Consider the following 72,089-nt stretch of genomic DNA (forward strand, 5'->3'; position numbering starts at 1 on the left):
ATATCAGACTGAATGCTACAGAGGATACAAAGTTGGATAAAAATGGGACATTCATGTAACATTTAACTAAGCAGAATGAGCAAAATATCAATTATATCCACTGTGCTGTTTCAGGGCAGACATTCTTAGAAATCATCAGAATATATATAGTGCATGCTAAGAAGTCATAATCTACACCAGCTCAGTGAAAGAGTATCTCTTAAGGGTAAAGTGACCTGAAGTATGAACACAGACTATGTTATTATTAAACTATCTAGAGATTTACACTATTAATAAAATCTCTTTTCTGTGGTGTGTACAACTCAGTGTCATTCCTAAAAGATGTGAGTCTTGGGGAAAAATAAACCACTTTAGTTTACATTCCATAAAATCTTCATAGTAATGAAATAATATTTTTCTAAAAAAATGTAGAGAACAGCTTTGAAGTACAAAAGTCAGTGTGAGGCCTGTGGAGTAGGGGAATGGTAAAACATCTATGAATTGGTTGTATGCCTATTTGAGGATCAGGAATTCCTTCATAGTAGCTAACATCCCATGGGCAGAGGAGCCTGGTAGGCTGCAGTCCATGGGGTCACTGAGTCGGATACGACTGAGCGACTTCACTTTCACTTTCATGCATTGGAGAAGGAAATGGCAACACACTCCAGTGTTCTTGCCTGGAGAATCCCAGGGATGGGGGAGCCTGGTGGGCTGCCATCTATGGGGTCACACAGAGTCGGACACGACTGAAGTGACTTAGCAGCAGTAGCAGCTAACATATATCATGGCTAAACAGGATAGTAGAAAGTTTGAAAACACTGGAGTTATAGTCAGTTCTGAAAGTTGGCAATGCCATTTATTAGGTGCATTAACTTGGACAATCATTCTCCTTCTCTGAGCCTCAGTTTCCACATATGAAAATCTAACATCTAACCTGTGTTTTGTCCAACGCTTTTTTAGCTTCACTGTCTCAAACCAGGACATTAGCTCCACTAAGGAAGCTGGAAAATCAAAATACTGATTTTTTTTCAGCCTCCATTGTAACTGTATCGTCATGTGGTGTACTTTTAGTTAATAAGATTCAAATGAAATCCACTGAGAATTCTAGGAATTTCTAGGAAATTTTGCTTTCAAGATAAAAATGGATCCACTTAACTTAGGTGGATCTTCTTCAGTGGCTCAGATGGTAAAGTGTCTGCCTACAATGTGGGAGACTTGGGTTCGATCCCTGGGTCAGGAAGTTCCCCCTGGAGAAGGAAATGGCAATCCACTCCAGTACTCTTGCCTGGAAAATCCCATGGATGGAGGAGCCTGATTGGCTACATTCCATGGGGTCGCAAAGAGTCGGACACGACTGAGTGACTTATGTTCTATGGAGAAAGCAACAACAGAATCACTGAGATGCCACAAGCATGCAGTGGAGCAACTGAGCCAAAGGCAAAGCTTCAGTCAAAGCCGAAGCTCCAATACTTTGGCCACCTGGTGTGAAGAACTGACTCATTGGAAATGATCGTGATGCTGGGAAAGATTGAAGGCAGGAAGAGAAGGAGATGACACAGGATGAGATGGTTGGATGGCATCACAGACTCGATGGACATGAGTTTGAGCAAGCTCCAGAAGTTGGTGATGTATAGAGAAGCTTGGCATGCTGCAGTCCATTGGGTCACAAAGGGTCAGACATGACTAAGTGACTGAACTGACTGAACTGGGTCACATGTAGGGGAAAAAAAGTCCTGTTTAATCCTTTTTTTTTCTGGTATGGAAAGTCCAAAATATTCCTTTCTGGCACAATGTTTCTTTTTCTCCTTATTCCCTAACAGTTTTTTTTTTTTTTTGGCCTTTTGACACTGATTATTTGTAACATGGAATTTCTTTGTTAAATGAATTCAGTGAGGTAGCACTGGAGTATTATCAAAGGGACACTGCATGAGAAATAATAGGTGCATTTACTCAGTTTTAATATCTATTAGGACATAAGACTTTGGGAAATATTTCTTGACTTCAGTTTCATCTTATATATGATAACTTAACTAGATAACATTTTATATTTAAATCTCAAGAGAATGATCTTATAATCTTCCCAAGGACACAACCAGAGGACGTGGTATTTACAGTCTGGGTTAGAATCACCATATGGAAGATGGCAGCATGATGAGACTATCTGGGAGGATGCAGAATCATGTAAACGTGTAACCCTTGCAAGGGCTTCCCAGGTGGCTCAGTGGTAAAGAATCTCCCTGCCACGCAGGAGATGCATTCAATCCCTGGGTCAGGAAGATCTCCTGGAGAAGGAAATGGCAACCCACTCCAGTATTCTGAGTCCATCCAGTATTCCAACCCACTCCAGTATTCTTGCCTGGGAAACCCCATGGACAGAGGAGCCTGGTGGGCTATAGTCCATAGGGTCACAAAGAGTCGGACATGACTTAGTGACTAAAACAACAGCAACAACAATAACCCCTGCAAGGGCAAGGGGTAGACACATGCTGGCTTCTCTAATCTTCTTGCCCTCTAATCCTCCTGGTATCATCCCCTGGCTGAACTCAACTAGGAAGTGATTTTGATGGGAGCCTAGGACCACACCACAGAGCTCTAAGACAGAGCATGGCCAGGGAGGTTTGAACGGTACATCTAGACACACGGGACTAGGCACAAGCAAATATCGGAAATAAATTTGACATCAGTGGATTAAAAGAGAGATGGATTCAAGGAGCGCTTTAGTTAACATTTGTGAAAGAATCAAAAACAGTAAACAGAGCTTGTGAAACAGAAAACAGAAAAAATCACCAAAATATAGACAAAATCAGACCAAATTATAAAGAAAAATATGTTTACCTTTCCTTCTTTGGATGTCTTTTTATCCTTTTGATGACCTTTCTTCCACTTTCAGTTATTTCAGTTCAGTTCAGTTCAGTCGCTTAGTTGTGTCCGACTCTTTGAGACCCCATGAATCGCAGACAGATTGATTCACTCAACAAATACTTATTGAGCACCTACAGTTTTTGGGAACTAGGCACATATAGTCTTTATTATTCTATTCGTGTACACACCATGTTTCTTTTCCCTGGACTGCTTTCCTTCTAAACACTCTTCTAGTAAATTCTTGTCCTTCAAGACCCAGTCAATAGACCCTGCCCTAAGGTTTCTAAAATCCCTCTAAACCCAGTTAAGAAATTCCTTCCTATTCACTTCAAACACTGAGTTTGTATGTAATTTAGCACTTGTCACAGCAATTATTGGTCTTATCTTTATTCTCCAACTAAGATAAAAATATTTGGAGAGTAAAGACTATAAAGATCACTTCTTGATCTTTGTCAGTTTATTTTACAAAAATATTTGTATATAAGTTTTAGTGAATTTATGCTGATTTTTGGAAAATAAAATGAACTAAACAACTGTCATCTGCCAGTTCCTCTGAACTGCTTGACTATAAAAACTGTCAATGTTTTTTAAGCAATTACATAAAAACATCTCAAAGTGAAAATTTTTGATTTTGTAATATTGTGATACATTGGACCTAATTTTTCCTTCGAGTTTGTCTGTAGTTCCAATGGGGTTTGGGGGTAATTACTTATTAAGTGACATATAGCTTCTTATGTTTAATTGCCCACTTTTGAATCTTTATACTGTTTACTAAAACCATAAGAATTGATAGCTAACTTAGCTGAAAACCAACTACATATTTTCTTTTTTGTATTTGTTTTTAATTTACAAAGACTAATGTAGAGAGATATTAAGAATCAAAAGGACAATTTTTTTATATGAAACATTTGTCTTTGTACAAATGGCAACAGATTGAGAGATTATGGTATGAAGCATTATAATATGGGGAACTCCTTAATATATCCTATACACTATTTAGCCTTTCTATATTCCTTGCATCATGTTACCCATACTGTAGCTTTATGAGCTAAATAAATAATTTTCTGAAATACATATAAACTAAAGTTTACCTGAGAAGTCATAGTTAGTATAAGGATTCACATAAGTCAATAAAAACCATAAAATGCACAGTTCAGACTGGGAACTTATTCTTCATTCATAAGCACCAAAACTTTTTGTTTTAAATAAAAGAGGTACTGGGGTGGCTAAAAATTGTAATGTTATAGACCATTTACATTGTCTCCAGAGAGGCACAAATGTGTACTTGAGCACACAACTGGGATGCCATATTGATGGTATAATTTAAATTCCCTTGCTTTGAAACATTTATGCTGGAGCTTTATCATTACAGCTGAGGCATCCTACATGACATGAATATTTTCAAAAGACACCCTGAAATACACATCTTAGTGATCAATTCAGCACTTGCAATTTCCCAAACTTTATTTTAATCAGCAGTTAATGATGTATGGCACTTCTAGTAAGTAAATGAATGTTTGAATTGCTGTAAGTTATTTTAATAATTGCTCAGCTAACCATTTAAATTATCAAAGATCTTTACTTGTGCAATGTCATATAAATGCTGGAAATTAAAAATTAATCAACACGATTTACGTAACTAAAAGCTGCCATCTAATGGGATATTTTTCAATAAGACGACAGTAGTAATTATGCTGAAAAATATTCATTCCTGTAGTTTGAACGATTATAGCAATTTCCACCAGGGGATTTCGCAGTCAGATCCTAGTTCTGGGCAACAGTGATTAATATAATGGTTATTAATGAGAAGTCATTTTGATACTTCTAGCAGTGTTTAGGTGTCAATGCCTTGAATGCAATGTGTTTAGCATATTAATAATAAAGACTGCTTCATACTGAGTAAGTAATTTTATTGATATTTTCCCTTATCTTCTATAATGTGAAAGGTCAATTAGATATATAGAAACAATGGAACTTCTCAGAGTACGACTTACCATTTCTCTGTGTTGACATCTTTTAACTATGTTCAAAGTTTATTAAACATGCAAAGGTAGTACAGTTACAGGAAGAAAGTGGCAGGGTCAGAGGTCACAATCCATAACCAGGGGACAATCGCTTGTGGATGCACCCGAGGAGTTGAGTTAGAGTGAGAATTGCCTTTCAAGTTGCCAACGGGGAATGAAGAGAATAACGCCATCATTAATTGTTAGTATCGAATTAATTAAAATGAATAATGACAGAGATTTTGTTGGCTTTACATCAGACTGAGTATAGATAAGGTAGTATAGAGTAATCCCTGAGTATAGATAAACCCTTGTCAGATTCCAAATTATGCATAGGTGCAAAATTGTGGATTTAGAAAAAGATTATATATGTTTTGGGTTCAGTTCAGTTTAGTCGCTCAGTTCAGTCATGTCTGACTCTTTGTGACACCATGAACTGCAGCACGCCAGGGCTCCCTGTCCAACACCAACTCCCGGAGCCCACCCAAACTCATGTCCATTGGGTCGGTGATGCCATCCAACCATCTCATCCTCTGTCATCTTCTTCACCTCCTGCCCTCAATCTTTCCCAGCATCAGGGTCTTTTCAAATGAGTCAGCTCTTTGCATCAGGTGGCCAAAGTACTGGAGTTTCAGCTTTAGCATCAGTCCTTCCAATGAACACCCAGGACTAATCTCCTTTAGAATGGACTGGTTGGATCTCCTTGCAGTCCAAGGGACTCTCAAGAGTCTTCTCCAACACCACAGTTCAAAAGCATCAATTTTTCAGTGCTCAGCTTTCTTCACAGTCCAATTTACACATCCACACATGACCACTGGAAAAACCATAGGCTTAACTAGACAGACATTTGTCGGCAAAATAATGTCTCTGTTTTTTAATATGCTGTCTAGGTTGGTCATAAGTTTCCTTCCAAGGAGTAACTGTCTTTTAATTTCATGGCTGCAATTACCATCTGCTGTGATTTTGAAGCCCCCCAAAATAAAGTCTGCCAGTGTTTCCACTGTTTCCCCATCTATTTCCCATGAAGTAATGGGACCCGATGCCATGATCTTCATTTTCTGAATGTTGAGCTTTAGTTCAGTTCAGTTCAGTCACTCAGTCATGTCCGACTCTTTGCGACCCCATGAATCACAGCACGCTGGGCCTCCCTGTCCATCACCATCTCCCAGAGTTCACTCAGGCTCACGTCCATAGAGTCCGTGATGCCATCCAGCCATTTCATCCTCGGTCGTCCCCTTCTCCTCCTGCCCCCAATCCCTCCAAGCATCAGAGTCTTTTCCAATGAGTCAGCTCTTATGAGGTGGCCAAAGTACTGGAGTTTCAGCTTAAGCATCATTCCTTCCAAAGAAATCCCAGGGTTGATCTCCTTCGGAATGGACTGGTTGGATCTCCTTGCAGTCCAACGGACTCTCAAGAGTCCTCTCCAACACCACAGTTCAAAACCATCAATTCTTCAGCACTCAGCCTTCTTCAGAGTCCAGCTCTCACATCCATACATGATCATAGGAAAAACCATAGCCTTGACTAGACGGATCTTAGTTGGCAAAGTAATGTCTCTGCTTTTGAATATACTGTCTAGGTTGGTCATAACTTTTCTTCCAAGGAGTAAGCGTCTTTTAATTTTATGGCTGTGGTCACCATCTGCAGTGATTTTGGACCCCACCCTCCCAAAAAATAAAGTCTGACACTGTTTCCACTGTTCCCCCACCTATTTCCCATGAAGTGATGGGACCAGATGCCATGATCTTCGTTTTCTGAATGTTGAGCTTTAAGCCAACTTTTTCGCTCTCCTCTTTTACTTTCATCAAGAGGCTTTATAGCTCCTCTTCACTTTCTTCCATAAGGGTGGTGTGATCTGCATACCTGAGGTTATTGATATCTCTCACGGCAATCTTGATTCCAGCTTGTGTTTCTTCAGCTTTAAGCCAACTTTTTCACTCTCCTCTTTCACTTTTATCAAGAGGCTCTTTAGTTCCTCTTCACTTTCTGCCATAAGAGTGGTGTCATCTGCATATCTGAGGTTATTATATTTCTCCTGGCAATCTTGATTTCAGCTTGTGCTTCCTCTAGCCCAGTGTTTCTCATGATGTACTCTACGTTTAAGTTAAATAAGCAGGGTGACAATATACAGCCTTGACGTACTCCTTTTCCTATTTGGAACCAGTCTGCTGTTCCATGTCCAGTTCTAACTGTTGCTTCCTGACCTGCATACAGATTTCTCAAGAGGCAGGTCAGGTGGCCTGGTATTCCCATCTCTTTCAGAATTTCCCACAGTTGATTGTGATCCACACAGTCAAAGGCTTTGGCATATTCAATAAAGCAGAAATAGATGTTTTTCTGGACCTCTCTTGCTTTTTCCATGATCCAGCAGATGTTGGCAATTTGATCTCTGGTTCCTCTGCCTTTTCTAAAATCAGTTTGAACATCTGGAAGTTCACAGTTCATGTATTGCTGAAGTCTGGCTTGGGGAATTTTGAGCATTACTTTACTAGCATGTGAGATGAGTGTAATTGTGCAGTAGTTTGAGCATTCTTTGGCATTTCCTTTCTGTATAACCATATAAATATAGATATACATTTGCAAACTTCCAGTCTGTAACAATATGTATATATTTATATACAGCCAAATCTATTGGCCCAGAATTAGAAAAAAATATTCTTCCACGTTATGGCTCCCTTTCCTAAAATTTGTCAAACATATTGTTCCACTACCTATTTGAACTCTATTCTTTGGACATATAATATATAAGAATACAGTAAAACTACATCACAGAGTCTGTGGTAGGGAAAAGGATAAAACTTGTGTCATAGAAGTTCTATGATGTGAGGAAACAAACCTAGACAGCATATTAAAAAGCAAAGACATTATTTTACCAACAGAGGTCCGTATAGTCAAAGCTATGGTTTTTCCCATACTCATGTATGGATGTGAGAGTTGGATCATAAAGAAAGCTAACTGCCAGAGTTGATGCTTTTGAACTGCGGTGTTGGAGAAGACTCTTGAGAGTTCCTTGGATGGCAAGGAAATCAAACCTGTCAATCCTAAAGGAAATCAGTCCTGAATATTCATTGGAGGGACTGATGCTAAAGCTGAAGCTCCAATACTTTGGCCAGCTGATGTGAAGAACTGACTCATTGAAAAAGACCCTGATGCTGGGAAAGAGAAGACGGGAGGAGAAGGGGATAACAGAGGACAAGATGGTTGGATAGCATCACTGACTCCATGGACATGAGTTTGAGCAAGCTCCAGGAGTTGGTGATGGACAGGGAAGCCTGGCATGCTGCAGTCCATGGGGTCACAAACACCTGGACACAACTAAGTGACTGACCTAAACTGAATGTGAGGAGAAAGATAAACTAGGTATCACTATGGAGAAAAAGTATGACCTCATCTAACACACAGATTAGTCCATGAAATATACTTCTAATATTTTATTAAAAATACATAATCTAGGGTGTCCCTGGTGTCTCAGTGGTAAAGAATGTACTTGCCAATGCAGAAGACACGAGTTTGATCCCTGGTCTAGGAAGATCGCACATGCCACAGAGCAACTAAGCCCATGTGCTACAACTACCACGTCCATGCTCTAGATCCCAGGAGCCACAACTAGTGAAACCCATGTACCCCAGAGTCTGTGCTTAGCAATAAGAGAAGCCAATGCAATGTGAAGCCCACGCATCACAACTATACGGTAACCCCAGTTCATTGGAACTATAGAAAAGCCCATGAAGCAATGGAGACCCAGCACAGTCAAAAATTAAAAATAAACAAATAAAAATTTAAAAATACATAATCTAAAGAAACTTCAAATAGAATAACCCCACTGGCACAATCAATGTGATTTGTTACCAATTCCAAATGTAACATATTAAAAATTATTGTAAGAGAGTTACAAGAAGAATCCTTTTTGGGTTTCATAAAACTAGTAGTGCTTAACGTGGTTATTTTAACAATCATTTTCTTGAAGTCTCATAGTGCAGTAGAGATCTGACATGGAGTTGCATGTGATTGCTCTTTGATTTCACAATCAATGCCAAGTTCTTCATGTAGTGTTAGCAAACAGACTTTCAAGCTTAATTTCTTCTCCCTGGTCTCCTCCTCTTTGCATTTGTATATCAAACATCAAGATACTATACATGCATCATTTTCTGACATAAGGTGGGTGAAAAACATAAGCACTAACATGACTATTTTCTGACTCTTTCAGAACAGACAAAATAAAGCTAAAAGACAACTGTTCTGTACATATAAGTCAGATATCACAGAGTAGCTCTGGAGCATAAAAGTAACTAAACAGGTAGGTAGGTAGATAGATATCTTATCCCAACATGAGGGATTAAAAAATTAACAGAAAATACAGAAAAAAATTTTTGGTTATTTTCAGTAAGAGCAAGTGGTACTGAAAATTCTATTTTATTATTTTATCGTATGAAAATAGCACTATATCTTCAGGTTTTATGATAAAAGTTAACTCTAACTAAAGCAATGGTTGTACACCATTTTAAATGGCTCTGCAGCATTATCAAATTTCTAAGAAAAATTTTGAGATTAATATAATTTTGGCTTTTGAATATTAAAACTAATAAAATTATTCTGACTATAGTCTTAGGAGAAGGCAATGGCAACCCACTCCAGTACTCTTGCCTGGAAGGTCCCATGGATGGAGGAGCCTGGTAGGCTGCAGTCCATGGAGTCGCACAGAGTCGGATACGACTGAAGTGACTTAGCAGTCTTATAATTTAATTGTCCTTTTTTTAGTGTTTTTTCTTTTAAAAATACAAATATTCCTCAAAAAACATGCATAAATATTAAATAAAAAGTCCAGTACAAAATAAAAATTATACTGTATAGATACATATTTTCAAGGTTTTTTATGATGAGAGTTCTACATTAACCATGTGACAAGGACATGCCAGAGATACTTGTAAGAGTAATGACTCACATTTGTGTAGCACTTGACACTATAAACAGAGATATCAAATATACTCATTTCATCTTCATAAGAATTTCAAACCCCTGTTTCATAAATGAGAGGTATGAGGGTAATATAGAGCAGAGCAGTTACATCTTATGATTATGTCAGCCAGTGATGCAGGGCATTTGTGCTCTTCTGGAAGAGGGAAGAAGGAAAAATCCATGAAAATCATGAACACCCTTTTTTCCAGTTTCAATATTTCATTAATGTTAAATTTATGAAAATTGTTACTATTGCCTTCAGTTATATGTTTCCAGAATTGGTTCATGATAGCAGTTATCACACTTTATTGCTATTTCTCATTATCTCTCTGCCTGCTGGTACTGTGTTCAGTAAGGATGTGCCTTGCACTCTGCACTTCTGAATACTTCATAGAGCGCAAGACCTTACTGAGGCTATTTGTTGAATGTACGTAATGTCTACATGTCAGTATACACTCAAAGCCACTTGAAAATAATTTTATCTAGTACTTAGGTTTGTGGAACTTTTTCTTATTTGTATTTTTTAAAGAACATTTTAAGAATACATTTATCCTCTAAACTAGGCTAAAGAGAGAATCACTTAAGGTATTCTCCAATGTTAACTGATACCATTATAGTTGTGATTGCTTCTTTTATACCTGCTAGCTTCATTTTCCATAATATTTTATTAATTCTTTTTAAGTGATAAATATCTATTCTAATTTAGGCAAAAAAGCATTTTATTTTTAGAAACACTGAGTAATATAGTCTCACAGGTAATAATCCCATAATGAATTTTTTATAACTTTGGTAATACCCTTAAAACTGCTTTAATAACTACACATTTGAATATAAAGATACCTTTTACTTTTCCTGCTTATCTTTTAATTTTTTAAACCTATTTTTTTCTAATGAAGGGTAATTGCTTTACAAAATTTTGTTTTCTGTCAAACATCAACAAGAATCAACCATAGGTATACATATGCTTTTCTTTCTTTTTGCCCTCCCGCCTTTTTCCCTTCTCTCTATCCTTCCTTGCTTCCTTCTTCCCTTGCTTTCTTTATCTTTAAGAAAACAGTTACTGAGCTACTACAATATGCTCATTCTTCCAGGAATCTCAGGGACAAGAACAATCCTTACCTGCCTGGAGCTTAGATTCTACTGCCAGTATTAAGCATGAACCGACTTTTAGAAAAATGCTGCAAATATACAAATCTAAAGACCAAGAAAGAGTCAGGAATCTCAATAGCTGCTTTGATAAAATTATAGAATTGATAATATACATAATTTTAACTGAAAGCATCTATGACAGAGTGTTCATGAATTAATTATAATTGAAAACCAGTTTCTCGAGCAAAATAAGGGAAAATTCCACACTTTCTCCTCAGCTGACAATATCTGTAATACATATTTGATTTTTTTCAATTTAAATACACCCAACACCATAGCTTTTATAAATATTAAAAGAAAAATCTATCTGTAAAATACTGGTATTGAAATAATTTTCTATGAAATTCTGTCAATGTCAAATCTGAGAAATGTATTGGAATAGTAAGTAGATGATGAATCAGATTCTGATTGAGAAAATCAAAACATTCCACATAGCAACATAACAATCACATACAGATCTATTAATCAGTTTCTTTTCTTTATTAAATCCATATTTCAACTAATAGTCCCAACACCCTCAGAGAAGGGAAAGTTATGTACAAATGATCCCAGTCTGAGAAAAGCTGTGATCTGAATGATAGTGAAAAGTGCACAAGATTACACTGAAATGAACACAGCAGTTGTTCCTCCTTTGTATGTTATTATAAAGAGAACTGGGGGTCAAATTGCATGAATGATAAATGGAAGGTGCTTGAATTGGGTTGGTTCTTTTATGAACATTATACATTGACCTTGGCAGTTTTGACAATTACATCCATCATGTCTAGGAATCCATTCCAACACCCAGCCTGTTCTCTAATGTGACCAAATAAACAGGGTTTGTGAACATAAGAATCAAAGATTGATCTTCTGTGCCATTGCACTGATTAACAGTTTGTTACTTGCTCAAGGTTTTTCATTCCATGGATTATGCAAGGATCATAATTCACTACGGCACACCTGTAGATAGCATGTGAGAATGCTTTAATCTTCACTTATAGGCTTCAAAAGGCTGAATAGTACACTTCTAAGTTTGATAGTCAAAATGAAATAAAACCTTTAAGGAGTTCTTTGCATACTTCTAATGTGTATTTTATTATTTCCATGTTGCTTTAATAGAAACAGCTGGTTGAAGAAGGAAATACACCAGGCTTTCTAATTTTTACATTATTTTCACTTGTGAGTAACCTAAATATCAATTTTCAAGTTTAAAAGAATTTTTCTTCTTCAAATATCTTTGACATGAACAGAATTATGTGTAGGTTAAGAATCAGGTCTCCCTCCCAGCCAAAAACATTAAACAACATTATTTGAAGTGATAAAATTTTCCCTAGAAAGTTTATTATCGACCCTACAACAGTACCTTAAAAGGCTATGGCAATGTATATGTCTGTGTATGAGCACTGAGGAAGTCTAAAGTATTTGATGTTTTCAAATTCAAGAACTTACAAAATGGAGTTATTTAATAAAGACTCAGGTTTCTTTAAAATGATATGGTGATAACTGTTCCATGTCATAGCTGGCTGGGTCATCTCACCTGCAAAAGCCTCATATTTGAACTGACAAATAAATTCTCAAAGTCAGGTATGTGGCATGTATTTACAAGCCCTCATTTCACCTTGGTTTCAGATAGATAATCTGGATCATATCAAGAATTCTGTCCAGTTGAATAATTTCTAGATTCAATGTAAATTTCATTAATCGGTAAACCTCTTCCAGGATTCAAACTTTTTCTACATGTAGGTGTTTCCTTTATCCCTTTCCTGGTCCAGCTTCCCATCTCTGGATGGCACAGTCCAAGAATCACTTGTGTCAGGACTCTGGTATAGGAAGCCCATATAAACTCATCCTTAGCATCCATCAGTTGCACGCTTCTTTGCTCTGCCGAGCAGATCCTATCTCTGTGTCTGCCCTGGATTTGTGGGACTATTAACATCTCTTCTAAATCCACAGCAAACTCAGAAACATGACAGCACTACTTCCAGTGTCCTCTCTTCCTTTAGGGTACAATTTTGAGTCTACTGCTAGAGATGGAGAGGAGAGTATGCGACTTCCACTCTTCTAAAGTCCCCATTTCTCATCCTACTTTTCCTGAATCAGAGAGGGGGAGAGAAAGTATCTAAACACCACATTTCCTATAATCAGGCTTTATCTCCTCCAAGTTCTACTACTTTCCAGCACTATTTCCTGTCTAATCTGAGCTAGGAGGAAATTAGTGTGCAAGGTTTTAGACCAAGAGCAATGTCCTTTTTACTTACTAATTTAATAGTTGTCTTTGCTTTCAGGAATGCATCAGTGAACAGGCTAGGGATCTTCCTCTCTGCCTTTTTAATCTTCTCCCATTCATCCCCTTGTCCTCTTCTTGACTTCATGCAGAGATTACTGGTAAAGGCAGTGAAGATAAACAGAATCCACAGCAGGGCTTTCCTGCTGGCTGAGTGGTAAAGTATATGCCTGCCTGTTCAGGAGACATGGGTTTGATCCCTGATCTGCGAAGATCCACATGCGGTGGAGTAACTAAGCTCGTGTACCACAACTATTGAGCCTTTACTCTAAGGCCCAGGAACCTCAACTACTGAGCCTACATGCCACAGTTACTGAAGCCCACATGCCTAGAGCCCATGCTTTGCAACAAGAGAGGCCACTGAAATGAGAAGCCCACATACCACAACTAGAGAGTAGCCCCTGTTCATCACAACTAGAGAAAGCCTGTGCACAGCAACAGAGACCCAGCACAGTCGAAAAATAATTAATTAAATTTAATTTAAAAGAATTCACAACAAAACCTCTAAAATCTACTTAGAACTATGACTTAAAACAGCACATCTATGTAATTACACATTTACATTACTACTTGTATCACTGCATTACATCTACATTAGATAACACATCAAAAACAAGCTCCAGTTCCTACCCTAAATGCTTTTGATTTAATAGAGCTCCTAACATGATCACTTTCTCAAAATTGTCTGAAGTATATTGTTGCTTCAGAAAGATATCTGTTAACAACTCTACAGGCGAAAGAATTTTCCTTCTGCCCCATTGTGACTGTGTGCTACACCACTTCAGTAGTGTCTGACTCTCTGTGACCCTATTGACCATAGCCTGCCAGGCTCCTCTGTCCATGAGGATTCTCCAGGCAAAAATATTGGACTGAGTTGCCATCCCCTCCTCCAAAGGATACTCCCAACCAAGGAAATGTCTTAAATTCTTAAAGAATCTTAATTTCTGCATTAACATGCAGATTGCAGGTTGTTTACCACTAGCGCCACCTAGGAAGCCCCATTATGATTTATAGGATCTCATACCTTAGATTTTACCTCTTCCAAATAACAATTAAGATTGAACTAGAACTGATAATTACCTCTTTTTGATGATTTCACATATGCCATCAGTTCTCAAGGATTATCTGATTTGTTCATTTAAAATTCTTTTCAAAAGCCACCAGTCATAGTATTAGCATATTGTCAACAAAAAACACACCAAATTCAAATAATTAATAATTCAAGAAAACTTTGACTAACAGTGATATTATATATATTGATGCATTGCCTAGTTTTCTACATATGGTTCCTGGGTTAATTCCATAAATTAGGAATATATTCATGCTTTAAAATTATAAAGTATTAGAAGAATAATGATTCTCCATTTTTCTTTCATCTGCTTTTCTTCTAGTGAGTATATTACTAAAAGAACAAAAATAATTGCCTAGTGGAAATAAGAAGAATTAAATAACTTACTGGATGTGGCACTAGGTAAAAATCTCTGAATGTGAATTAAAATTAAATTGGATGAAAGAGGGTAATAAGTTGGCCTCAAGCATAGATCATATTATACACAAGATTATTATTGAATACCAGCTGTGATTTTCTTTGAAGTAGCAGGTTTATCTCTTTTTATAAAGTGAATGCCATTGGTTAGTTTGATACAAAAATTTTTGTGACTTCCAGATAGCTAAAATGTACTCATTAAAAACATTTAAATAATTAAAGGGTTCTCCTTCTATTCCAAGTTGATATTATTGAATTAGTGTTCTCATATTGGCTCTGGGCTGGAACACACCCCTGCTCTGTCCCCTTAAGGTCAAGAGTTTTGCAACAACAGCTCTTGTAAAGGGGTAGAATGCAATTTACAGAGGTTTGACATCATGGCCTTCACTATATCAACAGCAAAGAGATTATAGTATGTACTTAAATAATAAAGTCATTAAATATTCTATAAAATGAATGCCATAAAATACACACTTAAAGATGGAAGGAAAAACAATTTAGTTGGTAAAGGACCCACCATTTTATTCAATGAATTAAGTTCAGTTCAATCTCTCAGTCATGTCCGACTCTTGTGACCCCCTCGAGACCCCATGAACCGCAGCAAGCCAGGCCTCCCTATCTATCACCAACTCCCGGAGGTCACTCAAACTCATGTCCGTTGAGTCGGTGATGCCATCCAGCCATCTCATCCTCTGTTGTCCCCTTCTCATCCTGCCCTCAATCATTCCCAGCAACAGGGTTTTTTCAAATGAGTCAGCTCTTCACATCAGGTGGCCAAAGTATTAGTTTAAGCTTCAACATCAGTCCTTCCAATGAACACCCAGGACTGATCTCCTTTAGGATGGACTGGTTGGATCTCCTTGCAGTCCAAGGGACTCTCAAGAGTTTTCTCCAACACTACAGTTCAAAAGCATCAATTCATTGGCACTCTGCTTTCTTCACAGTCCAACTCTCATATCCATACATGACCACAGGAAAAACCATAGCCTTGACTAGACGGACCTTTGTTGGCAAAGTGATGTCTCTCCTTTTTAATATGCTACCTAGGCTGGTCACAACTTTCTTTCCAAGGAGTAAGTGTCTTTTAATTTCATGGCTGCTATCACCATCTGCAGTGATTTTGGAGCCCAGAAAAATAAAGTCAGCTACTGTTTCCCCATCTATTTACCATGAAGTGACAGGATCAGATGCCATGATCTTTGTTTTCTGAATGTTGAGCTTTAAGCCAACTTATTGACTCTCCTCTTTCACTCTCAATAAGAGGCTTTTTAGTTCTTCTTCACTTTCTGCCATAGGGTGGTGTCATCTGCATATCTGAGGTTATTGATATTTCTCCTGGCAATCTTGATTCCAGCTTGTGCTTCTTCCAGCGCAGTATTTTTCACGATGTATTCTGCATATAAGTTAAATAAGCAGGGTGGCAATATACAGCACTCCTTTTCCTATTTGGGACCAGTCTGTTGTCCCATGTCCAGTTCTAACTGTTGCTTCCTGACCTGCATACACGTTTCTCAAGAGGCAGGTTAGGTGATCTGGTATTCCCATCTCTTCCAGAATTTTCCACAGTTTATTGTAATCCGCACAGTCAAAGGCTTTGGCATGGTCAATAAAGCAGAAATAGATGTTTTTCTTGGACTCTCTTGTTTTTTTTTTTTTTTTGATGATCCAGTGGATGTTGGCGATTTGATCTCTGGTTCCTCTGCCTTTTCTAAAACCAGCTGGAACATCTGGAAGTTCACGGTTCATGTATTACTGAAGCCTGGCTTGGAGAATTTTGAGCATTACTTTACTAGTGTGTGAGATGAGTGCAATTGTGCGGTAGTTTGAGCATTCTTTGGCATTGCCTTTCTTTGGGATTGGAATGAAAACTGACCTTTTCCAGTCCTGTAGCCACTGCTGAGTTTTCCAAATTTGCTGGCATATTGAGTGCAGCACTTTCACAGCATCACCTTTCAGGATTTGAAATAGCTCCACTGGAATTCCATCACCTCCACTAGCTTTGTTTGTAGTGATGCTTCCTAAGGCCCACTTGACTTCACATTCCAGGATGTCTGGCTCTAGGTGAGTGATCACATCATCATGATTATCTGAGTCGCAAAGATCTTTTTTGTACAGTTCTTCCATGTATTCTTGCCACCTCTTCTTAATATCTTCTGCTTCTGTTAGGTCCCTACCATTTCTGTCCTTTATTGAGCCCATCTTTGCATGAAATGTTCCCCTTGTATCTCCAAATTTCTTGAAGAGATCTCTAGTCTTTCCCATTCTATTGTTTTCCTCTACTTCTTTGCATTGATTGGTGAGGAAGGCTTTTGTATCTCTCCTTGCTATTCTTTGGAACTCTGCATTCAAATGGGTTTATTTTTCCTTTTCTCCTTTGCTTTTGGCTTCTCTTCTTTTCACAGCTATTTGTAAGGCCTCCTCAGACAGGCATTTTGTGTTTTTTTGCATTTCTTTTTCTTGGGAATGGTCTTGAATCCTGTCTCCTGTACAATGTCACAAATCTCCACCCATAGTTCATCAGGCACTCTGTCTATCAGATCTAGTCCCTTAAATCCATTTCTCACTTCAACTGTATAGTCATAAGGGATTTGATTATCCATGCCATATTGAGTGTACTATTGAAAGGATAACTCAGCTCTTCTCTTGATCCATAATAATGTCTTTTCTTATGGCATTAGTAAATATATTTTCCATGCAAAATGACCCATAATGAAGATAAATTCTTTATCCAACATTTAAAGAAAGAAATAGAAATAGAACCTAATGTGAGACTATTAACTTGTCTGAAAATACTGAGAGAGTAAATGTTGAGTACTAAGGCAGCATCTTTATAAGGGATTTCTCAAGGTTAGTTTTGACCTTAGTGACCCTTAGGCTGAAGACTTCATACCCAAATCCTCCAGAGTTGCACCACCAAAAGAGTTGACACAATTTAAACATGAATTTCATGTCCCATCCAAATGCATCCTCTCACAATGAACTTTTGCTCTGTCATGTAGTCATGGTGCTTCTCTTATTTTATCCCTCATTTTAGACTGCTTCAAATGGGAAATCATAGCTGTTTGGTCCCTCTAGTATTCTCTTGGCCAGAATCTCCCATTACAACTGCACACTTTAGATTTCTGTCAGAAATTTTATGGCTTCAAGATCTCCTCCTTCAATTAAAAGTAAATAAATTTAACTTTTTTAAAAAAGATCACCTGTACCTGCCCAAGAAGCTAACATCGGAACTCATATTGGTGACACACAGTATATTCTCACATAAAATATATGCTCTGAGCTCCAAATTCCACACAGCTTCTATATCACTGAGGGCTTCCCTTGTGGCTCAGTTGATAAAGAATCTGCCTGCAATGCAGGAGACCTGGGTTCAATCCCTAGGTTAGAAATATCCCCTGAAGAAGGGAAAGGCTACCCACTCATGTTTTGGCCTGGAGAATTTCATGGACTGTACAGTCCATGGGTTCACAAAGAGTCAGACACGACTGAGCAACTTTCATTTTTCTGTATCACTGAAAATTATCTGAACTACATCTAATTAGTAAGTTGTTATTGTTCAGTTGATCAGTTGTGTCCAACTCTTTGTGACCCCATGGGATTGCAGCACGCCAGGCTTCCCTGTCCTTCACAATCTCCTGGAATTTGCTCAAACTCATGTCCATTGAGTTGGTGATGCCATCCAACCATATCATCCTCTGAAATCCCCTTCTCTTCCTGCCTTCAATCTTTTCCAGCATCAGGGTCTTTTCTAATGAGTCAGCTCTTCACATCAGGTGGCCAAAGTTTTCATGATAAGGCCAAAGTTTCAGCTTCAGCATCAGTCCTTCCAATGAATATTCAGGATTGATTTCCTTTAGAATTGATTGGTTTGATCTCCTTGCAGTCCAAGAGACTCTAAAGAGTCTTCTCCAACACCACAGTTCAAAAGCCAGTAAGTATTCATCCTTAAATTCCAGGAGACTTTTCAGAATTCTTTTTACAACTTCCAGGCAAAAGTATGAAAGTATCTAGCCCCCAAAGGAAATTTCATCCCCCTCAACTGAGATTTCCAGTTGTCAGTCTCCTATTACAGCAACCAGCAAAACCTACTTATGAAAAACATATGTAAGAGAATATAATATTTTATTTCTTTTGTGAAGGCTTCTTATTGATTGGTCCTGAGGGTATAAGAATGGCTGATATTTATACCCTACTCTCTAGAAGTCATAATAGAAAAGAGTAGAGCAGATTGTAAAAGTTTATTTCAAATATTTAAGTGATATAATGGAAGCATGGGAAAGGTACCCTGGGAGTCTAGACAAGAAAGGATCCTATCGTGCTTAAAGGAATTTGTGGTAACATAGCAGAGATACAGTGAGCAGGGTCTTGAAGGAAGAGGATGACTTTTGCCAAACAAGGAGTGAAGAGCATCTATGCACAGGGCAGAGGCAAAAGTGTGGAGATGTAAACAAGTAGGTTTACAATGGGATTAGCACAAACAGGGTGAGACTGAAACCTGAGTATGAGACAGAAGAGTGGTGGGAATCAATCATTACCTCATAGATCACAATATACAGATCACTAAGATTATAGAGTATTTATCCAAAACAGACATCTAAGGGGTTTTAAAACTGAAAAAAAAAAAGATGTAATAATGTGAGTATTCTGACAGAAATGTGCGGGATGAATCCAGTAGGAGAAACAAGATGATCTGTTTCTACAATACAAGTAAGAGATATTAACAGCTTTTACTAAAGTAATTAGTGGTCAAAATACAAACAGATGTTAGCAAACAAACTTATGGTTACCAAGGCGAAAAGGCGAGAGGAACAGACTGGGAAATTGGGATTGAAATATGCACCCTGCTGCTGCTGCTGCTGCTGCTGCTGCTGCGTCGTTTCAGCCATGTCCGACTCTGTGCGACCCCATAGAAGGCAGCCCACGAGGCTCCCCAGTCCCTGGGATTCTCCAGGCAAGAACACTGGAGTGGGTTGCCATTTCCTTCTCCAGTGCATGAAAGTGAATAGTCAAAGTGAAGTCGCTCAGTCGTGTCCTACTCTTAGTGACCCCATGGACTGCAGCCCACCAGGCCCCTCTGTCCTTGGGATTTTCCAGGCAAGAGTACTGGAGTGGGGTGCCATTGCCTTCTCTGATGCACCCTACTATATGTAAAATAGATAACTAATAAGAACCTGCAGTTTTGCACAGGCAACTCTGGTTAATTCTCTGTAATGACTTACATGGGAATCGAATCTAAAAAAAAAAGTATATGTATATGTATTTGTATAACTAATTTACTTTGCTATACAGCAGGAACTAACACAACATTGCAGATCAACTATATACACTATATATTATATATATATACACACACATATATATACACACATATATATGTATTCCATCAAAATTAATAAAAACACAATTAGTAGATTATGGAACAGGATCAACAGAAATTTAGAACTAATTTTATCTGGGAAATGAAAGGAATGAATGAATTCAGTATTACTCAGAATGTTTGTAGTGAGGTGTGGTGGTTTACTTGCTAAGTTGTATCCAACTCTTGTGATCCCATGGACTGTAGCCCACTAGGGTCTTTTGTCCATGGGATTTTCCAGGCAAGAATACTGGAGCTGGTTGTCACCTCCTTCTCCAGGGGACCTTCAAACCCAGGGATAAGACCTGGGTCAGACCCTGTAAATAATAATTTTGCTGAAAGAGGAGAGTGAAAATTTGGCTTAAAGCTCAACATTTAGAAAATGAAGATCATGGCATCTGGTCCCATCAATTCATGGGAAATAGATGGGGAAACAGTGGAAACAGTGTCAGACTTTATTTTGGGGGGCTCCAAAATCACTGCAGATGGTGAGTGCAGCCATGAAATTAAAAGACACTTACTCCTTGGAAGGAAAGTTATGACCAATCTAGATAGCATATTCAAAAGCAGAGACATTACTTTGCCAACAAAGGTCCATCTAGTCAAGGCTATGGTTTTTCCAGTGGTCATGTATGCATGTGAGAGTTGGACTGTGAAAAAAGCTGAGCACCGAAGAATTGATGCTTTTTAACTGTGGTGTTGGAGAAGACTCTTGAGAGTCCCTTGGACTGCAAGGAGATCCAACCAGTCCATTCTGAAGGAGATCAACCCTGGGATTTCTTTGGAAGAACTGATGTTGAAGCTGAAACTCCAGTACTTTGGCCACCTCATGCAAAGAGTTGACTCATTGGAAAAGACTCTGATGCTGGGAGGGATTGGGGGCAGGAGGAGAAGGGGATGACAGACGATGAGATGGCTGGATGGCATCACCAACTCGATGGACATGAGTTTGAATGATCTCCGGGAGTTGGTGATAGACAGGGAGGCCTGGCATGCTGCGATTCATGGGGTCACAAAGAATTGGGCACAACTGAGTGACTGAACTGAACTGAACAAAAGAGAACACAGCTGAGGGAAGGAAATGAAAGAATGAAGATTAAAGAGATAGATTTCGACTTGTAAAACATCCAGGTAAAGATACATATCCAGTACATATTTGGAATATTCTCTCGAGTTTATTTTCAATATTGCACATTATAGATATTAGAAAAATATTATACTAAGTTGGAATTTAAATGCTTACTTATGTTTTCCACATAAAATACTCTGTATAAACCAACATATGTAAATTATTCATGACAGCTGCTATACAACTTCAAATAGTAAAACATCTGAAAAGTTTATATTTAGAGTTACTCTTTCCTTAAAAGTACATTATATTTTCTAAATTCTTGTTCCATAGAACAATGGTAACTTTATAAGTGTCCAAGGCAATTGGTAAGCAGTTAGAAAATTATCTTGAATCAAGTAAAAAGTCCCAGAAATTCTGATCAGTTTATCCTAAATGTAAGGTTAATAAAATAACCCTAAGCAACTATATAATGTCATCAACATTGTCAATACTGGTCAAGTTCTCTACATTTTATGTCTTTGCTAAATTTATGTCAATTTCCTAATGGGTAATATGACAGAGAAACCATAATATAGAGGTTCTGTGATTCAAGATGAGCTAAATTACATTGTGGTAAAATATGAGTATTCCTAAATCTTAGTTCCTTAAGCACAGTTAAATATATTCTCTCACCCATAGAAAGTCCATTTTGCGTCAATAGATATTGTTCTCCCTTTGAGAATATATAAATAAAAATTCAAGCCAAACCCTATGATAATCTGAAATTTGCCATCTCAATATGTGTAGCTTTCTATGTTTTCTTGGGAAAAAGAAAGAACAAAAAGAAACACTGTAATGAGTACTGAACAGAAGTAACTCATCTCTTCCACTTATCTTCCTGTTGCACATGGTCATGGGACAAGATCATATGGTCATAACCCAACTACAACAGATTTTGGAAAATACAGAGCTGCACATGGATATTTAATAAGCATTATTTATGTTCGTCATAGAGACAATCACAGGTGAACACAGGGTTGAATGCTTCAATAATCCCTTAATTGTCACTTATAGGAACTAGAGAGCATCAGAAATCCGAGCTCTTTAGTCACCAGAGATTCAGTCCATTCTTTTAGAGACACTTTTAAAAGAGCATCAGGTGATAAGACTCCAAAGGAGAAAGAATGGAGAATCCACCTTGTTCACATTTTATCATTTTCAAATATTACATTCATGGGATTTTTAGAATGAGGAAGAGAGTATTTAATATGCTCATTTAAGTAAGAAGGAAACTTTAATTCACAAGAAAAAAATGAAGAACTTACCCTGTGTCACATAGTAATTTAGTGGAAGAGATCAAATGAGCACCAGCGATCATTTTCACTACACAGGATCCCCTTGGAAGAGCCATTGATTCTCTATCTGAAAACACAAAATTCTAGCATTAGTAGAAATTACAGCCGAAACTATCTGGCATCAGTTAGTTCAGTTCAGTTCAGCTGCTCAGCCGTGTTAGACTCTTTGCAACCCCATGGACTGCAGCAGGCCAGCCCTCCCTGTCCATCACCAGCTTCCGGATTTTACTTAAGCTCATGTCCGTTGAGTCAGCGATGCCACCCAACCACCTCATCCTCTGTCATCCCCTTCTCCTCCTGCCTTCAATCTTTCTTAGCATCAGGATCTTTTCCAATGAGTCAGTTCTTTGCATCACCTGGCCAAAGTATTGGAGTTTCAGCTTCAACATCAGTCCTTCCAATGAATATTCAGGACTGATTTCCTTTAGGATGGATTGGTTGAATCTCCTTGCAGTCCAAGGGACTCTCAAGAGTCTTCTCCAACACCACAGTTCAAAAGTATCAATTCTTTGGTGCTCAGCTTTCTTTACAGTACAACTCTCACATCCATACATGACTACTGGAAAAATCATAGCCTTGGCTAGATGGACCTTTGTTGGCAAAGTAATGTCTCTGCTTTTTAATATGTTGTCTAGGTTGGTCATAACTTTTCTTCTAAAGATCGAGTATCTTTTAATTTCATGGCTGCAGTCACCATCTTCAGTGATTTTGGAGCCCCCCAAAATAAACTCTGCCACTGTTTCCCCATCTATTTCCCATGAAGTGATGGGATCGGATACCATGATCTTCGTTTTCTGAATGTTGAGCTTTAAGCCAACTTTTTCACTCTCCTCTTTCACTTTCATCAAGAGGCTCTTTAGTTCTTCGCTTTCTGCCATATTGTTGGTGTCATCTGCATATCTGAGGTTATTGATATTTCTCCTCTCAATCTTGATTCCAGCTTGTGCTTCATCCAATCCAGCATTTCTCATGATGTACTCTGCATATAAGTTAAATAAATATAGTGACAATATACTTTGTTGACATACCCCTTTTCCCATCTGGAACCAGTCTGTTGTTCCATGTCCAGTTCTAACTGTTACTTCCTGACCTGCATACAGATTTCTCAAGAGGCAGGTCAGATGGTCTGGTATTCCCATCTTTCAGAATTTTCTGGCATCACAATGTATAAAAATTTGCTTTTTATATCATTATTGTTCGAGTTGACATTCATGGTTATTTCCTAAAATATTTATTGAGGAAGAAGAATCAAGGAATTAAATAACCCAATTACTCTTACATGCAAGTGATCAACTGATAGTCCAGTAAATGTTATTCATGAATTAGACTTGAACATTCAATCTCTAAATACTTCCTCTGACACTTACATAATAAATTCACCTATTTATGCATTTAATGACTCATGTGGCAATCATTTGTGGGTATGTATGTGTCTTTAATGTCTTAATCCTTACAAATTAAGAATAAGACAGATAGCTCCCCCAGAATTTTACTTTATGATGATGAAGTCAGAGTCAATAATATGCTGAGAAGAACCTGAACCATGAAATCAGGAGACGCTCATTCTAACCCTGCTTCTACCATTGACCTTTAATCAAATTCCACAATTTGCCTTGAGTTGGATTCCTCTACAGAAGGAAAGATGAGTGGACCTGGAGAACTCCATCCTGATGAAATAGCCTTAGCACTCCACCCTACAGTTCCCATTCTCAATTCTTAGACATCATATTCTGTTCCGTCTTTTAAACACCATTCTCTTTATTTGAGTTAATTCTAATAAATGTTTATACAAGTCAGAGATTTTTGACAGAAATAAAAATAAAACACTTGATTTTAATGGTTTCCTACTAAGAAAAAAGTAAATATAGCAAAATAACAGGAAAAATCTGTTTCTTTCTCTCTCCCTCCTTCCTTCTCTCCTTTCCCTCTTTCCCTTTCTTCCTTCTTCCATGTGTCTTTTTCCTTTTTCTCTGTCTCCCTGTCTCTCTTTCCCTCTATCATTTATTCATCATCTTGTTTCACTGCTAACATCAAGTGTGCTCTTGAAAGTACATGGAATTTAATTCGTATAAAAGACCATGAGAAAGCAAAACAACTTAGGATTTCCATTAAATCACTGTGAAACATCACTTGCAGAAAAATTTACTTCTAGAATTTCCCTTAGGATATAACTTGGGATAAGTTCAGTGACTTAGACACAATGATGTGCTTTTTACCTTCATTTATAACATTAAAAAATGTGGTATATTTACACAATGGAATTCTATTCAGCCACCTAAGATAATTATATTAAAATATTTTATGGCTTGTAAAATACTCTTGACTTGTTTGGTAGTTAAAATATTAATATTAGAAGCATTATATGCAATTTGATAACATTTAAAAAATATATACGCATACACACCTGAAAAGAGAAACATCAAAACTTTAATAGTGTAAATTTCTGGATGAGAGATTAAGTTTACATTTAATTTTTGTTTTTGTACATTTATGTTAGAAATATGCCATATGCCTGCAATTGAAGAAAACTAAAATATCAAAATGGAGCTTTCAAAAAATATGCTATAGATTTAATGTTGGAATAATATTTATAGAACTGTGATATAAAATACATATTATAAAGCAAAAAATATAGCAACAAAAAAATTATTGAACTCTACTAGAAAAGTGAAAAAAAAAAAAAACCTCTTAGAAACAATTTATCAAAAGAAATACTACTGGCACCTTCAGTGGTATGATTCTTCCAGGGGCTGAACTATCCCAGAAATTATGGGACATGTAGCACTCCTGGCTCCCACTCACCAAATGCCAGTAAGTTTTACTTGCTCAGTCGTGTCTGACTCTTTGCAACCCCATGGACTGTAGCCCGCCAGGCTCCTCTGTCCAAAGGATTCTCCAGGAAAGAATATTGGAATGGATTGCCATGTCCTCCTCCAGGGGATCTTCCCGACCCAGGGATTGAACCCAGGTTTCCTGCATTACCGGCAAATTCTTTACCACCTGAGCCACCAGGGAAGCTCTCCCAAATGCCAGTAGCAGACTCCAATCATTGAGATTGAATACAATGCCCTTAGGGCTTCCCTGGCGGCTCAGTGGTAAAGAATCCGCCTACCATTGTAGGAGACATGGGTTGGTATCCTGATCTGGGAAATCTCACAGGACCATGCACCCCAACTATTTAGCCTGTGCTCTAGAGCCCAGGAGCTGCAGCTACTGAGCCCACATGCTGCAAGTACTGAAGCCTGTGCATCCTACAGCCCGTGCTCCACAACATGAGAAACCACTGTAATGAGAAACCCCTGTAATGAGAAACCCACATAAGTAGAGAGCAGCCCCTGCTTGACACAGCTAGAGAAAAGCCCGTGCAGCAATGAAGACCCAACATACATAAATAAAATTATTTTTAAAATGCCCTCACTATTTCTAAATGCTCAAGGGTTAAGAACCATGGCTAGAAGATGACTGTGCCAATGAAAGACAGCCAACTGGCCATATTTATGAACAGGTTTGCCAGTAAGCTGTCCACATAACATGGTAGTAGGTATTAAAGATAAAAAATAACTCCCAACTGATTTTTTTTTTTTTTCTGCCCAGGGTCCTTAGGTTAGAGCATGATTCCAGGAAAACGAATACAGGCCTACTATCCTTACTCTCCATTAGTTCTGAGCCTAAGGTTTTAATTAAATTGCTTCCCATAATTCCCTCTATGACCTTGGAGGTCACTTTGCTTCACTCTCCTGGTATCACTTTGCTGAATCTTTTCCAAATTAGGCTAATGAAAATTCCAGCTCTAAAATTCCAATGTTAATTGATTTATAGACTCATTCATGAATATATTCATAATTTTTACCAGGAGCTATAAAGAGGCAAAATAAGCAATAACCTGTACTCTCAAAGTCACATAAGAGGTTATGAATTCAGCTTATCTAAGAGTCCATTGAGTAAATTCTTAACTGTCTGTCTGCCATTGATATCAGATTAAAAATGGTTGATAAGCAGAGATTCTAATTTTAAGAAAATTGGACTCAGAGATGTGGGAGAAAAAAAGTTCTGAGTGATAGAAAAATCATGTTACATTCAAATCAACTAGAACAAATCAAACTTTCAAAAACTGGAATCTTTAATGACAATCCATTTTCTAACCTACATTGCCCTGCTGCTGCTGCTGCTAAGTCGCTTCAGTCGTGTCTGACTCTGTGCGACCCCAGAGATGGCAGCCTACCAGGCTCTTCTGTCCCTGGGATTCTCCAGGCAAGAACACCAGAGTGGGTTGCCATTTTCTTCTCCAATGCATAAAAGTGAAAAGTGAAAGTGAGGTTGCTCAGTCGTGTCCAGCTTCGCAGTCCCATGGACTGCAGCCCACCAGGCTCCTCCATCCATGGGATTTTCCAAGCAAGAATACTGGTGTGGGGTGCCATTGCCTTCTCCTCTACATTGCCCTAGATGTTTTCATATTGCTGCTAAGTCGCTTCAATCATGTCCAGCTCTGTGCAACCCCATAGACAGCAGCCAACCAGGCTCCCCCGTTCCTGGGATTCTCCAGGCAAGAACACTGGAGTGGGTTGCCATTTCCTTCTCCAATGTAGGAAAGTGAAAAGTGAAAGTGAAGTCACTCAGTTGTGTCCGACTCTTAGCGATCCTATGGACTGTAGACTACCAGGCTTCTCTGTCCATGGGATTTTCCAGGCAAGAGTATTGGAGTGGGGTGCCATTGCCTTCTCCAGTCTTCATATTAGTCTCCTTACCATATGAGCACTTGGTATTTCTATGACTATACTCAACACCATTATCTTTTTAAATGCTTTCCTTTCCCACTAAACTGTAAGTGCTGAGAGAGAAGCTTGGCTCTGGATGGAATATGATTATCTAACTTCTTATCTCAACAGCTTTTAGGTGCTTTTTCTTGCCAAACATCTTGGCTGACAAACATTGTGTCTGACATTTTATGTATAATCTATTACCTCCTCATTTACCCCTACTTTCCACTTTATTTTAGGATTCTTTGTACAGGCATTGATAGTGAAGAACTGCTGAGGCAGTGAAGCAAGTCTCCTGTGTAAAAATAGTAGCAATGTGTCAGCCATGATTCCTTCATTCTTGTTGGTTCTCTCAGTGGACATTTCTTGTCTGTGCTGTTTCACATGGAGGACTATTGCTGGTTCTACCCTACTGGAAACTTGAGAACAGTACAATCTTGTTAAATCCTTCTCCACTTCTCTCTCCCCTAAAAAGAAGTTCACAGCTTGATGCTAATACCTTTGTTTTAGCTTTTTTTTTTTTGTCGGTGTTTAGTCATTAAGTAATGTCCATCTCTTGACTCTTTTGTGACCCCATAGACTGTAGCCTGCCAGGCTCCTCTGTCCATGGGATTCTCCAGGCAAGAATACTAGAGTGGGATGCCATTTCCTTTCCAGGGGATCTTCCCAACCCAGAGATCAAACTCAGGTCTCCTGCTTGGCAGGCAGATTCTTTACCGCTGAGTCACCTGGGAAGCCCCCATTTAATTTTACTTAAAATGTTACTATGATTCCTTTTTTAAACTTCAAAGTGCTTTGTCATACCAAAATAGTATATTTCATCTTGAGGTCAGAAGCACTTTTACTTACAAAGATTTTTTTATTTATTTTATTTCCTAAGTAGAATAAATTTTTCTTATTAAATAAGTAAAGTTTTATTTACTAAAGGAATTTATGTATGATGGATTTTTAAAAATTAGAAAATATATAATAAGGACAATATTTATATATAAGTTCTATTACTTCTATCACAAAATCTCACTTTTATCACATTAAAGTGTTATTTTTTAATCGACCCTTTAAAATAAAAATTTTGGTCTTATAAAGATGTCTTAGGATATATCAATCAGTGATTTTTATGAAAGGTATATATTTTTTCAGGTAGCTTATTCTCAAATAAATGGCAACCCACTCCAGTACTCTTGCCTGGAAAATCCCATGGATGGAGGAGCATGGTAGGCTATGGTCCATGGGATCTCAAAGAGTCAGACACGGCTGAGCGACTTCACTTCACTTCACTTCATTCTCAAATAAAACTACTCACATAGTTATTGGAATTTGGAGTAAACGGAAGAATAATTTGATGTTGCTTTTCGGGAATTTACAAAAGAGTTCTGGGTAAGTTTTGAGATATCAGAATAACTCAGAAAACCAAAAATACAGAATCTATCTGAGTGAACTGCTCACATTAGTCTTGACTTCTCCATGTTAGTTAGAAGGACAGAAAGGTATCACAAAGAGACAGCAGACAGCAAATACCCACATTCCCATTAGCACCCCACTCATTGTGCAATTATGCAATTTGTTTTGCATAAGTGTTATGCCTTTTAGAAGACACCATATCAAAAAGTGTGCACAGAAGATATCGAAAAGTAACACAGGAGATACTAAATAAAATAAACAGGAAAACTATGTATTCCATAGAATGCTTACACTCATTTGTAGCAACCAAAGACAAAGACATTGCACTATCTTTTCCCCAACAACTTGCAGCCTTAGTTTTAGGAATGCAGCTGAATGAAACGGAATTTGATGTTCAGGCTGCATTTCTCAGTGTAACGTGGGCAGAGAGCACCCCCTACTTTCTCCTGATTAAATAGCACCCCTGGCCAGGAAGAAAGGAGACACTGGCTCCATGTGGATATTTTGCTCAGAAAATCAGAAGGGATTTGTCTATAAGGTTCATTACCTCTTGGCCTCTATTGGCAATAACCCATATTCAGGAGGCCAGCATTGTGACACCCTCAAAGGAACTCCCTGAAGGAGGCAAAGTCTAGAAGGAGAATACCTGCTCTGAAGTTTCCCACCTTCCCTGAACTGAATCTGCACAGCCACCCCAGGAGGGGAGAATGCAGCTTTGAAAAATAACACCTTTGTTATTCCAAGTGTTAGAGATGAAGCTGAGTTTTCAGATGGCCTCAAGGTTTGTGCACCCTTCACCAAACACAGATGGAAACTGGACTCTTTGAACTGCTTTGAAAATCTGTTACTAAGTATTGCTGTGGGTCTGTGAAGCAGCCATTGCTAACTTCTGACTGCCTGCAATTTTTATGGCTGTGTGATGACAAGGGATAAAATAGCTTCATTTTAGAAATAAATGTCTTATATGCCAGGGAGGGAAAACCCACCGATTAAGCAAGATTTAGTCTTAACTATGGTAATTCAAAATGGTAGTCCTTAAAAACTGGCTGCAATATTTGCATTATAAATAACATTTGCGTTATAGAACTTGCTACTAATATTAAGCAATTCACACTGTTCTCCTAAGTATTTTGACTTTTTATGGTTTCAGTGCTTTTTCAGAAAATATTAAGATACATAAAGATGGATATCATCTATTTATATATCAACGATTGGCATTACAGTTTTTTGAACTTTGTAAATTCCATCAGAATATATTGACTCTTTGAATCTAAATCAGAAACACTTGCTGTTGTAAGTAAATGTCATGCTCTGGGTTACATAGTGGTTCCATGAAAAATAGTTTATATGTTTAACACCACAGTTTTCATTTGCCTATATTAGGAACAACCATTCAATATAAACCACTGCAAACTGACAATCTTGAATCACATTTAAGCCAGTAGAATTTACAATGTACCATCCATCAAAATCTGTTACACATGCAGCATATAACAAGTTAGGTTGTTCTTTTTTTCCCCTTCAAAGAAAACTGAGCTACTGAGAGAAGGAATCTAGACATTTCTACAAACTAGTGGAAGGCTGTGAGAACTACAGCTGCTTGTTCTTAAGGATAAAACAAGGTTTGCCCACACAACACACAGCATTAAACTCTACGTTCTCAATGTAGTTTTATTATGATTTTCTAAACACTAAAAGTTGCACAAGTACACCCAGTATGTGTTCATGTCTGGACCAAAAATCAACTATCCCTTAGGTTAGCAATGCCACATTCAGCAAGTTTTCAGGTTACTATGGAGACATTAACTTAGCTGTTTTATGTACAACTTTTTTTATGGTAGGAGTTTAATTATATCAACAGAGGTACATTATGATATATATTTAATAAGAACACATGTTTTAGCCACAGCAGGCTGTCTCCTTGGAGCCCAGCAAGAATAGCTGTGTGACCCCTACCCCGCCTCAGGATGCACACCAGCAGGACTGAGAAGACTCAGTAATCTCTTCCCTGGACTTACTGAATATATTTTTTCCTTCAAAAACAAAAACAAACAAACAAACAAAAAACTTGATGTATATGTAAAGAGACCAGAAATCTGAGCTTCCTTGCAACTTCCACACCCCAGGGTTCACTGAGTGACTATAAAATTCTGGCATGCACAATCTTTATTTCTAATTCTTCATTTCATCCTTCCTACCACAGGTATTACAGTGAGAGGAAGAAACCTCACATCATGAGAATTTACAATCTCTCCATCTTCCTTGAATTTAAAATGCTGTGTAATTCGAAGGTGGCACTGAAATTTTGATGATGTTTGGAACAAGTATCTGATAATAAATACCTGATGGAAGAAAAAGAAAGATAACCTGGAACTAAACAGAAGAAAGGGGAGGAATGAAAGAAAGCCTTGTCACCTGGTTTTCTTCAAATCTATTATTTTGTTGATGAGGAAGCCAAGAAGATGTGTAAGAAAAACCTCATTCCCATTCTGGAGATTAAAACAAAACAAAACAAAACAATTGAATGGAAAAAGAAATTATATGACTGCCTTGTTGGTGTTCCCTCATCATTCTTAAAAAATACTCTCAGAAAGAGTAAGGGCAAGAATGATGATGCAGAGTTGATGGCATCTTCAAGTGACTAGACTTACATAATAACTTGAGATCACTCTAAATTCAATCTAGGTTCATTATTTTAGAAGTGCAAATTGTGTCGAGGGCTAGAAGTAAATGATTGAAGCAGAGTCTTTGCCAGGGCCACCTTGTCTGATGATGCTGTTTGTGAACAACCTTGAGACTCCAAAGCCAAGGATAGAAGTGGGGCTGTAATGCGCCACATTCTGCTCACCAAGCCACAGCCTCACAATGTGCTGCCTACCCAGCAGAAATGGGATGGAGAATACATTAAAAAAAAAATCATCATACAAACAAGGGACACCTTTTTAAATTTACACACTGACACTCCACAGATGCTCTCTGGCCTCAGTGTGGCTCCAAGAATATTGACTGGTTATGTCAGGCCCCAAAACTGTATTGGATAATTAATTTTCCAATTAAGAGGCAAGCTGCCAGCAGCTGTATATTTTTTTAATCTAAGTCCTCAAAAGAAACAGAAGTCTTTATCAGGACCAACATGGTGTGGTCCCCAAGCTTCTCCCCTACCATATCCCCTCGCTCTCCTGCATGCCTCCTCTGCTCCTCACTGGTCCCGGGGGTCATTGCACTTGCTCGAGCCTAAAACACTCCCTCTACATGGCTGCCCTGTGTTTCATTTCCTCTCTCTGTGCAGGTGCTCAACCATGTCCTTACCAGGAAAGCCTTGCTGGCAGGTCTATCTAACAGGGAGCAACCTCTCTGCTAATCCCCAAGCACTTTGGAATGGTGGTCCCCTATGGTTCCTAATTTTTCTTCATTTAACTTACCATTCCCTACCTACATTACATGTTTGATTAGTAGTCTATTTATAGTCTGTCTCCCAAAAAACAAATGTAAGATTCAGAAAGCAGAAATGTTTGCTTATTTCGTTTTTTGCATTATCTCTACCTCTGCCAGCTCTGGGATGTCACCTGTGATCTAATCTGTCATCAGCCCATCTGGGTAGACTTGTCAGGGTTTATGCCCTTCATCTCCTCTCCAGATATATTAAATAAAAGTCAACATGTACTAGAAGGAACTCCACTCCCATCATTTAATCAGCATTTAAAAATTTAAGTAATGTATTCTTTTCTGAAAAAAATATTTGAATAAATTATGTAAAATATGAAAAAGTTCCTTACGAAGTGATTTATGGTGATACCGGAGCTTATTCCTGTCTACCTCAAAAATGAAGGTTCTTATTGTCCCTGCATCAGTTAGGAATTCTCTTAGGCTACACATAATAGCACCATTGTGCAATGAGAAATATGTATCAGGAACTACCTTTTCCTCTAGCAAGAACTTTTGAAGTTGACAGTCTAAGGCAAACACAGCCCTTCAACAATACCTTCAGTACTTTGGTTACTTTTACTTTTCTTGTCCTCATTCTTAGCTGTATCTTTCATCCTCATGGTGATAACATAATGTATTCCCCATCATTCTCCATCACTGAGATCATGTTTTAGGCAGGGAAGTTAAGTTGTGGTGAGGTAAAAAATACAATCCAGTAAAGTCTGACCATTTTAAAGAAGATTTTCCAGAATTTTGTCCAAAAACACCTACTTATATCCCACCAGGAGCCAGAAAAGTGTAACTTTTCAAGGAATGAAATTCTACCTCCATTTAAATCAGGTTTTGGTGGCAAGAAAGAAACAATGAATAATGAGAAGAGAACTAGTACATAATCCATCATTGTTCCTACAAGAGGGTGGTAGATATCAGATTATCAGCCAATAGGTTTGCTAAAGTGAAAAAAAGGAGAATGTTTTCTCCATAAAAATTCTCTCAAAAAAAAAATTCAACCTTCATTTGGTCTTATTACACAGTGTAATTTTTAGAGCAGCGTCATACACAAAGGATTATTCTAAATCATTAATAAAAAAGACAAATATAACAGAAAAAAAGGACCAAGGGATATGACACTTGCCCAAAATAGCCAATAGAAAGCAAAAGATGCTCAACCTCACTTATATGCAGGAAATGCAAATTTAACAATGAGATATTATTTCACTTCTTCAGTTTGGCAGAAATAAAAAGCCTGGATAATATTAAACATCTGCAAAAAATGTAAGAAAATGGCAGCTCCTATAGCACTGAAGAGAGCGCAAATCAATACAATAATTTTGAGAGCAATTTGGTGATGCTTAGTGAAGCTGAGAAGGAAATGGCAGCCCATTTTAGTATTCTTGCCTGGAGAACTCCAGGGACAGAGGAGACTGACAGACTACAGTCCAAGGGGTCACAGAGAGTCAGACACAATTGTGTGACTCACAAACACACACACACACACAGTGAAGCTGAAGATGCTAGGATTCTGCCAATGCCAAATATCCCAGAATACCCTTGCACAGTAAACCCCAAAAGATGTGCATACATACGTAGATTTTATTATTGTTTGTGATGCCACTTGGCTAGTTTGAGTGGGCAGGGCTTTACTACACCCATTTTATGGTTTGTTCCTCCCTATGACGAGTGCAAAGCAGGAGGATACTGAGATATTACACATTTCGACTTGGAATGGTCCTAATATCTTAATACATATGGAAACAATTCTCCACATATCAAACACTGCTGACAGAGGGGACATTCAAAAATAGCCCTTTTGGGGTCTACACTTCTATCTTGTAATGGAGTCAAGAATAAATAAACTCTGATTTTGTTATAGCTTTGCAATCTGCCACTTTTGTGACACTTCAGTTCAGTTCAGTTCAGTCGCTCAGTCGTGTCCGACTCTTTGTGACCCCATGAATTGCAGCATGCCAGGCCTCCCTGTCCATCACCAACTCCTGGAGTTCACTCAGACTCACGTCCATCGAGTCAGTGATGCCATCCAGCCATCTCATCCTCTGTCGTCCCCTTCTCCTCCTGCTCTCAATCTTTCTCAGCATCAGGGTCTTTTACAATGAGTCAACTCTTCGCACGAGGTGGCCAAAGTATTGGAGTTTCAGCTTCAGCATCATTCCATCCAAAGAAATCCCAGGGCTGATCTCTTTCAGAATGGACTGGTTGGATCCCCTTGCAGTCCAAGGGACTCTCAAGAGTCTTCTCCAACACCACAGTTCAAAAGCATCAATTCTTCAGTGCTCAGCTTTCTTCACAGTCCAACTCTCATATCACTTAGGTCTACTTAATCTCTACCTCATCACAGAATGAAAACCTGGTGGAGATAAACTAAATATTTACTAAACAGTAAAACTGACTTCAGGAGTGACATCAGCAACATGGCCAAACAATAAAAATTTGGCAGCCATACACAGACAAAAGTGCCTTGGAGGGAGCTCTGGGACCCAGGACCATATGCTCATGAATCCAGGAGGAGTTCTGCCTACCCCTGCACCTGGTAATGAACATAAAGAACTCAGTCCTGGCTCCAGCCCTTCTTGGCCACGGTCTGGGAGCCCATGGAGAACACTGTCTTAGACAACCACACATAAATGAGAGAGTCGTTTTGGAAAGGAAAGTCTTTAGCTGAGCATTTTCAACACACTGTTGGAACAACAACAACAAAAAAAGAGTTTGAATTCTCTGGAGAGAGAGAAATTGACTTTACCTATGTCACTTCTCCCCCAAGGTGGCACAGGAGAGATCTTCTTGGCCCATGATTTCTCCCACAGGGAAACTGAGAGTGTGTGAGTGAGTGCTCAGATTTCCCAGTTATGCAGGAAGCTGCCAAAAGAGGTCCTCTTCTCTCTTGCCCTCTCCCAAGAACGGACTCATGAGCTACATTACTGCAAACTGGGAAGAAGCTGAGAGAGCAGCAGATGAGACTCTTGGAAGGCACTAAAGGGAATCAGATCCTGTTGTGTCACAGACTCCATCAAGAAGTCCACCCAAAAGCACTGAGGATACTTCCCCTACCGGATCTCACAGTCAGTCCATGGGCACCAGAGCACTCCATGTACCCTCAACCCTGTGGCTGGCTCCCTGAATGTACTCCCTATGGTGGTGACACTGAGTTTTGAAAAATGCCTAGTGAGCACATGAAAAAGTTGGTCCAAATCTGCAGGACAAGGAGAGATCTCAAACTTTAGCTTTGTCTCTGCCCTTGGCAAAGCAAGAGAGAAACTGTCAGCACCTGGTTGAGTGCATGGCAAGACTGATAAAAAGGCATACAAGATACAAGCTTAAAAATTCTTCCCTAAGAGGGATTGAGAAATGTGGAGCAGGTATATCCACAAAAGGTCTGAAAATGTCATAGAATACTAGGAGGAAGTGCAAGTTTTTAGCAGAGCAATTTCAGCACAGTGTTGGAACAAAAAAATGAGTTTGAATTAACTGGAGAGAGTAAGAGAAACAGACTTTACCCACATCACCTCTCCCTCATGGCACACAGCTCAGGGCCAGAAGAGACCTTTTTGTTCCATGATTCCTCCCTTAGGGGAACTGAGAGCAAGTGAGTAATTTTTCAGTCAAAAGGCACTGAATAGTTGGATGGGTAAAAAATAAATAAATAAATCTTGAATTTTTATGGAGTCACTGAGAGCTCAAGATGGAAAAGCAAATACTGAGAATGAAGAAAAAAAATTGGTATCATTATGCTTACTGATTTCAAACTATAATTTAAAGCTATAGACACACATACCAATGGAACAGAACAAAAGCACAGAAATAAACCCTCAACCTCTATCTGACAAGGGGGTCAAACAATGTTGAAAAAACTAGAATCTTAGAAGCAGAAGAATGAAATTGGAGTCCTATCTTACACCACTCACAAAAATTAACTCAAGATGGATAAAAGACTTAAAAATAAGACTTAAACCTCCTAGAAGAAAACATAGGGAGAAGCTCCTTTACATCCTTACAATGATATTTTTTTTAATATGGCACTAAAAGCACAAGTAACAAAAGGAAAATAAATAAATGGACTACATCAAATTAAAAAGCTTCATTATAGCAAAGGAAACAATCAACAAAACAAAAAGGCAAATTAGTGAATGGGAAAAATATTAGCAAATCATATATCTAATAAAGGACTAATAATCAAAATATATAAAGAATGCATATAATACTATTTACTCAATAGCACAAATAATATCCATTTAAAAATGGGCAGAGGAGGGACTTCTCTGGTAGTCCTGCAGAGTTAAGGCTCTGCATTTCCAATAAAAGGGGTGTGGGATTGACACTTGGTCAGGGAACTAAGAATCTACATATCATGAAGTGAAAGTCATTCAGTTGTGTCCAACTCTTTGCAACCCCATGGACTGTAGCCCCCCAGGCTCCTCTGTCCATGGGGGTTCTCCAGGCAAGGACACAGCCATGCCGTCCTCCAGGGGATCTTCCCAAGCCAGGGATCGAGCCCAGGTCTCCCTCACTGCAGGTGGATTCTTTTACTAACTGAGCCATCAGGGAAGTACAGCCAAGGGGAAAAAAACATTTTAAATGGACAGATAAACTGAATAGACACTTTTCCAAAGAAGATATATTAATGGCCAGCAGGTACATGAAAAGAGATTCAACATCTAATCATCAGAGAAGTGCAGATCAATACAATAATATGTCACTTCACATCTATTAGAATGAATTTTATCAAAAGAAGATAACAAGACAACATGTGAAGAAAAGGTAATCCTTACACACTGTTGGTAGCAGTATAAATTGGTATATCTACCCTGAAAAATAATATGATGCTGCTGCTAAGTCGCTTCAGTCGTGTCCGACTCTGTGCAACCCCATAGACAGCAGCCCACCAGGCTCCCCCGTCCCTGGGATTCTCCAGGCAAGAACACTGGAGTGGGTTGCCATTGCCTTCTCCAATGCATGAAACTGAAAAGTGAAAGTGAAATCGCTCATTCGTGTCCAATTCTTCACCACCCGGTGGACTGCAGCCAACCAGGCTCCTCTGCCCATGGGATTTTCCAGGCAAGAGTACTGGAGTCGGTTGCCATTGAAAAATAGGATAGAGGTCCTTAAAAATTAAAAATAGAATTATCCTATAATCTAGCAATTCTACTTCTGGGCAGGCACCTAAAGGAAATAAAATTGGAATACTGAAGAGAAATTTGTACCCCCACGTTCTTACAGAATTACTCACAGCAGCCAATATAGAAACAACCTAAGTATCTGTCTATAGATAAATGGATAAAGAAGATATGGGGTTTGTGCGTATGCACAAATATTATTAAATGTTTAGCCAGGAGAAAAGGAATCCTGCCACTTGTGACAACATGGCTAGCCCTACAGAGCATTATTGTAGATGCAATAAATCAAACAAAACAAACACAGTATGATATTACTTATATGTGGAATTTCAAAAAGTTATATTCATGGAAAGAGAGTAAAATGGTGGTTGCCAGGGGCTGGGAGATGGTGAAAATAACAGATGTTAGTCAAAGGGTCTAAACTTTCAATTAAAAGATATTAATAAATAGGTTCTGGGGATCTAATATATAACTATAGTTTACAATTCTACACTATATATGTGAAAGTTGTTAGGAGAATAGGTCTTAAATATTCTTACAATAAACAAGAAATAATTATCTGATGTGATGGAAGTGTAACACTATGGTGGTAAATATTTTGTAGTGTGTAAGTTTATGAAATCATCACAAGGTACACAGTAACATATAAAATGTTATATGTCAATTATATCTCAACAGACTTAGAATACAACAGTGGCTTCTAATCAAGGAGGCAAACATTGCCCTAAATATCCTGGCCCTAAAAAAGAAAAGCAGTACCAATAAACAAATATGCAAAGAACATACAATGATGTGATAAATATATAATCTTTATGTTCATGATTTGTTCGTTAACAAGTCATATTATTTTGAAAATTATGAAGGAAATATTTTTTCACTTAAAAGTATTTGTTCAGTCATTTAGTCATGTCCAACTCTTTGAGATCCCATGGACTGCAGCACGCCAGGCCTCCCTGTCCATCACCAACTCCCGGGATTCACCCAAACCCATGTTCATTGAGTCAGTGATGCCATCCAACCATCTTATCCTCTGTCATCCCCTTCTCCTCCTGCCCTCAACCTTTCCCAGCATTAGGGTCTTTTCCAATGAGTCAGCTTTTCACATCAGGTGGCCAAAGTATTTGAGCTTCAACTTCAGCACCAGTCTTTGCAATGAATATTCAGGGTTGATTCCCTTTAGAATTGACTGGTTTGACCTCCTTGCAGTCCGAGAGACTTTCAAGAGTCTTCTCCAGCACCATACTTTGAAAATAGCAATCCTTCAGCTCTCAGCCTTCTTTATAGTCCAACTCTCATATCCATATATGACTACTAAAAAGCCATAGCTTTGACTTATGGACCTTTGTTGGCAAAGTGATGTCTCTGCTTTTTAATATGCTGTCTAGGTTGGTCATTGTTTTTCTTCCAGGGAGCAAGCATCTTTTAATTTCATGGCTGCAGTCACCATCTGCAGTGATTTTGGAGTTCAAAAAACAAGGTCTGTCTCTGTTTCCATTTTTCCCCATCTATTTGCAGTGAAGTGATGGGACCAGATGCCGTGATCTTAGTTTTTTGAATGTTGAGTTTTAAACCAGCTTTTTCACTTTCATCAAGAGGCTCTTTTAGCACCTCTTCACTTTCTGCCATTTGGGTCACTTGTCATCTACATATCTGATGTTACTGATTATTTCTCCTGGCAAGCTTGATTTCAGCTTGTGCTTCACCTAGCCTGGCATTTCGCATGATTTACTCTACATATAATTAAATAAGCAGGGTTACAAGATACAGCCTTGACATACTCCTTTCCCAATTTTGAACCACTCCACTGTTCCATGTCCGAAACTTAAAAATATATGTGAGGACTTTGATGCAGTGATCACTGTGCCATTGAAGTCATCTTTAAGAATAGTGATTCCATTCTTTCATAAAAATTAAGAACAAATTCAGGAGTGCTATGTGACAAATTCCTGTTTGACTAGACAGAGTTTCATAGTGATTTGTTACTCCCTTTCTTTTTTTTTGCCTGACTCCAAGGTCATTTTATTTATTATTTTTTAATATAAATTTATTTAATTGGAGGCTAATTACTTTACAATATTGTATTGGTTTTGCCACACATCAACATGAATCCACCACGGGTATTCATGTTCCCCATCCTGAACCCCCCTCCCTCTTCCCTCCCCATACCATCCCTCTGGGTCGTCCCAGTGCACCAGCCCCAAGCATCCAGTGTCATGCATTGAACCTGGACTGGTGATTCGTTTCATATATGATATTATACATGCTTCAAAGCCATTCTCCCAAATCATCCCACCCTCTCCCTCTCCCACAGAATCCAAGAGCCTGTTCTATACATGTATCTCTTTTGCTGTCTCACATACAGGGTTATCGTTACCATCTTTCTAAATTCCATATATATGCGTTAGTACACTGTATTGGTGTTTTTCTTTCTGGCTTACTTCACTCTGTATAATAGGCTCCAGTTTCATCCACCTCATTAGAACTGATTCATACTTTCTTTCTAAGAGTTTCAGTTTCTGGTTCTACCGTTCTGAAGAGACTGGGTTAAAAAAAAAAAGCTTGATATTTCTTAATAAATCTGTCACATTCAAATTGTTAATTTTTCTTAAGGGTTATTTTTCCTTCTATTTAGTCATTTCAGCTTCTGTGTAATTTCTCATGATTTTACAAATTGCATATACTTCTACCATAATACAAGCAATGGATACATATTTGTGTGTGTGTGTGTAAGTAAGTAAAAGTTTCACACAATTTCTTCTAGTGAATTTAATGTGGTAAAAAATGTAAGTATTTGCTTTTTAATATGTTGTCTAGGCTGGTCATAATTTTCCTTTCAAGGAGTAAGCATCTTTTAACTTCATGGCTGTAATCACCATCTGCAGTGATTTCAGAGCCCCCAGAAATAAAGTCAGCCACTGTTTCCCCATCTATTTGTCATGAAATGATGGGACTGGATGCCATGATCTTAGTTTTCTGAATGTTGAGCTTTAAGCCAACTTTTTGACTCTCTTCTTTCACTTTCATCAAGAGCTCTTTAGTTCTTCGTCCATCTAGTCAAGGCTATGGTTTTTCCAGTGGTCATGTACGGATGTGAGAGTTGGACTATAAAGAAAGCTGAGCCCTGGAGAATTGATGCTTTTGAACTGTGGTGCTGGAGAAGACTCTGGAGAGTCCTGTGGACTGCAAGGAGATCCAACCAGTCCATCCTAAAGGAGATCAGTCCTGGGTGTTCATTGGAAGGACTGATATTGAAGCTGAAACTCCAATATTTTGGCCACCTGATGCGAAGAGCTGACTCATTTGAAAAGATCCTGATGTTGGGAAAGATTGAAGGCAGGAGGAGAAGGGGATGACAGAGGATGAGATGGTTAGATGGCATCACCGACTCAATGGACATGAGTTTGGGTAAACTCCAGGAGTTGGTGATGGACAGGGAGGCCTGGCGTGCTACATAGTTCACGGGGTTGCAAAGAGTCGGACACAACTGAGCAACTGAACTGAACTGATACAGCCAAAGTCCATGAGTTCATACTAACATAAATGATTGAATGAACAAGTAAATGAAGGAGATTAGCTAAATGCAGAAGAATTTCCAAATAATTTATGAAAATACTCTGCCCTGAAGGAGGTGGATCATAATATTTCTTAAGTGTAGATTGTATTGAATGACTTCCTTTCAGAGAGCACAGCCTGGGAAAGGTATAAGAAAGTTGCTTTGTAATAGAAAAGCCTGAAAAACACCATTTTATCCAGATGATGATCAAGTTTAACATCAACATGGCAAGTCACGTTGGTAGAATATACCCTTGGTGTGATATGATAAGAAGAGCAGTCTATTTCTAAGGTCTTACTCCAAATAAATCACAGCCCTAATTATGAGGGGGGAAAATGAGACAAATCCTAGTTGAGGGATATTCTACAAAATACCTGACCATCACTCCTCACAACTGCCAAGTTCATTTTTTTAAAAAACCCAACAAGGAAATGTTGAAAAACAGACACAGAGAAGCTTAAAGACACATGACTGTTAATGTACTATGATACCCTGGGTGGGATCCCAGAACAGAAAAAGGGCATTAGGTAAAAACCAAAGAAATCTGAATAATGGATGGACTTCTGTCAACATAATGTATCAATATTGATTCATTAATTTTGATAACTGTATACTAATATCTAATACAAATAAGGGAACCTGGGTGTGAGGGGATCTGTAGTATCATCACAATTTTTCTATGTATCAAAATTATGCTAATGTCAAAAGTTTATTAACAATTAAACTCTTCCACAATAAAATAAAAGTATTATGAGAAAATAAATGGAAACTATTTTGTCATATTGTGAGCACATGAAAAATGTATTACATTTTAATTGAGAAGTTACCCTTCTTAAATCATTAATTTGTTAATTTTTTAAGTTCACATCAATATTTAGCGTATTTTCTTTCTCAGGGAATGTTTTGTTTTCTCTTTCATGCTCCACAGGCTTCTATTAAAACTAAAATATGCCAACTGATCACTAAAGAGTCATTTATCAAAGCATTCCTTTGCTCTTAGAATTTGTGACTGGTGCCCTTTAATGTAAAGTGAACAGACTATATATTACCCAAGTTATAGTTCTTCATTCAGTGGCTACCTAGTAGAGACATCCATATTTTAAAGGCATACTAAAAATATATAAAATCTATATGTACAATATTTTCATTTTCATGTAACTTTCATTCTAATATAAATTTGGGATTATATATTTCTAAATATTACATAAAGATTCAGAGATTAGTTTAAATTACTTCTTTCACTATCTTCCCAAAATACAGTGGGGGAAAAATATGAAAAAAAAAAACATCTATGTGAATCACTGCTGTACAGCAGAGATTAACACAACATTGCAAATTAACTATACTTAATTTATTTTTTTAATGGCAGAAATGATGTCGTTTTCTCCAAGTCTGGTTTATAAAAAGCACGGTTTCTGTCTTGTTCGCTACCTCTCTCTATCTGCCTTGGATTTGGGTAAGTCTTGTCCCAAACAGCTCTGCGGGGAGGTACATGTAGTGACTGCCATCTGTGGCTGATGCCTTCCCCCATGAAACTCTAAATCAGAAACGTACAGTAAATCTAATCCCAGATTCGTGGCCCTCAGAAATTGTGTTAGGCAATAAATGTTTATTGTTTCAAGCTGTTGTGTTTTAGGCTGATTCGTTCTATAGTCATAGATAACTAATACAGTACCTAAGCACAGCAGCAGAGACAGAGAAAAAACAGTGGACAGTAAACTTTTATTTTCAGACTCACTAATAAAAGTTTTTCCTTAAATGTATATAAGTGGGACGACTTTCCACCAATAAACTCCAAGATATATTTAACATGTATTTTTACATGTATCATGCAATTAGACTGCTATTAAGCAATTCATCAATATAAGTCCTCTCTTCCTGGCTTAATATTCACTAACCAGCCCTCTGATTGATTTGACTTTCCAAGAAGTCTGGCTACAAAGAGAAACTTCACTGATCATGCTGGCATGAGTATCCAGATTACTGGGGAAACTGCTCTCCCTACTAAATTAAATTGGCAATCTGATTTTAGGCATTTATGTTGAGAGACTAGTTACTAAGAACCTGCCACTGTGAGAGCCTACTTTTGATGGGCTGTGAAACTTGGGATTCCAAGCCTAAAAGAATAGAGCCAGATCATCAATGCACAAAACTCAGTGTATTTACAAAAGTACTGTCTTCTTGAGAGGATAGACCGTAGTCCTTCTACAGATAAAACTTCCCTTAAAATCAACATTTCTTTGTGAGAGTACCTCATGGCTTAATAACAACGTGAGAAAAGAAATTCCCTGTCACTGAAATCAAGTGAGAATTCACATCATTGTCACATTTCATACCGTGGATGTTCCATGAGGAAAGAGATTCTGTCCTGTTCATTCACTGATATGTTTTGTGCCAGGTGCAGTAGGTACTCAGTAAATTTTCATAAATGAACATAAATTTAGATACTATCCAAACATTCTTGTATGTTTCACGACTGAGTTCTCGCTCTCTCTCATTTCTCATGGAAGCCATTGAATATCTTTAATTTTCTCATATATCCAAAAGTGGAAAATGTATTAGTAAATAACTTATTTCCTAGTTCAACATTAAGATATAAATCTCAAGTGATGATCTTTCAGCCTCCTGCCACAAAATTCATAACAATTTGTATCAACAATAAGACATATTAACATGTCTTAAAGACCATTCCATAATCACACATACATATGTACCTAAGTTGGTTAAAAGTGGTACATTTTTGCTTTCTTCTAATATTTCAACTGAGTTCTAATTAACACACAATATTATATTAGTTTCAGGTTTACAACAGAGTGATTCAATATTTCAGGCATAATGATCACCATAATATAACCAGCTACCATCCATCATCAGACTGTTACAGTATTACTGATGACATTTCCTATGTGCACATCACACCCCCATGACTTGTTTACTTTATAGCTGGAAGCTTATACCTTTTAACCTCTTTCACCTACTTTGTCAGTCCCCCCACCTCCCTTCTCTCTGGCAACTACCAGTTAGTCTTCTGTATCTATGTCTGCTTCTGTTTTGTTTTATTCATTTGTTATTTTTTTTTAGATTCCACTTATAAATGAGCTCGTCATATTTGTTTATCTCTGTCTGATTTATTTCACTTAGCATAATACCCTCCAGGACAATCCACGTAATTTGAAAAGATGAAAGTTCCTCTTCCTTCATTGCACCACTATTTACAGTAGCCAAGATATGGAAGAAACCTAAGTGTTCATCAACAGATGACTGGATAAAGATGTTGTGTATATATATGTATACAAATGGAGTATTATTCAGCAGTAATAAAGAATGAAATCTTGCCGTTTGAAGCAACATGCATCAACCTAGAGGATGTTAATCTAAGTGATTTGTTCCTAATGTTATTGGAAAACCTACAGTGTCACCATGTAGGACAATAATAACTTGAGCTTTATAAGTGTATAGGTAAAGAAATTATATCTCTAGTCTCCTCTACCATAAATTTTAATTAAAAAAACAACTGCATCACAAATTATATAGCACTGTTTCTAGGTTTTAGAATAATATTCTGGCTGATTAATTTCTAGGTCAAGAGTACAACATTTTGAATAGTATTATCCTATTATTCTCAGGAAGGTTTGACTACCTTACAATTTTACCACTTTTTTTTTGGTCAAGCCACACAGCTTGCAGGATCTTAGTTCCCCCACCAAGGATTGAACCTGGGCCTGGCAGTGAAAGTGCAGAGTCCTAATCACTGGACTGCCAGAAAATTCCCTTTACTATTATTTTCTGAGTAATTCTATATCTACATCTAATAGATATTATAAATGCTGGCTAATTTCTTAGGAGAAATTTGTTTCTGGCATGAATCATTTATTTAATATTTCTCAAATATTTTGCATATTTTTCAATTAAATGTGAGATTGGCCATTTTTTGTGTTTAATCCATTTGAATATTTTCCCAGAAATAGGTCTGTTTAATATTTAAAAAATATTTTTCTACTCATCTCTTATTGATATGTGTGAACTCATTTCATAATTTTTTTAATTTTAAAACTACTTTATTACTCATCTGATACATGTATATTTCTAGTTTTTGCTAGCTTTATTACTATTTGATATATAATCTATAACAAATCTATGAAGCTATAAGATATGTAAATAAAATGATCACTCATCTTCACGACTACCTTCCATCTACCTATGAGGCCTAAAAAATGATTTGGGGAAAGTAGACTCCTAAGGTGTCCTGTGTTCCTTTGTATGGATGCTATTGTAAATGTACTGTTTTTTAAAAATTCTACACTCTGTTTCTAATGACCTCATTCTTTTGCTAAATTCACTGTCTTAAACAAGTAGTTTATATTTTTTAAAATTTTTCTATTTTACACACCATGCTATGTGTGATAACAGTTTTATTTCTTGTATTCTAGGCTTTACATTTTTCTTGCTTCATTGCAATAGCTATGACATCTAGGACAATGACAAACAAACACAGTAAGTGTGGGTGTCCTTGCAGTCTCTGAGGGAAACTTTAATATTTACAACCAATTAGCATGCTATTTGCTATATTTTGAGCAGATGTCTTTAAAGTAATTTAGGCTTATTTTTAGGCATCTCTGGTGGTTCTGACCGTAAAGAATCTGCCTGCAATGCAGGAAACCCAGGTTCAATTCCTAAGTTGGGACAATCCCCTGAAGAAGGGAATTGCTACCCACTCCAGTATTATTGCCTGGAAAATCCCACAGACAGAGGAGCCAGGTGGGCTACAGTTCCTGCGGTTGCAAAGAGTGGACAGGACTGAGCAACTTTTGCTTTCAAGCTTATTTTTTAGCTTACAAAGTTTTTTTTTTTTAAATCATACAACACTGTTATATTTCACTAAATGCTATTTCTTCATTTACTGAAAAAATTACTCGATTTTTCTCACTTTCTTTGTTACAGTAGGGAATTATACTAGGTGATCTTAAAATGCCTAAACTCAACTCAGATATCTTGGAATAACCCCAACTTGTTCCTCAAGTCTAATCTTTTTATGCATTGCTTGATGAATTTCTCAATTTGGTTTGATCAATCACATCTGTGTTTATGGGAGATATTTTTAAAATTTCAGGTTTTTTTCATCAAAATTTTGCATAAACCAAGGTAGACAATTTTCCCTTTTTTTCTATTCTTTTTAGTGTTATTTCTATTAAAAAAAACTTTATATGTTCAATTGAAATCACCTAAAACTTTTTTTTTTTAATACAGAGGTAAGCATACATGTGAAGGATTTAATTAAAGATCCAATATCTTTGATAGGTATAGGCCTATTCAGATTTTCTCTCTCTTTCTGTATTGGTTTTGGTGACTTCTGGTTTTAAAGGAAACTGTTTATATAATTTATGTTGTAAAATTTACTAGAAAGTATTTGCTCATAATTTCAGCTTTGTTATCTTTTTAAATTACTACAGAAACTTCTACTACTGCTTCCTTTTTCATTTCTGACATTGGTAAATTTTCTTTCCTCTTTCACTGGATAGAGGTTGTTAATACATCTTGTTAACAGCTTCAAGGATGATACTCTTGACTTGGTTGATTATCTCAGTTGTACATTTCTTTCTTTTCTATCTTGTTTTATTATTTTATTTCTATTTTTAAATTTATTTTTCTTCGAATTTCTGGAGATATATTTAGAAATTGATTTTCAGCCTTCATTTTTGCCTAACAGATGCACCAACTACATTATTCTGTTTGTGTTTAGATGCAGAAAAATACAAGAGAACACTATTTCCACAAAGTGAGAAAGAAAAGCCAGAAAACCTCCAAACTATATATATATATATATATATACACACACACACACACACAGTAAGAGTTGAGGTTGTTAGGTAGTTAGAATAGGAAAAAAGGGAGTCCAAAATGGCAGTGGCTAAAAGTCATAGAAGGAAAAAACCCCAAAAATAGAACAAAGGAAGGTCCCAGGACCAGAGTGAGGATGTTAGGTAAAACAAACAGCCCTCCTGGCTAGTCCAGTTGACAGAGGGCAGGCTCAGGAGGAGGAAAAAAATTGTATAAAAAGAGGAGCCAAAATTGAGCCCAGGGCTTCTCTTCTAGTCTTTTGGGTCGGCCTGCCCTCATGCCTCAAGAATGTATTTTCCTTTGCTTGCCAATAAAACAGCCATAACACTGGTCCATCCGTCGCTTCAAATTTTTGCAGCGGCAAGACACAACGAGGAAATGACAAACTCCTTCAACAAGGTCAAAAGGCAACCAGGTGAACTGAGTTTCAAAGGGTTATAAAGGTCTCTTAGGAGATACAGGCACAAACTGTTTTACCTTTTTCAGAGCACTGGAAGAAGAGACAGCCACCACTCAAGAGTAAGAAGAATAACAATTTCACAAATCCATAGTAGCCGGAATAATGTAACACTTTAGACTCCAAGGGAACCCTAAACAGAAGCAGAGCCTGTATTCACCTAAATCACTTTTCCCAGCCTCTAAATCCAGAGCTCCAGGGCGCAGAGGTGGAGACCTCTGGGAGTCCCCCTAGCCAGCCCGCCTGTAACTCTATTCACTTCCGGGAACCTGTTCTCAGCCAACAAGTCTTCATCTGTGCAGAGAGCTCTCACCTGCTAGGGTTCAAAACAGCTACTTACTGTGATGAAGGGGTGGAAAGGCAACACCCTTAACCCTGTTTTGGGGAAAGGGAAACTGCTGCGGGAAAGCTGAGAGGTAAAAGCCGTCTGCACTTCAAGTGGGAAGCAGGAATATCCATCTGCCCACACCCAAGAGCCTTGAACACAGACACCGTAATCCCTCCCACCACGAGGCCCAGGTATAATGCTACTGAGAGAAGTAAAGCAGAAGCCCCTACTGAGCCTGGAGGTAAGGTAGGAAACCTAAGCACGGGATACAGACCACACTCATACAAAGCACCTGCACTGTCACGGGGACGCCACGGAGCTCTCTCCAGCACGCCTAGAGGGAAATTTAGAGAGGAGGGGTTTATATTAGAAAATTTAATAAGGTTTCAAATCAATGAATTCAGCTTCCTTCTTAAAAAATAAGTAAATAAAAATAAGACAGAGAAAGAAAAACAAATAAGCCTAGCAAGAGAAAGAGAGGAATAATGAATATACAGGCAGAAATCAATGAAATAGTAAACAGGAGGGGAAAAAAGAAATTCAATGAAATCCAAGACTAGCTCTTGGAAGCAATCAATAAAATTGAAAAATCTCTGGTCAGACTAAGCAAGAAAAAAAAGAGAGAAGACGAACTTACAGCTCTAGGAGTAAAAGCAGAGAGAGAGAGAGAGAGAGAGAGAGAGGGAGGGAGGGAGGGAGGGGGAGAGAGAGAGAGAGAGAGAGAGAGAGAGAGAGAGAGAGTCTCTGTGTGTGTGTGTGTGTGTGTGTGTGCACGCGCGTGCGCGCGGGCGCATGCATACTAAGGCACTTCAGTTGTGTCCGACTTCTATGGAGGTCGCTACAAATTCTACAGATAATAAAGGATATGAGATAATAATATACAGCTATATTTAAATACTTTCAATGACTAGCAAAACTCACTAAAAAAACAGATAAACTATGTAAACTATGTACAAATATATTTCTCAGGTTCTTGAGCTCATCATTCTTTCCATATCTACTTCTAAATTCTAAATTCTTTCAGGTATATTTTAAATAACAGAAACAGAAATAATACAACATGATTCTGGTTAAATAAAAAATGCTAATCAAAGGACAATGATTTTATGAAATAAATGCACAATGTCAAAGACAGACATTAAATTCAAGACACATGGGGCTTCTAAATAGGAAGTCTGAATAACTATAAAACAACACATTTATATGAGAATAGAGTAACTGATTTGCCGTCTTGGGAAGAAAAGACAGTGATAAATCATATCAATAATGTAAGCATTTTCTTTGAGAAGAACACAATTTACTAGATATATTGCCTGGAAAGTAAGTTCTCCTGAGGTGGCTGCATTAATGTTTATTTATTCAAACAATTAAAATTTTTAAACTATTTTAAGAAAAAATTTTTAAAGCAAAAATTCATTAAATGTACTAGTTTCATGTTGTTGCACTGGAATAATCTGCCACAAATTTAATGCCTTAAAACAACATACATATTTTTTGTTACAGTTCTGGAAGCTAGAAGTCTGAAGTCAGCTTTACTGGATCAAAGTCAAGGTGCTGATAAATTGCATTTCCTTCTGAAGGCTCTAAGGGACAATCCATTTCTTTGTCTTTTCAGCTTCTGGAAGTCATCTATATTCCTTGGCTGGTGACTCCTTCCCTCACACCACTCCAGCTTCTTACTTCCATCACCTGTCTCTTACTTCTGACCTTCTTGCACCCTTCTTATAAGATTCATATGATTATACTTATGGCCCATTGGGATTATCCAGGATGGCTAAGTATTGAGTTATGTCCCCCCAAATTCACATGTCAATTGAGTTCTAAACCCTCATACCTTAGAACATGACTTTGTTTAGAAATCAGGCCACTGGATCATTAAGGTGAGATCATTAAGGGAGGCCCTAATGCAACATGATTGATGACGTATTATAAAGAGAGGAACTTTGGACCCAGAGACAAAACACCCTGAGCACAGGGAGAACACTGTGAGAAGATCAAGGAAATGACTGGGGTGATGCTTCTTCAAATCATGGGATGCCTGATTGCCAGCAAACCACCAGAAGCTAGGCGGGGAGCATGGACCAGATTCTGCCTCACAGCCCACAGAAGGAACCAATTCTGCCAACACCTTAATCTCCAACTGCCAGACTTCAGGACTCTGAGACAATGAACGTCTGTTTTTAAGACACCCAGTTTGTGGAACTTTGTTACATTAGCCTTACAAACTAATACAACAATAATTTCCCATTTCAAGATCCTTAATCATATTTGCAAATTCTTTTGCCATATAAGGTAACATTCATAAATTCCAGGGATTAGGGAGTAGGTATCCTTGGAGAGTCTTTATTCAGCATGCTTATTGACAGACCATTTTAAATACTGGATGATATGGGTTAAATAAAACATTCCTTTCTCTCAAGATTCTCTATTTATAGCTATAAATCCAAGTGTCAAGTGGATTATTTGCAGGGACTTCTATGGACCTGGCATTGTGCCTGATATTTTAAAGAGGAAAATGAAGCTTGAGTGAAGTACATTTTCAGTATTATAAAACTATTCCTAAAATTATCCCTTGCCAAAAACAAGTGATGCTTTGGCTTAATCTATTTTCCAGATTCACTACATTGAATGAACAAATTAATTTCAGAATAGTAGGGTAACTTATTTGATTGCATTTCAGTAATAATAATCAGTTATAACTAACACTATATCTCAGTAAGTCATTCAGAATTTTGCATAGAAAGTAAAATCATTTATCGTTTTATTATATTATTACATAGTTCTAGTATTCCCAGGTATATACAATCTTTGCAGATTTTCATATTATATAGAAAACTTGCATATGTTTATAGAAATACCAGGGAAGATCAACTCAGGAAATATAAACCTGTCAGTAACTTCATAGTGTGGTGGTTTGTTTTTTCAAATCTTCTATTTATATACAGTTGATTATTTTTAATCTCTCAACTTCCCTTCCAAAACATCAAAATCGATACTCCCATATGTCATTTGCAAAAGAAGGCACAGAATAAAAACCACTGTAGGTATTTCAAGCAGAAAGGTATTAGGTTTAGAGAAGTAAGTGCTTATAAATTTATTGGAAGGGCTAGAGAATCAGAAATCTCACTGTCTCCATGGTATTTTAGCATGCAGGAGACTGCTGTTATTACTAAAGATACTACCTTTCATCCATACCAAATTGAATATTAGATACTGAATGCAAAGTCAGGACCCTGTCTTCCTACCTAAGTATTCATAATTCCACTATCTTGCTTGTCAATTGCTACAGCAGCAAAAGTATACCTTTTCTTTCCATTTTTCATTTCTCACGTAAATTTAAATAATGACCAGAATCTAAACATATAAGCTATTGAATAAGTCAAATTATTCAGTCATAGATGTAAAGAGATAGAAAAAATATATAAATGAGAAGAGAAAGACAGGAGTCTCAGGCTTTAGTGAGAAGAAACTAACAATTTCCAAATTAATAGAGAACAGACATTTTATACAGCAAGAACTAAGCAAGAACAAAGCTTTTGCCTGCTATAAGAGTGGTGTCATCTGCATATCTGAGGTTATTGATATCTCTCCCAGCAATCTTGATTCCAGCTTGTGCTTCTTCCAACCCAGCGTTTATCATGATGTACTCTGCATAGAAGTTAAATAAGCAGGGTGACAATATACAGCCTTGATGTACTTCTTTTCCTATTTGGAACCAGTCTGTTGTCCCATGTCCAGTTCTAACTGTTGCTTCCTGACCTGCATATAGCTTTCCCAAGAGGCAGGTCAAGTGGTCTGGTATTCCCATCTCTTTCAGAATTTTCCACAGTTTCTTGTGATCCACACAGTCAAAGGCTTTGGCACAGTCAATAAAGCAGATATAAATGTTTTTCTGGAACTTTCTTGCTTTTTCCATGATCCAGCAGATGTTGGCAATTTGATCTCTGGTTCCACTGCCTTTTCTAAATACAGCTTGAACATCTGGAAGTTCACACTTCACGTATTGCTGAAGCCTGGCTTGGAGAATTTTGAGCATTACTTTACTAGCATGTGAGATGAATGCAATTGTGCAGTAGTTTGAGCATTCTTTGGCATTGCCTTTCTTTAGGACTGGAACGAAAACTGAACTTTTCCAGTCCTGTGGCCACTGCTGAGTTTTCCAAATTTGCTGGCATATTGAATGCAGGACTTTCACACCATCATCTTTCAGGATTTGAAATAGTTCAACTGGAATTCCATCACCACCACTAGCTTTGTTCATAGTGATGCTTTCTAAGGCCCACTTGACTTCACATTCCAGGATGTCTGGCTCTAGGTGAGTGACCGCACCATAGTGGTTATCTGTGTCATGAAGATCTTTTTTTGTACAGTTCTTCTGTGTATTCTTGCCACCTCTTAATATCTTCTGCTTCTGTTAGGTCCATACCATTTCTGTCCTTTATCGAGCCCATCTTTGCATGAAATGTTCCCTTGGTATCTCTAATTTTCTTGAAGAGATCTCTAGTCTTTCCCATTCTGTTCTTTTCCTCTATTTCTTTGCATTGATCGCTGAGGAAGGCTTTATCTCTTCTTGCTATTCTTTGGAACTCTGCATTCAGATGCTTATATCTTTCCTTTTCTCCTTTGCTTTTCACCTCTCTTTTCACAGTTATTTGTAAGGCCTCCCTAGACAGCCATTTTGCTTTTTTTGCATTTCTTTTCCATGGGGAAGGTCTTGATCCCTGTCTCCTGTACAATGTCACGAACCTCAGTCCGTAGTTCATCAGGCACTCTATCAGATCTAGTCCCTTAAATCTATTTCTCACTTCCACTGTATAATCATAAGGGATTTGATTTAGGTCATACCTGAATGGTCTAGTGGTTTCCCTATTTTCTTCAATTTAAGTCTGAATTTGGCAATAAAGAGTTTATGATCTGAGCCACAGTCAGTTCCTGGTCTTGTTTTTGTTGACTGTATAGAGTTTCTCCATCTTTGGCTGCAGAGAATATAATCAATCTGAATTCGGTATTGACCATCTGGTGATGTCCATGTGTAGAGTCTTCTCCTGTGTTGTTGAAAGACGGTGTTTACTATGACCAGTGCAATTTCTTGGCAAAACTCTATTAGTCTTTGCCCTGCTTCATTCCATATTCCAAGGCCAAATTTGCCTGTTACTTGAGGTGTTTCTTGACTTTCTACTTTTGCATTCCAGTCTCCTATAACGAAAAAGACATTTCTTTTGGGTGTTAGTTCTAAAAGGTCTTGTAATCTTTATAGAACCATTCAACTTCAGCTTCTTCAGCATTACTGGTTGGGGAATAGACTTGGATTACTGTGATATTGAATGGTTTGCCTTGGAGATGAACAGAGATCATTCTGTCATTTTTGAGACTGCATCCAAGTACTGCATTTTGGAGTCTTTTGTTGACCATGATGGCTACTCCATTTCTTCTAAGGTATTCTTGCCCACAGTAGTAGATATAATGGTCATCTGAGTTAAACTCACCCATTACAGTCCATTTTAGTTCACTGATTCCTAGAATGTCGATGTTAACTCTTGCCATCTCTTGTTTGACCACTTCCAATTTGCCTTGATTCATGGACCTGACATTCCAGGTTCCTATGCAATATTGCTCTTTATAGCATCAAACCTGGCTTCTACCACCAGTCACATCCACAACTGGATACTGTTTTTGCTTTGGCTCCATCCCTTCATTCTTTCTGCAGTTATTTTTCCACTGATCTCCAGAAGCATATTGGGCACCTACCGACCTGGGGAGTTCCTCTTTCAGTATCCTATCATTTTGCCTTTTCATACTGTTCATGGGGTTCTCAAGGCATAAAGACAAATAACCTGGTGTAAAAAATATAAATAGGAAATGGAGAATCTAAAATTAACAAGTTCTATTGCAAAATTATTAGATTTCAAGTAATTATTTTTTTTGTCATGACAAGATTAAAGAGAGACATTATTGGAAAATGTGTGGTAGATAGATATTTTTTTAAAACTTTTGGAAAGTGTGTTAATTTTTCAGAGGTCTATTTGGACATGTTTGTCAAAATTTTAAATGCTTAACCCAGCTTTTTCCACTTTTAAAAATTTCTGGAAGATATACTCAAATAGGCATGTATATATGCACACATATGCACAATTGTTTGTGGAATGGAACATGAAAGAAACTTAAGTGTCAATGAACTGGGGACTAGTTAAATAAGTCATGATAAATCAATGCAATATTTTATTTTGTTGCCAAGAGAAAGAATAGGTAATCTTGTATGTATTTTCAGAAAAGGTAATAAAAACAATTTAGGTGGAAGGCAAAAACAAATAATTAATGTTGCATGATCCATTTTAGTAGAAATATGTTTATATATATATATTGTTAACAGTGGGAGATTCAATATTTTTACTTTATTCATGACCCTGTTTATGACATATTTGTTTATAAAAACTGAGAATAACTTCAATTTTAAAAACTCTTTAAAATTTTTTGAAGACTATAAGATCTAGCAACACACTGGTCTTTATTCAAATCCCATTTCCCACACAGATTAACTATGGAATCTTTGACAAATTACTTACTTCTAAGCTTCTTTGGAGTTTGGAGGAGTTTGGGGGAGGAGGAAATGTAATAATAATATAGTTAAAGTGCTTATCCTAGATCCTGACATAAAGTATTAAAAAAATGATAGATGTTATTATACTGTTATCAGTCAAGGCTATGGTTTTTCCTGTGGTCATGTATGGATGTGAGAGTTAGACTGTGAAGACGGCTGAGCACCAAAGAATTGGTGCGTTTGAACTGTGGTGTTGGAGAAGACTCTTGAGGGTCCCTTGGACTGCAAGGAGATCCAACCAGTCCATTCTAAAGGAGATCAACCCTGGGATTTCTTTGGAAGGAATGATGCTGAAGCTGAAGCTCCAGTACTTTGGCCACCTCATGCAAAGTGTTGACTCATTGGAAAAGAGTCTGATGCTGGGAGGAATTGGGGGCAGGAGGAGAAGGGGACAACCCAGGATGAGATAGCTGGATGGCATCATGGACTCTATGGACGTGAGTCTGAGTGAACTCCAGGAGATGGTGATGGACAGGGAGGCCTGGCGTGCTGCAATTCATAGGGTCGCAAAGAGTTGGACACGACTGAGCAACTGAACTGAACTGAACTGATCACCACTTCCATGATGCTGCTATAAAATCTAAGGGTAGCAATATTATTCCAAGTTTGCTATAAGCAAATAAATGGAGGAACCCAAATTACAATTGCAGTTAATATTTTGAGACACTAAACAATATATGTATTGTTTATTAGATAGTTTCTTAACTAAGCTTATTTCTAATGAGTTTCTCTCCATATTCTTAACAGATTTGAGGTAGACTTTATAAAATCATTAAATTTTTAAATAATTATCCATTATCTAGGGAACTGCAATAGGAAAACTAAAGAATTATGACAACAAAAGTTTTCATTTCATTCACACTGAAATTGTTTAAATTTGCTATGTGCTCAGCTGTTCAGTTGTGTCTGACTTTTTGTGACCTCATGCACTGTAGCCTGGCTCCTCTATCCATGGGATTTTCCAGGCAAGAATACTGGAGTGGGTTGCCATTTCCTTCTCTAAATTTGCTATAAAGAAATATAAATCACTATATAATGGCCAACTCTGTTTTACTTTTGGATGAGTTGAAACAACTGAAGTAGGCACTAGCTATATTGGCACACAAAGAAACAAAGATTCTCTCTCAACATCTATATCTAAGATACTACTTATTAAAATTGTTGAAAATAATTTCTACAAAAAGGAAATTAGTATGCATTTTCTATGCCTCTTGTTACAAAAACTGATCAATCCCTAACTGCACAAACACCCTAACCAGGATTTTGAAGAAATTAAAACCCTCAAATTTTTCTCATTTGGAATTTTAAAGTTTAAGAAATTTTTGGCAAAATAAACAAGGGAATGGCTACCCACTCCAGTATTCTTGGACTTCCCTGGTGGCCCAGACAGTAAAGAATTCACCTTCAATTCAGGAGACATGGGCTCAGTCCCTGGGTTGGAAGATCCCCTGGAGAAGGTAACATCTACTCACTCCAGTATTCTTGCCTGGAGAATTCCATGGACCAAAGAGCATGGAGGGCTAGAATTCTATGGGATTGCAAAGAGTTGGACACGACTGAGCAACTAACACTTTCAGTTTGGCAAAACACTTTCCCTGATGAAAAAAGCTGTTTTAAATTCCATCCCTGTCCCATTATGCTGCTAAAATACCTATGAATTTCAAGAGCAATATAATTGGCATTATAATAAACGATCTAGCAAAGTGTTATGGAAGAGTAAAGAACACAGAGATATTATGTCCCATTGTTACTATGAATAGAACCACTCAGACACCAATTAACATCCCATTGCTACGATTACTTGTTATTGTTCTTGTTGCTCCAATCAAACTCACATATTTTTAGTTCATATTTTGATTCAAAAAGTTACGCTATAAAAGATTTACCATGAATGGAAATAAATGTGAAATACACAAAGCTAATCAAGTTTATAACCAGCAAGAATAATAGGAAAGGAAAATTAAATTGCTTTGCTTCAAGGAAAATCTTTTAGGAAGCATTTGTTGAATAAACATTAAAGAAAGTTTTTACATGTTTCCTTACACAATTGATACTTGGCTTATATTTTTCATATGTATTTCCTTTAATTTTTAATATATACCAACTACTGTCTTCATATTGTCAATATTGTGCATTGGTGGTTAGGAGGATGGAAAAAATATATTTACCAAATATTTAAATAGTGCTCTTAATGCTTAAAACATGTAGTGATAAGATAATACCACTTATCAGTGGTAAATAAGTTTCAAAAACAAGCAAAGTGACAATTTATGCATAACACAAGGAAACACTGAAAATTTTGGTGGCATAGTAACATCAAATAAACAATGTCTTGATATTCATGACGTTATAATGATTTAATCTAAAGAGCTATGTCTTTTAAAGATATTATTTTTAATATATCTCTGCTATTCCCTGTACTCTAAAATATGAAGTAGGAATTATTTTCTATGCAAGTATTTCAATTCTTTTGAAACTGGATTTGAACTTTGAAATGCATCCGTGATGATTTATTGATTCCTTTAAAGTCCTATGTAAGAAAAAAAAAAAGGTGATTGAGTGGAAGTTTGTCTCCAGTAATAATTTTTTGGTACCCCAGCTGACAAGTTTACACATTTCAGCTTTTAGAATGTTTGCTGGCATCCCCAGGATGCCTCTCCAGAGTGGAGGAGAGTTTAGACCGACTCTAGGGTGTTAGCACATGATGAAGGTAATATGTTTCCTGAGCTGAAGCTCACAAACAAAGCAGTTAAATCCCCATCACAAATGGCCAAATTGGGACTCATTACACTTTTCATAGGCCTGGATCTTTTTGTTTCTGAGTCTCTTAAACATTTATATAGGGCAATGAAATTTTCACAGAATCTGAGTCAGTTCTTTTAATGAACAATGAGATACATTGCTTTGAAAGGTACAGTTTTCTTCTAAAAGTAGGACTATAATTTGAGGAGTAAACAACGAAGGGAGGAATGAAGAATTGACACTGCCTCCTCTGCTCCTAGTTAGAGCAGGGACTTTCCTCTTGAAACGCTGCTTATTTTGCCAAAGTTTTCATTTACTTATCAGTTTTACACACTAAAGCCTACTATATGCAGGCTTTGTGTGAGGAGTTGAGATAAGAAAGTGAGTATGACATGATATCAGCTTACAAGGAGTTTAGCCTAACAGAAGAGAATAAATACAAGCATTGTTAATAACAATATTACGAATATTGCCATGAGATCATATTGTAGATATTGTTATAAAACAGTGTCATAAGATCTCTAAAAAATAAGTAAAATGTACCTAACATTGTGGGGAGAGAGATAAATGGGCTGTTCAGAGAGTATTTAGATTGGGATGAATGGGAAGGTTGAGACAGAAGGAGGTGAGAATTTCCAGGTATAAAAGATGAGTTTTTTCTGAAATTGGTTTTAAAGTTTGACATACTACGTTCAGCAAACATAATTTTCTAAGTAGGTGCTAATGCTATGAACTTTCCTATCTAATTTCCAACTTACTAGGCCAAAGGCCTACCTCTAAATGGGAAAAGAAATGCCTACAGAAACATCAAAACAAAGCTATTAAACTTTTAATAAATTAAAAATAAATAATTTAAAATTGTAGATATATATCCATTATATATCATCGTTATAGATGGATTCATAGCAATAGAGAGTGAGAAAGAAAAAGTGAAACTAGGAGAAAAAGAAAGAGAAGGAGAAAGAGATAAATTTAGGAAACCCTACTGGAAACTGAGTTGTCAGAGCTGGAAATGAATGCTGCCCAGTCAGTGATGAGTCTCTATAGTAGAGTATGTGCATTATGCTAACAGTGCTCAAGGTCAAGAGCTGCACTAACTCTGATAAACTTAAGTCGGATGTTTAAAGCAGAGCTAAAAACTATTATTTATTAAACACTTACATGCTAAGATCTCTTGCAAAAATATCCTACATATGGTATCTTGTTTAATCCTCAAAAATCCTGATGAAACAAGTTGTATTCTTTTAAAATAATGGTATGGAAAGACTCAGTTACTTGCCCTAGGACAAAATGAATTATTAAGGGTAAGTAATCGGAGGTGATTTAAAAAGAAGATACTAAACCATGGGAAAGCACAGCTCGTGCAAGGGACAGCAAAGAAGTTTGTATAACTAGAACTTAGAATCTAGTATTGAAGAGGAATAAAAGGGAAACTGGGGATGGGATATTCTGTAAACAACCTTGCATTTCATGCCAAGAAGTTTCGACTTCAGAATCTATTTGAAAACTTGTGCTCATCTAGGTCAGACTACAGGGTCTACCAAAATGAACTTTTTATCTGCTTAATGTCATGAACATGAGTCTACCTAATCATCAGATTCTACTTCTTCTATTGTCTACTATCTCATTAGTTCATTCCCTCTTCTACACTCCAGACTAATCTGGTCATTTAAGACTTTATCATTGTACCTGGATTCTGTAGCTTTTTTCAGAGGGAAAATGTTAACTTAATATTGCAGACAAAATTGGGAACTACTGTTCTATATGCATCCTATATTTCTTTCTCTAGTTACTAAAGACCAAATGTTTCTTGTTCTAGAGGCAATCTTTCTTCTTTTTATTCTATCCTCATTTGCCTTTTCTAAGGAAATGTAGATTATTGATGAGTCTATTTCTTAAGTTTATTAAAAATCCTTTCTTTGGTATACACACTGCTTGTTTTCATCTACTCAAGATCCCAACTTAAATATCACTCATTAAACCCCTCATACTATACCAGGACCAAATCTAAACTCTCTCTCACAAAACTTTTTAAGAGTTTTGCCTTGGTTTTCTCATAGTCCACTTCCCAACTCCCACAAGTCTTGCTTCTACTCCTGTATATTTATTGCCTTAGATTGCAAATTATACTCAATGGACATAGTTCATTATTTACCTAATTTAAACTCCTGGAAGCATCATCCACTACTGACCTCTCTTTTCTTTTTGAAATACTCTCTACTCAATCCCTCTGGCACTATAAACTCCTAGTTTTCTTTGCACCTCCATGATGGCTTTTTCTGTCTCCTTATATCATCCTTCTCTTGGAATTCCACAGTGCTTTCTTTTCTTTCATACTCTATTATCATTCCCTGGGCATTTTCAACCATGTCCATGTTCAGTTATGATCTATACTGCAGTAAGCTGTTATCTTCAATATACATTTCACCACTGTTTGAAACATATTCAGTTCCCTCCTTGACATTTCATGGAATTTTGAATGCACCACAAACACATGTCCAAAAATTCACTCAATAATTTTTCTTTAATTTTATCACTTCAGTAATTTTCATGAAAATAATATCCAGATATTTAAGACAAAAACCTAATACCTAAGCAAGGGATAGACCATACATGACTCCATTCACAGTCAAAAGAAATGTAAAAAAAGAAAAAATATATATATATATAATGATGCAGTATTAAACCATGTGTGTATAAAATGAACTGGATTACATACTTCATTACTGTAATAATTTCATAGTCACCTTCTGCTCCTATTGGGGTAAGTGCAAATGTTGCAACTATCCACTTAAAATGCAGTGTGGCTCTGATTGTTTCCATGTGAGTACATCATCTCTTCGATAAATTGCTTATCTTAGTAAAAAGTGATCTCTTGTAGTTCTCATGTATTTCTCATAATCTTTAGTGCAATACTGTGACCCTTAAATAATATCATGGGATTTATATGACATACCACTAGTGATGCTCAAAGTTCTCCCAAGAAGCTGAGAAAAGTCATGACTTAATAAGAAATAGTTGAATTGCTTGATATATACCATAGATTGAGGTCTGCGGCTGCAGATGCCCTCCATTTCAGGATAAATGAACCCAACATAGGGATGACTGTTAAAAAAAAATAAAAAATCATGAAGCCATCACTGTAGCTATACCAGCAGGCACAAAAACCTTGCACTTTTTGTGAAATACCTTTTTATCATCTTATTGAAAATGCAACTTTTATGTGGGTGCAGGATTGCTATAAGAAAGGCATACCCGTAGACACTAATATAATTCAAGGGAAAAGGAAGTCATTATATGACAACTTCAAGCAAAAGGAAGGTAAAAGATCTAAATCTGGAGAATTTAATGTCAGCAGAGGATGGTTTGATAATTTTAGAAAGAGGTTGGGCTTTAAAAATATCAAGATAAGAGGAGAAGCAGATTCTGCCAACCAAGTGGCAGGAGACATGTTCCCAGATGCCATGAAGAAAATCGTTAAGGAGAAAGGATATCTGCCCAGACAGGATTTTAGTGCAGAGAAAAGTGCCCCATTTCAGAAAAATAATTCCACGCAAACATGTATTAGTTACAAAGAAAAGCACATACAAATTAAGTCAGGAAGGGATCAGCTAACTATGTTTTTTTACAAATGTAGTTGGGTTTATAATATGGATTGCCCTTACCTAAAATCTGCTAAGCCATGAGACTTGAAAGGAAAAGATAAATACCAGCTGCCAGTCCTTTGGTTGTACAAGAAGTTCTGGACAGGAGAACACTTTCCTTCATTAGTTTCATTGATGATTACTTCCTAAATTCAGGAAGTACCCTGCCAGTTAATGACTGCATTTTGGTTATGGCATGCTAACTCTTAGTTGCAGCATGTGGGATTTAGTTCCCTGACCAAGGATCAAATCCAGGCTCCCTGTATTGGGTATAGGGAGTCTTAGCCACTGGACCACCAGGGAAGTCCCATGACTGCCTTTTATTTATTTTTTTAGTTTTTTATTTTTTAAATTTTAAAATCTTTAATTCTTACATTCATTCCCAAACATGAACCCCCCTCCCACCTCCCTCCCCATAACATCTCTCTGGGTCATCCCCATGCACCAGCCCCAAGCATGCTGTATCCTGCGTCAGACATAGACTGGCGATTCAACCCTTACATGATAGTATACATGTTAGAATGCCATTCTCCCAAATCATCCCACCCTCTCCCTCTCCCTCTGAGTCCAAAATTCCGTTATACACATCTGTGTCTTTTTTCCTGTCTTGCATACAGGGTCGCCATTGCCATCTTCCTAAATTCCATATATATATGTTAGTATACTGTATTGGTGTTTTTCTTTCTGGCTTACTTCACTCTGTATAATCGGCTCCAGTTTCATCCATCTCATCAGAACTGATTCAAATGAATTCTTTTTAACAGCTGAGTAATACTCCATTGTGTATATGTACCACAGCTTTCTTATCCATTCATCTGCTGATGGACATCTAGGTTGTTTCCATGTCCTGGCTATTATAAACAGTGCTGCGATGAACATTGGGGTACATGTGTCTCTTTCCATTCTGGTTTCCTTGGTGTGTATGCCCAGCAGTGGGATTGCTGGGTCATAAGGTAGTTCTATTTGCACTTTTTTAAGGATCTCCACACTGTTCTCCATAGTGGCTGTACTAGTTTGCATTCCCACCAACAGTGTAGGAGGGTTCTCTTTTCTCCACACCCTCTCCAGCATTTATTGCTTGCAGATTTTTGGATTGCAGCCATTCTGACTGGTGTGAAGTGGTACCTCATTGTGGTTTTGATTTGCATTTCTCTAATAATGAGTGATGTTGAGCATCTTTTCATGTGTTTGTTAGCCATCCGTATGTCTTCTTTGGAGAAATGTCTATTTAGCTCTTTGGCCCATTTTTTGATTGGGTCGTTTATTTTTCTGGAATTGAGCTGCAGAAGTTGCTTGTATATTTTTGAGATTAGTTGTTTGTCAGTTGCTTCATTTGCTATTATTTTCTCCCATTCAGAAGGCTGTCTTTTCACCTTGCTTATATTTTCCTTTGTTGTGCAGAAGCTTTTAATTTTAATCAGATCCCATTTGTTTATTTTTGCTTTTATTTCCAGTATTATGGGAGGTGGATCATAGAGGATGCTGCTGTGATTTATGTCGGAGAGTGTTTTGCCTATGTTCTCCTCTAGGAGTTTTATAGTTTCTGGTCTTACATTTAGATCTTTAATCCATTTTGAGTTTATTTTTGTGTGCGGTGTTAGAAAGTGATCTAGTTTCATTCTTTTACAAGTGGTTGACCAGTTTTCCCAGCACCACTTGTTAAAGAGATTGTCTTTACTCCATTGTATATTCTTGCCTCCTTTGTCAAAGATAAGGTGTCCATATGTGTGTGGATTTATCTCTGGGCTTTCTATTTTGTTCCATTGATCTATATGTCTGTCTTTGTGCCAGTACCATACTGTTTTGATGACTGTGGCTTTGTAGTAGAGCCTGAAGTCAGGCAAGTTGATTCCTCCAGTTCCATTCTTCTTTCTCAAAATTGCTTTGGCTATTCGAGGTTTTTTGTATTTCCATACAAATCTTGAAATTATTTGTTCTAGTTCTGTGAAAAATGTGGCTGGTAGCTTGATAGGGATTGCATTGAATTTGTAAATTGCTTTGGGTAGTATACTCATTTTCACTATATTGATTCTTCCGATCCATGAACATGGTATATTTCTCCATCTATTAGTGTCCTCTTTGATTTCTTTCATCAGTGTTTTATAGTTTTCTATATATATGTCTTTAGTTTCTTTAGGTAGATATATTCCTAAGTATTTTATTCTTTTTGTTGCAATGGTGAATGGAATTGTTGCCTTAATTTCTTTTTCTACTTTCTCATTATTCGTGTATAGGAATGCAAGGGATTTCTGTGTGTTGATTTTATATCCTGCAACTTTACTATATTCATTGATGAGCTCTAGTAATCTTCTGGTGGAGTCTTTAGGGTTTTCCATGTACAGGATCATGTCATCTGCAAACAGTGAGAGTTTTACTTCTTCTTTTCCAATTTGAATTCCTTTTATTTCTTTTTCTGCTGTGATTGCTGTGGCCAAAACTTCCAGAACTATGTTGAATAGTAGTGGTGAAAGTGGACACCCTTGTCTTGTTCCTGACTTTAGGGGAAATGCTTTCAATTTTTCACCATTGAGGATAATGTTTGCTGTGGGTTTGTCATATATAGCTTTTATTATGTTGAGGTATGTTCCTTCTATTCCTGCTTTCTGGAGAGTTTTTATCATAAATGGATGTTGAATTTTGTCAAAGGTCTTCTCTGCATCTATTGAGATAATCATATGGTTTTTATTTTTCAATTTGTTAATGTGGTGAATTACATTGATTGATTTGCAGATATTGAAGAATCCTTGCATCCCTGGGATAAAGCCCACTTGGTCATGGTGTATGATCTTTTTAATGTGTTGTTGGATTCTGATTGCTAGAATTTTGTTGAGGATTTTTGCATCTATTTCATCAGTGATATTGGCCTGTAGTTTTCTTTTTTTGTGACATCTTTGTCAGGTTTTGGTATTAGGGTAATGGTGGCCTCATAGAATGAGTTTGGAAGTTAACCTTCCTCTGCAATTTTCTGGAAGAGTTTGAGGAGGATAGGTGTTAGCTCTTCTCGAAATTTTTGGTAGAATTCAGCTGTGAAGCCGTCTGGACCTGGACTTTTGTTTGCTGGAAGATTTCTGATTACCATTTCAATTTCCGTGCTTGTGATGGGTCTGTTAAGATTTTCTATTTCTTCCTGGTTCAGTTTTGGAAAATTGTACTCTTCTAAGAATTTGTCCATTTCTTCCATGTTGTCCATTTTATTGGCATACAACTGCTGATAGTAGTCTCTTATGATCCTTTGTATTTCTGTGTTGTCTGTTGTGATCTCTCCATTTTCATTTCTAATTTTATTGATTTGATTTTTCTCTCTTTGCTTCTTGATGAGTCTGGCTAATGGTTTGTCAATTTTATTTATCCTTTCAAAGAACCAGCTTTTGGCTTTGTTGATTTTTGCTATGGTCTCTTTTGTTTCTTTTGTATTTATTTCTGCCCTAATTTTTAAGATTTCTTTCCTTCTACTAACTCTGGGGTTCTCCAATTCTTCCTTTTCTAGTTGCTTTAGGTGTAGAGTTAGGTTATTTATTTGACTTTTTTCTTGTTTCTTGAGGTATGCCTGTATTGCTATGAACTTTCCTCTTAGCACTGCTTTTATAGTGTCCCACAGGTTTTGGGTTGTTGTGTTTTCATTTTCATTAGTTTCTATGCATATTTTGATTTCTTTTTTGATTTCTTCTGTGATTTGTTGGTTATTCAGAAGTGTGTTGTTCAACCTCCATATGTTGGAATTTTTAATAGTTTTTCTCCTGTAATTGAGATCTAATCTTAATGCATTATGGTCAGAAAAGATGCTTGGAATGATTTCGATTTTTTTTAATTTATCAAGTTTAGATTTATGGCCCAGGATGTGATCTATCCTAGAGAAGGTTCCATGAGCACTTGAAAAAAAGGTAAAATTCATTGTTTTGGGGTGAAATGTCCTATAGATATCAATTAGGTCTAACTGGTCTAATGTATCATTTAAAGTTTGTGTTTCTTTGTTAATTTTCTGTTTAGTTGATCTGTCCATAGGTGTGAGTGGGGTATTAAAGTCTCCCACTATTATTGTGTTATTGTTGATTTCCCCTTTCATACTTGTTAGCATTTGTCTTACATATTGCGGTGCTCCTATATTGGGTGCATATATATTTATAATTGTTATATCTTCTTCTTGGATTGTTCCTTTTATCATTATGTAGTGGCCTTCTTTGTCTCTTTTCACAGCCTTTGTTTTAAAGTCTATTTTATCGGATATGAGTATTGCCACTCCTGCTTTCTTTTGGTCTCTATTTGCGTGGGATATCTTTTTCCAGCCCTTCACTTTCAGTCTGTATGTGTCCCTTGTTTTGAGGTGGGTCTCTTGTAAGCAGCATATAGAGGGGTCTTGTTTTTGTATCCATTCGGCCAGTCTTTGCCTTTTGGTTGGGGCGTTCAACCCATTTACGTTTAAGGTAATTATTGATATGTATGATCCCGTTACCATTTACTTTATTGTTTTGGGTTCGGGTTTATACACCCTTTTCGTGTTTCCTGTCTAGAGAATATCCTTTAGAATTTGTTGGAGAGCTGGTTTGGTGGTGCTGAATTCTCTCAGCTTTTGCTTGTCTGTAAAGCTTTTGATTTCTCCTTCGTATTTGAATGAGATCCTTGCTGGGTACAGTAATCTGGGCTGTAGGTTATTGTCTTTCATCACTTTAAGTATGTCTTGCCATTCCCTCCTGGCCTGAAGAGTTTCTATTGAAAGATCAGCTGTTATCCTTATGGGAATCCCCTTGTGTGTTATTTGTTGTTTTTCCCTTGCTGCTTTTAATATTTGTTCTTTGTGTTTGATCTTTGTTAATTTGATTAATATGTGTCTTGGGGTGTTTCGCCTTGGGTTTATCCTATTTGGAACTCTCTGTGTTTCTTGGACTTGGGTGATTATTTCCTTCCCCATTTTAGGGAAGTTTTCAACTATTATCTCCTCAAGGATTTTCTCATGATCTTTCTTTCTGTCTTCTTCTTCTGGGACTCCTATAATTCGAATGTTGGAGCGTTTCATATTGTCCTGGAGGTCTCTGAGATTGTCCTCGTTTCTTTTAATTCGTTTTTCTTGTTTCCTCTCTGATTCATTTATTTCTACCATTCTATCTTCTATTTCACTAATCCTATCTTCTGCCTCCATTATTCTACTATTTGTTGCCTCCAGAGTGTTTCTGATCTCATTTATTGCATTATTCATTATATTTTGACTCTTTTTTGTTTCTTCTAGGTCCTTGTTAAACATTTCTTGCATCTTCTCAGTCCTTGTCTCTAGGCTATTTATCTGTGATTCCATTTTGATTTCAAGATTTTGGATCATTTTCACTATCAATATTTGGAATTCCTTCTCAGGTAGATTCCCTACTTCTTCCTCTTTTGTTTGGTTTGGTGGGCAACTCTCCTGTTCCTTTACCTGCTGAGTATTCCTCTATCTCTTCATCTTGGTTATATTGCTGCATTTGGGGTGGCCTTTTTATATTCTGGTAATTTGTGGAGTTCTTTTTATTATGGAGCTTCCTCACTGTGGGTGGGGTTCTATCAGTGGCTTGTCAAGGTTTCCTGGTTAGGGAGGCTTGTGTTGGAGTTTTGGTGGGTGGAGCTGGGTTTCTTCTCTCTGGAGTGCAGTGGAGTGACCCATAATGGGTTATGAGACATCAAAGGTTTTGGGATAATTTTGAGCTGCCTGTATATTGAAGCTCAGGGGAGTGTTCCTGTGTTGCTGGAGAATTTGCATGGTATGTCTTGTTTTGGAACTTGTTGGCCCTTGGGTGGAGCTTGGTTTCGGTGTAGGTATGAAGGCATTTGATGAGCTCCTATTGCTTAATGTTCCCTGAATTCAAGAGTTCTCTAATGTTTTCAGGCTTTGGATTTAAGCCTCCTGCTTCTGGTTTTCAGTTTTATTTTTACAGTAGCCTCTAGACTTCTCCATCTATACAGCACCGATGATAAAACATCTAGGTTAAAGATGAAAAGTTTCTCCACATTGAGGGATACTCAGAGAGGTTCACTGAGTTACAAGGAGAAGAGAAGATGGATGGGGTAGTTAGAGGTAACTGGAATGAGATGCGGTGAGATCAAAAGAGGAGAGAGCAAGCTAGCCAGTAGTCACTTCCTTATGTGCGCTCTATAGTCTGGACCGCTCAGAGGTATTTACAGAGTTATACGGGGCAGAGGAGAGGGAGGAAGTAGACAGAGGTGACCAGGAGGATAAGAGAGAGGAATGAGTAGGAGAGAGAGACAAATCCTGCCAGTAACCAGTTCCTTAGGTGTTCTCCACCGTCTGGAACACACAGAGATTCACAGAGTTGGATAGAGAAGAGATGGGGGAGAAAAGAGACAGAGGCCACCTGGTGGAGAAAAAGGAGAGTCCAGAGGAGGAGAGAGTGATCAAGCCAGTAATCTTGCTCTTAGGTAAACTTGGGTAGTGAAGTTTGGGTTTTTAAATGTACAAAATTGACAACAAAAACTGAAGAGCAAAGGTTAAAAATCTAGAGTAGAGGCTGGATTTTCAAAGATACAATATTAAAGAAAAGCAGAAGGAAAAAGGGAGAAAGAAAAAAAAAAGAATTATTAAAAAACAAGAAAAAAAAAAAAAAAAACGCCAACAACCATCCAAAGACTATATATGGTGTTTGCCTTAAATAGTAATAATAGGTTATAGAAATAAAAATTAGAGGAGAAATAGAAGACTTAACAATTAAAAAAAAGTTTGAAAAAAAAAAGAAAAAAGAAAAAAGGAAAAAAAAAAGGAATGATTTTAAAAATAGTCAAAAATATAACTGGCCCTTCTCTGATTATGGGCCGTGTGGGATCACTTCCAAGGTGGTTCCCTCTGTTTAACTTCTTCTGTTTGCTGGTTTTTTAGGCTCACTAGTTCAGTCACGCTGTGGGGAGGGGGGATGCTGCAAACAAATAGCACCGTCGTGTGCACCCAGTATCTCAGCCTCACTTGACCTGTCCTTTCTCGTGGCGCACAAACCGCTCCGGCTCTACGATGCTCAGCCGGGAACCATCTGGGGCCAGCCCTAGGCTGCGTGCACTTCCCCGGTCCAAGCCGCTCAGGTTCGGCGCTCAGGCAGCCCTCAGAGCCACAAATTAGGCTGGGACTGCGCTTTGTGCCCTTCCCAGGTCCGAGTAGCTCAGGAGTTTGGCGAGCGCGGTCGCCGCGGCTTGTCACCTTTTCTGCCGCTGCTGCTCAGCTTTCTGGGTGGACCGCTGGCGCACCCCGTGAGGCAAATTGTGACTGTCCAGCACCCCCAGAAGTTTTAGCAAAGGAGCCTGCTTTCAGTTAGGTAAGTAAAGTCTCTCCGGGTCTGCAATTGCCCCTTTCCAGTCCTTACGGCTCTGGCTGCCTGTCCCCAGTGGGGGATGGTCTGCAGCCGGCTTTTTCCGCTCCGTCCTTTGTTCTGTGCTTGGTCCTGGCAGTGTCCTATGTTCGAGCTTTTCGCATGGTAGCCATCCCACAGTCTGGTTTGCTAGCCCAAGTTAGATCGTTCTGGTTGCACGTGGGGCGTTCCTGCCCGATTCTTACAAAGCACTGCAGCCCGCGCCTCCCGCGCGTCCCTGCCCTGCCCCCACTTCCCAGTGGCGGATGCAGGCGTCTGTGCTGCTTTTCCGCTGGGGGAGTTACTGTTGGGCTTGTAATCTGTTGGTTTTAATTATTTATCTATTTTTCTTTCCTGTTATGTTGCCCTCTGTGTTTCCAAGGCTTGTCACAGACTCGGCAGGGAGAGTGTTTCCTGGTGTTTGGAAACCTCTCTTCTTCAAATTCCCTTCCCGGGACGGGCTTCCCTTCCTGGGACGGAGCTCCCTCCCCACCTCCTTTGTCTCCTTTCTCATCTTTTATATTTTTTCCTATTTTTGAAGACAATGGTCTGCTTTTCTGGTTGCCCGATGTCCTCTGCCAGCCTACAGAAGTTGTTTTGTGGAGTTTGCTCGGCGTTGAAATGTTCTTTTGAGGAATTTGTGAGGGAGAAAGTGGTCTTCCCGTCCTATTCCTCCGCCATCCATGACTGCCTTTTAAAGTTCTTTTGATATTGGACAATGCCCTTGGCAACCCAGAATTTTATGGGTTCAACAGTGAAAACATCAAAGTGGTCTGTATACCTCCAAACACAAGGTCTCTAATTCAGCCTCTAGATTAGGGGATCATAGACCCATTACATTACATAGGCTCATTACAAATGGTACCCTATGGAAAGGATTGGCATGCAAAGGAAGAGAACCTCAATACAGAGAACATCATGAAAGTATGGAAGGATTATACTGCTGAAGATGTGTTCTTGTTTTAGAAAAAGTGAAGAAAGCCATCAAGCTTGAAACAATAAATTTCTTCTGGATAAAACTGCATCCAGATGTTATGCATGACTTCACAGGATTTACAAGAGTGCCAACCAAGGAAATCATGAAAGAGATTGTGGATACAGCAAGACAGGTACAAGGTGAAGGATTTCAAGATATGGATCTTGGAGAAATTCAAGAGCTAACAGACATCACACCAGAGGAATTAACAGAAGATGACTTGATGGAGATGAGTGCTTCTAAACCAGGACCAGATGATGATGATGAAGACGTAGGAGAAGCTATGCCAGAAAACAAACTGACATTAGACAACCTGGCAGAAAGATTCCAGTTATTCAAGACTGCTTCTGATTTCTTTTATGACATACACCCTTCTGAATTATATGAGGACTGAAACTAAGGCAAATGGGGAAGAAAGACTGGTACATAGAGACATTTTTATAAAAATGTAAAGGCAAAAAGCCAGGCAGAAATTACGATGTATTTCCATAAAGTTACACCAAGTGTGCCTTTTCCCCCCCGCTCTGCTTGCCTATCTACCTCCTCGAACTCTTCCATCTCTGCCACCCCAAAAACAGAAAGACCAACCCCTCCTCTTCCTTCTCCTCAGCCTACTTAATATAAAGATGACATCACCAGATGGTCAAAACCAAAATCAGATTGATTATATTCTTTATAGCCAAAGATGGAGGGGCTCTATACAGTCAGCAAAATCAAGACCGGGAGCTGACTGTGGCTCAGTGATGAACTCCTTAATGCCAAATTCAGACCTAAATTGAAGACAGTAGGGAAAACCACTAGACCATTCAGGTATGACCTAAATCAAATCCCTTATGATTATATGCTGGAAGTGACAAATAGATTCAAGGGATTAGCTCTGATAATGTTCCTGAAGAACTATGGACAAGAGTTAGTGACATTGTACAGGAGGCTGTGATCAAAATCATCCCCAAGAAAAAGAAATACAAAAAGGCAAAACGGTTGTTAGAGGAGGCCTTACAAATAGCTGAGAAAAAAACAGAAGCAAAAGGCAAAGGAGGAGAAGGAAACATATATCCATCTGAATGCAGAGTTCCAAAGAATAGCAAGAAGAGACAAGAAAACCTTCCTCAGTGATCAGTGCAAAGAAATAGAGGAAAACAATAGAATGGCAAAGACTTGAGATCTCTTCAAGAAAATTAAAGATACCAAGGGAACATTTCATGCAAAGATGGTCACAATAAGGGCAGAAATGGTATGGACCTAACAGAAGCAGAAGATATGAAGAAGAGATGGCAAGAATACACAGAAGAACTATACAAAAAAAGATCTTCATGACACAGATAACCACTATGGTGTGGTCGCTCACATAGAGCCAGACATCCTGGAATGTGAAGTCAAGTGGGCCTTAGAAAGCATCATTATGAATAAAGCTAGTGAGGTGATGGAATTCCAGTTGAGTTCTTTCAAATCCTGGAAGATGATGCTGTGAAAGTGCTGCACTCAATATGCCAGCAAATTTGGAAAACTCAGCAGTGGCCACAGGACTGGAAAATGTTGGGTTTCATTCCATTCCAATCCCAAAGAAAGGCAATGCCAAAGAATGATCAAACTACCGCATAATTGCACTCATCTCACATACCAGCAAAGCAATGCTCAAAATTATCCAATCTAGGCTTCATCAGTACATAAGAGAACTTCCAGATGATCAAGTTGGATTTAGAAAAGGCAGAGGAACCAGAGATCAAATTGCCAAAATCCGCTGGATCATAGAAAAAGAAAAAGAATTCCAGGAAAACATCTACTTCTACTTCACTGACTACCCCAAAGCTTTTGACCATGTGGATCACAACAAACTGTGGAATATTCTTCAAGATATGTGAATACCAGGCCACCTTACCTTCATCCTGAGAAATCTGTATGTAGGTCAAGAAGCAACAGTTAGAAGTGGACATGGATCAATGGACTGTTTCCAAACTGGGAAAGGAGTAGAACAAAGCTGTATACTGTCACTGTTTATTTAACTTATATGCAGAGTACATCATGCAAGATGGCAGGCTGGATGAAGCACAAGCTGGAATCAAGATTCATAGGAAAAATATCAATAACCTCAGATATGCAGATCACACCACCCTTATGACAGAAAGTGAAGAACTAAAGAGCCTCTTGATCAAAGTGAAAGAAGAGAGTAAAAAACCTGGCTTAAAATTCAACATTCCAAAAAGTAAGATCATGGCATCCGGTCCCATCACTTCATGTCAAACCAATGGGGAAACAATGGAAACAGTGAGAGACTTTATTTTCTTGGGCTCCAAAATCACTGCAGATGGTGACAGTAGCCATGTAATTAAAAGACACTTGCTCCTTGGAAGAAAAACTATGACAAACCTAGACAGCATATTAAAAAGCAGACACATTACTTTGCCAACAAAGGTCATCTAGTCATAGCTATGGTTTTTCCAGTAGTCACATATGGATGTGAGATTTGGACCATAAGCAAAGCTGAGCACCAAAGAATTGATGCTTTTGAACTATGGTGTTGGAGAAGACTCTTGAGAGTCTCTTGGACTGCAAGGAGATCAATCAAGCCAATCCTAAAGGAAATCAGTCCTGAATATTCATTAAAGGACTGATGCTGAAGATGAAGCTCCAATACTTTAGCCATCTGATGTGAAGAATTGACTTCTTAAAAAAAAAAGTGTGATGCTGGGAAAGACTGAAAGCAGAAGGGGAAGACAGAGTATGAGATGGTTGGATAGCATCACTGACTTGATGGACATGAGTTTGAGCAAGCTCCAGAGTTGGTGAAGGACAGGGAAGCCTGCATCCTGCAGTCTATGGGGTCACAAAGAGTCGGACACAACTGAGTGACTGACCTGAACTATGAGATATATGAGACACATCACAAATACTTAATATTAATGTCTTTAACTTTTCTCCAGAGCAAGAGGAAAGAAAAATTAAGCATAAGTAGAGTAGTGGTTGGGCTTCCCTGGTGGCTCAGAGGGTAAAGCATATCAACTCACAGATTCAAGATATATAAAACCCCCTAAGCTGGATAAACACATACAAACCATAAATAGGCTAATCATCATACCATTCTAAAACAATGGAAAAATGTAAAAGCAGAGAGAAGAGACTCACCACCTTGAATGACAAGAATAACACAGATGGCTCAGTCTTATAAGAAATTATGTAAGTCAGAAAACAACTAAATGTATTTTAAAGAGCAAAAGGAAAAAGATCAATCTATTCTCAGTGAAAATACAATTCAAAATGCAGGCAAAATAAAGACATTATAGAAAAACAAACACTGAGGATATTTGTTGCCCAAAAGATTGGAAAGTTGTTCAGATCAACAGAATATATTCTGTTAGAAATGCAGAGATAGAAGAGGAAATGTTAAAGTCATCAGAAAGAGTAAATATATATGAAAATATACTATCCAAAAAATGAGTACAATATATTGTGGAATTTAAACATAT

This window comes from Ovis canadensis, chromosome 1 (assembly GCF_042477335.2).
Source record: "Ovis canadensis isolate MfBH-ARS-UI-01 breed Bighorn chromosome 1, ARS-UI_OviCan_v2, whole genome shotgun sequence".
Taxonomy (NCBI): Eukaryota; Metazoa; Chordata; class Mammalia; order Artiodactyla; family Bovidae; genus Ovis; species Ovis canadensis.